This window comes from Myodes glareolus, chromosome 9 (assembly GCF_982192425.1).
Source record: "Myodes glareolus chromosome 9, mMyoGla1.1, whole genome shotgun sequence".
Lineage (NCBI taxonomy): Eukaryota > Metazoa > Chordata > Mammalia > Rodentia > Cricetidae > Myodes > Myodes glareolus.
This window is the reverse complement of record NC_142034.1, coordinates 92,892,649-92,949,896: the sequence shown is the minus strand read 5'-3', so window position 1 is coordinate 92,949,896 and position 57,248 is coordinate 92,892,649. Positions and strand designations below refer to the sequence as shown.

The window sequence follows — 57,248 nt, the reverse complement described above, 5'->3', positions numbered from 1 at the left end:
GCTTGGAAACATTGTCCTTAATAGTCCTTAGTGTGCTATGGAAATTAAATAGACAGTTTCCAGACAGACTACCTCCCCAGAGGGTACAGCTGAGATTATCACCTCACATTCATGAGGTAGAAAGACAACTGGAAATTGCCTGTTTTCAGACTCTTTTCTTATCTGTATCTTCCCTAGATACACTGGTTTGAATGAGAATGCCCTGCATAGGCTCAGTATTTGCACATTAGTTCCCAGTTGATGAGCTGTCAAGGAAGGGTTAGCAGTGAAAGGACCCATCAACAACAGAAAGCTGATGCATATGTAATTGAACTAGGGGGCAGGAGTTCCAGCAAGCAGTAGAACTTGTCAACTTTGGTCAAGCTGTCTGACTTTAGAGTAAAGGATACAGGAGAAGTAAAGGTGTTGTGGAATCTTTTCTGCTGTTAAGGAAAGCTGCTGAGGCCAGGCTTTTGGCAGGGAGAGGCACTGTATGGAGAGGCCTCTAGAAGCTATGGAGTGAAACTGTAGCCTGGATTGTATTGGAAACCCCAGATGTTGGAGATGCCAGAGTCATGGGATACTTGCCAAAGAGAGCTGCTAACGGAGTGGAACTAGCCCAAGAAACAGAAGAGTGTTGTAGTCAACACAGCAGAAAGAAATTGGAGATCCAAAGAATGCTTTAATATTAAGACATAGATGCAGAATTTGGAGTTTTCCCTGCTAGGTTTTGTCTTGCTTTGGTCCAGCATTTCCTCATTATGCACCCCTTTCTCCTTTTTGGAATGGTAATGTATATCCTCTGACATTGTATGCTGGAAGTCTGTGGTGTGCTTTTAGATTTTACAGGGCATTGCAGTTAAAGAGATCACCTTGAGTCTCAGAAGAGACTTTGGACTCTTAGTCTTAAGACTGAAAGACTATGGAGATGTTTGGACTTAATGCGTTTTACATTATGAAATGACTACATGCTTATGGGTGCCAGGGAGTGGAATGTGGTGGACTGAATGAGAATGGCCCCTAAAGGCTCATCCATTTGCATGCTTACTAGTTCCCAGCTGATGAACTGTTTGGAAAAGACTAAGAAGTGTGACCTTGTTGGAGCATGTAAGAGGAGACTGTGCATTCATTTCTTGGTGGCTCAGACCTGAATAATCACACAGAACTGTATTAATTAAAACACTGCGTGACATATTAGCTCAGTATTCTTATTAACTAACTTTTACATCTTAAATTAACCCATTTCTATTATTCTGTGTATTGCCACAAGGCTGTGGCTTACCAGGTAAAGTTCTGGCATCTGTCTCCTTTGGCAGCTACATAGCATCTCCCTTACTCCACCTTCTATCTTTCCTCTATCTCTGCTTGGAATTCCCGCCTTGCTCTATTCTGCCCTGTCATAGGCCCAAGAAGCTTCTTTATTCACTAACCAATAAAAGCAATACATATACAGAAGGACTTCCCACACCAGGAGGAGGTGTGTTCTTATTGGAGGAGGAGGAGGGTTACTAGGTGAGGGCTTTGAGATTTCAAAGATCTCTCTCTCTCTCTCTCTCTCTCTCTTTCTCTCTCTCTCTCTCTCATTCTGCCTGTTGCCTGTGGATTGGGATGTAAAAATCTCAGCTACTGCTCCAGCATGTAAAATTCTCAGCTGATGCCTGCCTGCCTGCTGTCATGCTTCATGATAATAGAAAAGAAAGGAAGACATTAGTCTATTTTTGTCATATGTAATAGTCAAAGTTTTTAGTTTTCATGGGCAGGGACTGGAAAATGTATATCTACTACTCCCTGATGGACACACGTTGGCTTCAAGTACAAAAGTGGATCCCTTATTCAGACTCTGAGCGTGCAGAAGAATTTGTGCAACAACGGCATCATCACGTCTTCAGATTTCCCATCTGATCCTGGACATGACAAAGCAGAGCCGCCTCCACACACCTGCATATTTACGCCATGCACAGTATATGTGCTTGGATTGTGCATCTCCAATCATATATCAATCTCCAGCCATTATACCACCATGCAGTATAGATAGAGAGGGAGGGAAGAAGGGCAAATAGGGAAAGTCTTAGCTATTCTCTGTCCAGTTATGAGGTTCTTCAGCAATAGAAGTGGGCAGTCTTTGAGGTTCAGCTCCCTAAAGTGTGTCTGTCACAATGTCCTTGTGAAGCCCAATCGTCGACTGATAGGAACAGCTTGTTGGGAAGAGTGGCCTCACAGACAGGCAGTGGTTCTACCACTGTGGTAGTGTTCTCACTTCATGTCCTTCCTGGAGCAGACGGTTCTTCCAGTGCAGCTCCCTCTTCTCCCAGTGCTCCACTTTCTAATCTCAAAACTATCCTTCCTCTGTTTTATAAGAATCCAGGCTTTTCCAAAACACTAATCTTTTTTCAGGTTACATCAGCCATGAAAATATCCTGATCTGTAGTTCCTATGTTGAAAAGTTCTGTTATTTTTCCTCAAAACTGAAAAATGCCTTAAATCATTTGGTTGGCCCAGAATAAATGTTTGGCTAATTACTTATTTGGAGAAAGTTTCTTCTCTATTCTTCAATTGCCAAAACTTTTTATTAAAACCATTAGATCTATTCTTCCTCTCCACACTGAACACTTGAGCATGAAATATCTTTAAAAACACACAACAGATGTTGCAAAGATATAGGTCATATTACAACACTTTGGCCACTAAATATACACATCAGGGATGCCAAGGCCATCTACCACAAAGCATTGCTCATCTCTTTGTGGTGGTGCTGGGCAAGCCTACTGTAGTACCAGTCAAACAGGCCTGGGGATATGCTCAGTGGCAGAGTGCTGCATTTATTACCAGGAGCACACAAAGGTCAGTGATCCTTAATAATGATAATAAATGTCATTGCCTTATTTAGTTAAAATACTCTGTTTTCATCAGTAATGAGTATTGCTTTTATTTATAGGAAACTTTTTAGTTTGAAGCAGCGTGCCCCATTACATGGGCAGCAGGCTCATAGGCCTTGGGTTTATGGTAGCCCTGACTGCAGCAGGGGGCCAAGTTCAGCGATGACTCAAGCCACTTAGCTTTGTGTGATGTTATGACGCTCATAAGATGGCAGAACAATTCATAATGCATTTTTTAGAATGCAGTGCCACAAGAGCAAACTATTGGGCTAAAATAAAACTTCCTTGATTTAAGCAAAGAAAAAGAAAAACAAGGAATAGAATTGATGAATGAATGTTTCTACTCACAGAGACCAGAGGAAAGACTGATGAAGATGAGATGGGGGGAAATATGAAAATCTTATTTCCACAGCTCAATAGATATGTCCTCATGTTAGAAACTTGTAGTCTCAGATTGTAATGAAGAATCTAAAATACTGAACAAGTCATGATATTCAATGATATTTCAGAAGAAATTTCACATTGTATTTATGTTCTGTTCAACAAAATAGATTTAATATATTTCATCAAAATTTATTAAACAATAAATACAACATTGAGAACATTCATTTGCATGGAAGTCCTTAGAGTTGCCTGGTTCTAGAACAGTGGGACACTATCCAGCATGACACCCATTCAGTGACGTGAATGAACACTGACAGATGTAACAAAACAGGCTATGTTTCCACAAAGAGTTGACAGGTGGCACATACAGAAGCATAAGGTTGAACTACACCAAAAATCTTTGTCCACACGCTTCACAAATGTCATGCAGTCAAGTGTATGAACATGTTCCATTTGGAAATATAGTTGTGAGAACTAACATTTGACACTTCACTGAGGGATTCAGTACTGTCCAAAGTTGGATGGTGCGAGGAAACTGTGGACTGAACATGCACGGCCTAGGCCATTTGCCCAGGTACATGTCTTTCAACTGGAAGCAGGTGAATTTACTAGTCACTCGAAGAACATACAACCACAAAGCCAAGGTTGTTGGAATATCACAAAATGATTAAGTTGAAGCTAGAAAAGAAATAAAATTACAAATTATTGTACCTACCTTATATTCATGGGAATTTTGCATATTTCCACTTTGTAATAGCTTTGTAAGAGAAATGAGGAAGCCCACCCTCTCACTGATGCCGTCCCAGCTCATGTTCTGGTCTAAAATACATTTTCCTTACACCGCTCTTGCCTCATTCTCTTATTTACAAAAGTCTAATAGTCTAAGGCCAGCCCTCCCTCTATTATTTCCCAAATCTCAGAAAACTGATGAAACCTCCCCCTGCGTGTGAATTGGGGCCATGTGGTTGGGAAACCAGGGGCAACTAAAAAGAAAGGGGAAGGAAGAGACAATATGATCAGTGTAAAAATATAGACTAGTAGCGTATCTATGGAATAGTTGAAAATGCCAGAGGTCATGGGTAGGATAGAAAAACAGTGAGTTGTCGGGAAGTGAATATGAGAAGAAATAACAGGACGAGTAACTGCTCCTAGGGCACCAAGGGGAACAACTTAACATGAACAGAAAATGCAGTTAAAGTGCAGAGTGAGAAACATGACACAGACTGTAGCACACCGAGAGAGGAGTAGTGAGGTCAGGTCACATATGACAGCACATCCAAGAGGAAGGGAATGAAGCAGAGCAGAGTCATGTACAACAAGAAAAACTGCATGCTCACGTATGTTTATATATGTATGTATATGCACATATACACACAGATACAGACATATATGTGCATATATATATACATATACAGACACATGTATCATGGAGATGAGATCATGGAGAGAGTAGTTTCAAGGGCATAATAGAGAAGGGGCTTAAGTGAAAATTTAAATGTTAAAAAATGTTCAAAGAGGTGTGCTATGTGCCAAACACTGGGTTAAGGAAGGAAGTAGGTTGGAAGTGACAATGGGGATGTACCAAAGGTTAGAGAAATCAGGATACTAAGGAGGAAAAGATCTGATCAGTTATCTCAATGAATTCTCACCAGAGAAGACAGGAAGATTCACATTCATCTTGAACTAACTCCAATCTAGAAACAACATAAGAGAAGTTCAAGTTGACCTGTAACACTTATTTTTTGTTAACAAATACATATCAAGAGATAAAATTATATTATGTTTGCAACATATTAGCTTTATTAAACAATTATTTGATATAGTTCAAAACTCAAGGTAAAATAACAAATGTCAAAGATACATTTTATTTATGTTATTTTGGAAAGTCTGGCATATTAAGTTAGCAAATAATTTTTACCAGATGACTTTGGATTCACAGAAGGCTGAGATTCAAAAGACTGCCAAATTAAAGGCGCACAGTGAGCAGAACACTGCCCAGTTTCTCTGCACATTGCTGTTCAAACACCTTTTCCTTTGGGAAACTTTGACTATGTTCCTTCTTCCTACTGCCTCCCGACATAAGCTCATTCTGATTGGACAAGAGCAGAGAACTGGAGCACCTGAGTATGGACATCCGTTGTATGCTGCCCCTGCAAGCAACGTGCAGCGCGCTGACTGCTAACAGTCGTGCCTTTTATCCAATACTGTGTTACTTACAAACATTTTGTTACTGTTTTATTAAAACATTAAAAGTTGTCACTAAGCACTGAGACTTCATGGAAGCACTCATTGTAACAGGACATATTCTATATTGGAAGAAATGGAAACAACCATTTTGACTTATCAATTAATTATTAGTTATGCTAATTTTGTTCCAGTTAATATTTTGAAAGTCAAGAACATCCTTTATAAACCTTTTGAAATCTCATCAATTTACTTTGTGTATTTTGTCTATGTGAGTGTGTGTGTGTGTGTGTGTGTGTGTGCTCGCACACATGTTGGGGAAGGTAGCATGTAAATGGCAGTCCGAGGACCCCACTTGTGTTGCTTTTCACTTTGCACACGTGGTTCCTGGGGACTGACCTCAGGTTATCAAGCCTGCTGGTAAGCACCTGTACCTGCTGAGCCAGATTGCCAGTCTGAAAATCTGCAACTTTTCATGATTTTACCACAATAACTGTTACTAAACACTGGTGCAGCTTTAGGACAAGATTCAATTCCTGAGTTGCTTTATAGGAGTGAAATTGTGCCAAGGGCAGACTTTGTTAAATGAGGTACACTGGAATGCAGCATACACGGAAAGGAAATGGCAAGAAATTGGATGGAAGGTGTAGTTTTATATTACAGTTAACATGTTCTTCACCTGTATGGGTGTTTTGTGTTTAAAGACTAACATCCAAATACACATTTAATGGACATGTGTGTTCTTTCTATATAATTCCAGCCAGTGCTTGCCTTCTGCACCATTACACCCACATATACACTCAGGGTCTACCATACATCCCCTGTCTGAGTATGGCTTTATGTTTTTAACTATTCCTATACTTTAATATTGGCAGTTAGGAAATCTAATGCAATACAAGGTGAGTTACAATGCTTATATAACTTCATTTTTTACAAAATTTAAAATGTGCTAACTTACTTCACTAGATAAATTTTGGCACTTCAGTCTGTGTCTGTAGTTTTCATTTTCTGCAATCATTCTGGAAATGACTTGGCTAACTTTTTTCCACGCTAAGACCTTGAAAAGATAAACACAGTTAAGGAATGCTGGGCACAAGTGTGCAAGGCCTTTCGATGGAGGTAACCGAGAGTGACTGCTGGCCTGTGTGTTTGTCAATGTTATCAGTGTGAAACTATACACAGAGGACCATCAAGTCCATGACCCCAGGGGTCACTAACTTGTCTGACCTCTTCCTGCAGTGTTCAAATGACCTCTCCCAGATGATGCTGCCTTTGAGAAGAAAAGAAAAGAAAAGAAAAGAAAAGAAAAGAAAAAGACAATGTCTGCAAAATCTTGCTAAGTGGGTCCAGCACATCAATTTTCAAAAGGTACTAAAATACTGAATTTCTATTCCTGTTTATGCTTCATTTATAATGTATTTAATTCTCGGTAAGAATTAACTAGTTCTTCTAAGAGATAGCCAGACAAAGTTACTAGAGATTATGAACATACTACAATAGAAAAAAACCTATAAAATCAAATATCTACATCTAGACTTTTTTTTTGTTACTTAGCAGTTTAACATTTGACAAGCATTTAAATGTCATCTAAAAGCATCTTTACATACTAAGCAATGGGATGAAAAGTGTGCCTGTAAATCCCTTACCCCAGGGCACAGCACATGATGTTTAGAGGTAAGCACTGGCCTGTTCCTATCTCCTCACCCAAAGGAAAATGGCTTTTGAAGGAAGCAGGTCTCAGTGCAGGGGAGGACTGCAGCTTACTTCAGATATATCTGGTAAAGTGTTAGTCACCTTGAGCACTGTTTTAGACCATGCATGGACTATACACCAAACACGCAGGAATTTATGTGACATGCTCAACTAATAAATTCTTTCAAGTAAAATGGCAATCATAGATGAGCACAGCCACTTCTCTGAAGTATATTCAAAATGCCTGAGTTACCATGACATTTGGCAACCAGTGGTGAGAAAGGTTCAGCAATAAAGTTCATCTTTGTCATCTTCCTGCCTAAAAAGTCACATTCTTTGCTTTGGAAAGAGCAAAGTGACACCAGCGTAGATATATTCTTTCCTATGAAGCCTGTGATCTTCCTAAGCTGCTTTATATATAGCAGTTAGCAATACTCTGTGGAACATAGGTTATGCTTTGAAAGAAATCTCTTGGCAGGTTATCTTTACATTAAAATGCATTTTATATCTTCAAATATCAGAACTATTCTTCATAGTTCATAAATATTTCCAAGCTCAGTACCATTTTTGGCCAAGTTTCTTCTATTTTCTCATTTCAGAAAATTAAGTTATGAAGGAGATGGACTTTCTTTCATTGTCCTGGAACCTTTGTACACTGTATTTACAGAGGGAGGTCTAAAACTTACACACTATTAATTCTCCTTTAGAGCAACATACCTTTTTCATTTCCTTCATTGTTTTGGAGGCCTCATTCAGTGGTATGGGGAAATCAAACTCTTTCGCTGAAGTTTTCTGTTTTAAACCTATTTTTTTAAGAAAAGAAAGATATCAAAATTAATACATATTGTAAAAAGCACTATCCTGAAAACAGAGGTCATAGCAATGTCTCCGAAGCTCTCTGGGGGGGTGTTTAGTCTTGGTGCTCTATTTCTGTTGACTCTCTGGAGTCCTTCTCTCTGCTGCCTTTGCCTTCAGCACAGCTACTTTAACTCCCCACTTCACTCCTGACAGACTACCCTCTATACCTGGCTTTCCTCTGCACATTCAACAGCTTTCCAGGAAACATTCTTGGATCCTACAAACCATGATGGGTTATCACAGAACTTCACAGTTTGCTTGAGAAGTGTCTTTTCCTCTCTGGTAATTCAGTTCTAGTTTTTAGATAGTAGGTACATAATACATTACATTTGTTGAATGAATTAAAATGTGTTCCCAAATGGCATTTACGAATTTGAGATGCATATGCCACTGATTCTGGGTGGGGCACAGACATGAGATGAAGGATCTTGGTTAAGTCACATTGTGAGAAATTCATTCCCTTGCCAACTCTTTCAGTCTTCCAGGAACAGAGGAAGCCTGAGTTTGCTCACGTGTAATTTAGAGATCTCCAAGACTTGCTGTTTTTTCTTTATGATACAGACACCTTCTAGCAGGAAACCTATTGACTACAATTGAACAATATTGTTTTCCCATTATTAGCTTGTAATTATTTTCTCTTCTTAGCAAACACACACACAGTGTTCTAATGAAATTTAGATAAGAGGAGAAAATTATCTATTTAAATAAATACACTAAGTAAACTAGCACACACATGCAGATATGGCATGAAAACTCAAGTCTGAGAAGTTCTGCTTAGATTTATCTTCCCCTTTGAATGCCACAACTTTCAGAGCAGAATGTTTTCATCATTTCCACCGTTTCCTACTTATGAGACTCACCTAATCTGTTCCTATACTCTTTAAAGTAAGATAGGGGCCATGAAGTCTATTAAAAACACAGCGAGAAGTAAAACACATGTGCACAAGAGAAACATTTCTTCCATTTCTTCCTGTGCTGTGACTGGGCACCAGGGTGTGCTACATCATGGATTTAGTACCAACTTATGCTCCCAGTCTTCCTCTGGTTCTTGTTGCCCACGCTCTGACCCTATCAAGCTGTACTTGTAGCTCCTCCCTGGTCACTGGCAATCGTCATTCATCCCCCACACTCTGCTCACACATTTCTCTACCTGTAACTTGTCCATATCTCAGCCTCATGTGAAAAATCCAAGTAGCATTCTCTGCCATGATGCCTTCCTTGACTCCGTCATCCTCCAATTATTCACCGTTTCCAGAGTATCCATCTGTACACCTCCACACTAGCACTTCTCATCTTTACTTATGACACATGACTATTCCAAGCACAGTGACAGGGAACCAGGCTGACCTATTAGTCTTCCCTGAAATGTTAGCTTTGTCTGCTGCTTGCCCCTTGGCTTTCATAGCACCAGCACATCGGAGAATGGCTTACCAGCCTGACTTCATTAGGCACCTGTCTCTAGTGACATCATCCCACCAATCAATCCCATCTTTAGGGGTTATAGAAATGAAAATCACACTACGATTTAATCAAAAACTTGTTTTTCATTCATTCAGTAAACGTTTAGTACATGTTGTTAGTCATTCTTGTTCCTCCAAGCCATCTGCTCACTGTGCCAACATTTACTGGGTGCTTATTCCATGCCAAACACCACATTAGGTGCACAGCACGAGCTGAGTTATTTAATCTTCACAGCGACCCCTTGAGGATGAAATCATTATCTACACTTGAAAGGCGATAAATTTTAGAATCAGGCTGGATAAATGGCAATATTATATTCCAGTAATTAACAGAGCTATGGTTGTCTTTCTGACTTCAAAGCCAGAGCTCTTGACCATCTCTCCTGTCCCACCAGAAATGTCTCCATTTCTGTCCTCTTGATTGTCTGTCTTGTGCCTCTTTCTGTCTCTGAACTTGATCAGGTCTCTTTCTTTCAGCACTCACACCTGCTGACTTATGTACCCATTACTCACATGTGAGTCTTTTGAGTATAGAATAGTCATCTGATATTTCCATTAGCATTCTACCAATTGTTTACAACATGGTAGATGCTAAATGGATGAATAATTCATTTTTAGTTCCCACGAAATTCTAACAAATGTTCATTTAGTATGAAATACAACCAAGACTGAGTAAACCCACGTACTTTATACTCCTTTGGCTTAGCCCAGGTGCAAGTGTCTCTCAAGGCCCTCTTCCCTTGAATACATTCCTGGTTTTACAATCTCAGCAAGGAGGTTATGGAAGTTAATAGCTTTGCTCTTCACACAGTGGCCCAGTACAGATATATCAGCCACAGCCTCAACTCTTCCCTCTCTCTTCCAATCAGTTATCAGGTCTGTCTATTTTCCTCTACAGCTTCAACCCTGGGCTTTCAATTTCTACCGGACTACTATCACGGCCTTGGAGCTGTTTTCCATCCTCTTATCAGCTGTAAAGCCAAATTAAATCCATCCTGTATCTGAAAATACTAAATAAATAAATAACAAGACATATCAGAACATGAAGTGCAGAGAAGATATTTAAGTATGTAATCCAAAGGACCAAATCCCACACAGGGTACCAAGCAAGCAGTTGACTGGAACAGACTCGGGCAAAAAGGGAAACCAGGATTCTTAAGGAAAATCTTTCTGGCATGGTTTCTGGAAGAGGGGAGAGGGAATGGTCATAAACTGAGTTATGAAGGAAACACCGCTAATATGTAAGACAGTGGAGATACCAGGAATACCATTATCTGATCACAATGCAAGAAAACTAGAAATCACTAACAAAACCAAAGGACTAGGAAGGTCTCAGAATTTCAAACCTTTAAAATATGCTAAGCTGTACCAGTGTCATATGAATGTGCAGAAAGAAATTATAGAACATTTTAAAAATCAGGAGTGGAATATTACATATAGAGATGTGTGGGTGGTACTAAAAGTGGTTAAAACAAATCCGCCATACTAAATGCTTCCGGGTTTTAAAAAGTAAATGAAATGCCTGATTTTCACTCTACATATTCAACACAATCCTGATAAAAATTTCAATGATATTCTTCATACAAGCAGAAAACAGCAATATTAAAACTCATTTGAAAGCACAAAGTATCCAGAAGAGGCAAAGCAATTCTGAATAAAAAAGAATAATGCTGATGCTATCAACATGCTTAATGTTGAATCACATGACAGGCCACAGTAACAAACATCACGGTCCTGAGGACGTGTAAAATGATGGACAGAACAGGGAGTCCAGCTAGAAACCAGCACAACTAGGCACCGAGTTCTGACAAAGATGGGCAAGATGGGCAAAACAGCATTGGAGAAAAGACAGCCTCACCTACAAATGGTGGAATGGGATGCCCACATGCAGAAGAAACTAGTCTCCATTTCTTACCCTACACACACACACACACACACACACACACACACACACACAAAACCCACTCCGAATGGGGGAAAGAACTTTAATATAAGATCTGAAGCTGGAAAAAGTAGACAGCAAACTTCAAGATTTAGGTAAAGGAAGGACTTTCTGTGTAGGATCCCAGTTGCCAAGGGAATAAGGTCAACAATCAACAAATGGGATCTCACAAAAAGAAAAATCTGTGTAACAAAGCGAACAATTGAGTAAAGAGAGGCCACAGACCAGAGAAATATCTGCCAGCCACACATCTGAGAGGATTAGTCAGTGGAATAAACAAAGAGCTAAAAAACTGATCAATAAGAAAGCAACACTCCCCCCCCCCCCCCGCCCCACAAATGAAATAATGAAAGGAATAGACGATTCGGAAAGGAGGAAATACAAATCATCAATAAATATATGAAAAACTGCTGAACCTCACTAGTCATTGGAGAAGTTCCAACTAAAATCACATTGATATATATTATCTTAGTCTGAATGTCAGTCATTTAAGGAAGCAACAGGGTTGGCAAGGTGTGGTTTAGAAGGTAAAAACTCCCTGCCACCAAGCCTGACAAACTGAGTTTGATCCCTGAAGCCCACATGGCAGGAGAGAACTGACTCCCACAAGTTGTTTCCTAATGCACACACAGGATATGGCTGATACACACATGCAACAGGTAGATGGATGGATGGATAATTTTAACAAAAATTTAAGAGGAAAACAACAATAAATTATGGCATAGAGGTGGACAAATCTAGAAATCCTGATCCTTATTAATATCTGGGGGGGGGGATGTAAACTAGTCCAAATTCTATAGAAATCAATATGGAGGAGTCTAAAAAAAATCTAAAAAATAGATCTATCACATAGCCCAGTTATATCAATCCTGAGTATTTACCCAAAAGACCCAGGTCAACATATCATGGAGATACTTGAACATCAATATTTATGCAAAAGTATTCATAACAGCTTTGTTTTGGGAAAAACCTTGGAGTCCAGCAACAGATTTTTTTATCCATAAAGAAGAATGAAATTTCATTGTTTTCAGGGAAATGAATACAACTGGACTCAATCATGTTAAGCAAATTAGGCTTGTCTCAGAAAGACAAATATTACATGCTTTCATCCATTCCTAGATTTTACATAGTCACATAAAATCACGTGTATATAGATTAAATGAAAGTAAGTGAAACTGTCTAAGGGAGCAAATGAAGGGTTGAAAGAAGGGAATTGGGTAAGGGGTTGGGGTATATTCAATATACAATATATCTAAAAATTTCAATGTACTTTGAAATTATTAAAAAAATAAATGCCCAATTTTTAGTATAAAATGAAAAAGTCCACCAAAAGAAAGCACAAAGAAAAAATATAAGGTTAAGAAGTTGGTATTAACGAGGAACAAACAAGAAAAAAAATGCATAAGCGGGTGGTAGTGGCACATGCCTTTCTTTAATCCCAGCACTCGGGAAACAGAGGCAGGCAGATCTCTGTGAGTTCGCGACCAGCCTGGTCTACAGAGCAAGTTCCAGGATGGCCAGGCCTACACAGAGAAACCCTGTCTTGAAAAATAAAACAAAACAAAAATACTTAATAAATCAAAATCTTGTTTTAAAAATAAAATGCTAATGTCATCAGTACAAAGGGAGAAAGAACATGCTACATATATAAAACAGAAACAAATTGTGAAGGAGGAATGATCGTTAAAGCTGGGTAAACTCAGAATTAAACACACTAGTTGCAGGCCTCAGCAGAAACACGTGTGTAATTGCTTAAGAAAATACATGCTATCAAAAATCAACATCTCAAGAGTCAGAAATTGTAAACAAACCAGTTTCTATGGCATAGAGAAAATTAAATTATCCCACAAAACCTGAGGCCCAGATGGTTTTGCAGAAGAATTTTATCAAGATTACATAGTTCCAATGTTCCAAAAACTATTCCAGTAGATAGAAAAGGAAGAAAGATTCCCAATTACTTGTATGAAGTAAGTATAACTCTGATACCAAAATCAAGTAAAGAAATACATAGAAAAAATACAGGTCACTATATCTCATGAACATCAATGAAAAATTCTAAGCAACTTACTATTAGAGCCTGCCACTATATAAAAAATAATCCAACACAAACAAGTGAAATTTATTTCAACACTGTAAAAGGTTGGTTCAGTATTTGGAAACCTGTGTGTGTGTGTGTGTCACACTACACATAACTAACTATAAGGAAAATATTATCAGCATAGATTATAGTAAGCCTTTGACAAAATTTAAAGTCTATTCATAATAAATAAAAAAATACTGAAGATAATAAAAGTAGATATACCTTTTTATACTCTAAATATTCAGTCTTAGTCCTAAAACCAGTACTTTATTTAATGGAGAAATGCTAGAGGCATTTCTCCTAAGAATAAGAACAAGGTAAGGGGTCGACTATCTCTACAACTATTTACCCTCACAAGAGCTATTAGCCAGAATAATTAGACAAAAATTATTGTAGACATAAAAATGAATAAAATAAATTATCTCTGTTTACAAATGACACATACCAGCTGGGCATGTAGTGCACACCTTTAATCTCAGCACTTGGGAGGCAAAGGCAGGTAGATCTCTGTGAGTTCAAGGCCAGCTGGAGATACATAGTGAGATGTATAAATAAATACATAATAATAATAATATTATTATTATTCACAAGTAATATATACCTGGAAAATATATGAGGATCAGTGACGGAACTAACTATAATAATATAAGTGGTTGGTGAATTAATAGGATCTAAAATTAACATGCAAAATTGAATAGGCCTAAGGAAGAGAAGTCGGTCACAGAAGCTCACATATAAAGACTCCATTTAGATATGTCCAAAATAAGTAAATCTATGGAGACAACGTAGATTAGTACTTGCTTAGGGCGAAGATTAGTGGGTAGTGGGGCCAAAGGTGATGGGATATGATGCCTGCTGTTGGCTGCAGTTTCTCTGTGACAGAACAAGCATGCTAGAATGGGGCGTTATGTTCATAACTCTGCAGATGTTGTCAGAAACAGTAACTTGTGTACTATAAATGGGTGACTGTGTACATTGTTAATGAAATCTTAGTAAAGTTGTTTTTAAAAGTGTAGGTGTGCTGGGCATGGTGACACATGCTCTTAATCCCAGAGTTTGGGAGGCAGAGGTAGACAGATCTCTGAGTTCGAAGCCACCCTAGTCAACAGAGTGAGTTACAGAATAGCCAGGATTGTTACACAGAGAAACCCTGTCTCAAAAAACCAATAACCAAAACAAACAAACAAACACACAAACAGCCCCAAACAAACCAAACAAACTAAAAAAATCAAGTATAGTTGTAAAGCTGAACCCTCAAATCAGATGAGCTTTGGGAATGACTGCAATGTTTTATACCTTGACTGTGATGTATGAAATATGTAATCTTGCAAACCTCTTCAAAACACACAAAAACTAATCCTTACTAAAATTTTAAATGATAGGCTTTGCATACATTTCTAATGCATTATGTAGTAAGGAACTCCACTTACAATAGGAAAGATTAAATACCAGGAAGTAAGTTTACCTAGATTTATGCAAAATCTATAATGAATAATTTTGTTTTGAGATATGGTTTCTCTGGGTAGCCCTGGCTGTTCTAGAACTCTCTATGTAGACCAGGCTGGCTTCAAACCCAGAAATTCACGTGTCTCAGCCTCCTTAATGCTGGGATTAAAAGCATGGGCCACCATGTGAATACATTTTTATTTATTTATTATTTAAAACATTCCTGACAGAATTCGAAAGTAGACTGAACAAACAGAACTACATCTTCTGTGTTTTAATAGGATTTAACATTTCCAAGATTTTATATTTTATATAGATTATATAATATACATATAATTACACATATACATATTATATAATATACATATAATTACATAATCTATATAAATCAAGTAATTAGCAATTTTTTATTGCATATGTATGGGGGTTTTGTTTATGTACCACTTAGATGCCTGATGCCCAAGGAGGCCAGAAGAGGGCGTCAAATTCCCTGGAACTCGAGTTATAAGGAGTAATGTCGGTGCTAGGGACAAAACCTGGGTCACCTGGAAGAGTAGCCAGTGCTACTAACCCATTGGGCCATCTCTCCAGCTCATGTAATAAACAATTTCAATAAATTTCAGTGAGAATAACTAAGCATGCCAAACTCCCATTTCTCTGAGGGATTCAAGTAGCTACATTCAAGAACTTCTATCAGGTTTCTGGGTTATCTTAAATGTCCTGCAGCCCTTTTTCAGGCCACCCAATTAAGTAAATTAGAGGGGTTCTCCTAGTCCATGGCTCCAAGACAGACTGAGGGAGGGCTGAGCCTGGCTGCCTACTGACGCGAATGTATGTGACGACTGACGGGAAGGCTAACAGGAAGACTGACATAAGGGATGACAGAAGACTGGAAGGAAGGCTGACAGGCAGCCTGACTGACTGAGGGCAGCATTCACAAGATGGCAGCACAGTTGCCCACAGCACCAGCCCTGACAGGAGGGTCCCGCCACCTGCTCGCGCCGCTTGCTCCAGGCCCCTGGGCGCTCCAGGCGCTCGCGACCTCCGCAGCTGGAAAGAGGTGGAGTCGGGGATGGCGGTGACCCGGGCCTGGGTGCCGGTGGGCAGCTCTCGTCCCGAGGGCCCACTCTCCACGGCCGCTCGCTCCACGGCGGAGCAGGCCCCGAGCCCTGGGCCTTGATGGCGGAGACCTCGGGGGGCCCTCAACTGCCACACGCCACCGCGGTGCGAGGCGAAGCGGGTCACGTAGACCAAGGGAGGCCCCTGCGGCCGTTGGTGGCTGCCGGCCGGAACCATCTCTGTCTTCTGCTGTAACGGAAGGGTCTCAGCTCCGACACGGGCAGCACTAGGGGGTGTGTGGGGTGGTGGTGGGGAGACCACGTGCAGCGGGTGGGTGGGGGAGGGGAGATGCTGGGGACGGACCAATGAGAGCAGTGGGCGGGGCTTCCTAGACCCTCCCCCCCCAATGGGGCGAGGCCGGGGAACTGGAGGCCAGAACCCTGGAGGAGCCTGGTACTGGGTTTGGGAAGTTGAGGAGTGGACCACTGAGTAGCTGAGAGTCAGGGCTGGAGGTAAAGAAGGAATTAAGGAGATGAGGGACGCTAGGCGGCTAGAAGGCAGGAGCCTAGGGAGGACCTCTCTGCCCGAAGTTGGGAGGCAAGGAAAGCCATAGTGAAGGGGTAACAGGAAGGTCCATAGTGGAGGGGATGGTCTTTTCTATCAAGTACTATAAAACGTGTTCAGGATAAGGAATTAAAATATTTTATTGTTAAGACTTTTATGCAATGTAAAAGTTTTCCTCTCCACCCAGGAAAACTGTGATTTTCACAAATGCCCATGACTCTATTCTAGGAATCTGATGGCTTGGAGCAGTGACATTTTTCGCTTTCCTCCTCTGTTTCCTATAAGCCGATTCCTTTCTGTTTTTTGTTTGCTGTGGTTTTGTTTTTCCTTTCTTTTCTTTTCTTTTTTTCTAGACAGGGTCTCTGTGCAGCCCTGGCTCTCCTGGAACTCACTCTGTAGACCAGGCTGGCCTCGAACTCAGAGATCTGCCTGCCTCTGCCTCACTGCTGTAGGATTTATAAACCAATGCTTTTCAGACTAGTCACTCAAATAAGGTTGGGAGATCAGACCCCAGCCAATGAAGACAAGGCACAGGCACCACCTGGGTTAGAACTGAAACCAAGTGCACTTCCTGCTTCAGTGTTCTCTCTTCCCAGTGCACACTTGCTCATGAGTAAAGTTTGCCTGGTCCAGACACTCCAGTTGGAGTAGTGATCTCTTTCTTGCTACTGCCAATCCCACCAGTCGAGAATAAGATCACTACCACCATCTTAAGCCAGATTTCAAGCAAGCTTTAACTAAATACTGGCCAGGAAGGTGGACTCTGGCCAGAACCACTCCTGGGTTCCCAGGAAATGGCCACAAGTCATGTGAAAAGGAAAAACCCATAGAGTCACCATATTTCCCATCAGGTCTAGCAGGGGCAAGCATATATCCTGACACGTTTCCTGCCCACACGAGCACGTGTAGTGTATGTAGATAGGCCAAACAGGACAAACAGTACAAACAGGAACTCATTCTTAACTGCAAACGGAACTCTCGACCTGCAAGGCATAGGTTTCCCGTTTCGGTCTCACTCTACTTCAAACATGTTTCTAACAGGAAGCAAACAATTAAAGGGAAAAAACTCCTCTGAGGAAATGAGCTAAACCGAGAAGAAGGTGAGAGACTGGAACCAGGTCAGCCTCGTGGTTGGTTGTGTGGAGAACTTCAGTGTGAGGACCTAACACTGGGTGAGTCTGGAGAGTTAATCAAATAAAGCTGGCAGGCCTGGGGAGAAGACAGCCCTTTGCTGCCATAGGTAATATCCCTAGTCCTGGAGAGACACCTACAGAGAGAGCACAGACTCACAGCTGATGGCAGACTAGGGCTAGTTGCTGGCCAGTTAGGCTTTTTCCAGCCAACCATTTTCCTTCCCTGAGTCTCTACCACACAGTTATTTCCTCCAAACAGGAACATGCTTCCATGAAGGTAGACGCTGTAAGGCTTAGAAAGTAAAAGAAACCTACAAGTCTCTAGAAGTAAATAAAATCAAAGCTTCTGAACGTCACAAGCTTCCTAAAGCCTTTCCCCAAGGTTCTGTAAGCAGTTCACAATTGCCGGGGAGGGAACTGTCCACCACCGGCTTGCCAGCAAGGTGGGCGAGGAGTCCAGGGGATGATGCTCTCCCGAGGCAAGGCTTCCCGGGTGGACTTTTTTTTTATTGTGCATCTGTTTGAGTCATTGACGTTCATGTCAGTAACTTCTCATCAATACCTCTGTAAGTAAGCACAAGAAATCCATTGGCTCATTACGCTAGAATTGAATAGAATCTTTTCCCCCTGTCTTTATAGTTGCCTAGAGTGAGCAGATGCCTCTGTACATCTGCTAGAAAAAGTTACGCAATGTCTGCAGGGCATACTGAGGAACACATACGAAGAGGTCGTTCCTTAGATTGGAATGCCATTTTCCATTTACTCAGCATATAGCCTGTGAGGTGCATATATAATTTATTTACTTTTAAATTTTACTGATAGCTTTCCTTTTGCTGTTTCATGGCACGGGAATGAGGATTACAAAATATGAAAGGGGAACCTCTGAAGTAATAAAAATATACATTCTAAATAACCCTGTTCTACTGAATTCTAAATCTGTGCAGAACAGTGTTCTACTGAATTCTAAATCTGTGCAGAACAGGGCATAAGAAAACATCAGTCGAAAGCTGACTGGGTTTTCAGACACTCAGTGCACCATTGTAATTAGTGTCTGTTCAGACTAACCAAGGAGCAATAAGGAAATACTTCATATCCTTTCCCAATTTCAAGTGTCATCGATTAGGGTTGTCCTTTGTGTTTGGCCTTTTTCACTCAAATTGTTTCTGTGAGATTGTCATTGCATGATTTAGTATGTCATCCTTCATCCATTCCATTAGTAGGGACATTTGTTTCTGATTTAGGACTAGTGTTAAATGTGTACAGGAAAATACATCTTTTGTGAAACATACACTATCGGGTACATAGCCCAGAGTGGAAATACTTGGGACATTCGCATGCTCGGCTTTAGTAGCTGCTAATGAATAGGTATCCAGAAAAGTTGTACCAACCAGCACTCCACCCTACAAGTGAGAAGAATCACAGTTGTTTCATACACGGTTTCTACAACGTCATGTTGTCAGTCTTCTGAGAGGTGTTTGTATTGGTTTATCCAGAGAGACAGGCATAATGGTGTGTGTGTGTGTGTGTGTGTGTGTGTGTGTAAGAGAAAGAGGCAGGTCTAGAAGCAGAGACTTATAGATGGGTACACAGTAACAAAGTAGAGAGGCAGAAAAGGTTGATGCTCAGGATCTCACCTAAAGGTCATCTGCTGGTAGAATTCCACTCCCCTTTCCCTGCAGTCAATCCTTTGCTATTAAGATGGTCAGCTGATTGAATAAAACCTGCCTTCATTAAAGAGAGTATTATGATTTGCCTGATCAATAGGTTTATATATTTATCTCATGAAAAACTTGACAACCTCTCATAGAAATATGTAGAAATGATTCATCAGAAACACATCGAGGCCTATTTAAGACAGCCGTAATATCAACTATTACAATGTGGTTTTGCGTGGTTATAATTTGCATTTCCCATACCAACAGTGAAGTTGAGCTCATCAAGCATTTAAATAATATTCCTTGCATTTAAATCTGTCTGATATATGTATCTCTGATAGCTCTTGCTCATAATAAGTTAAGAATTTATTTTGGAATTATTAATATATTTAACGTATCATCCATGGCTTACCTTTTAAATCTTTTAATGGAAATTTGATGAATAAAAGTTTTAATTTTAATGTAGTCTAAATCATTGTTTTTTTCTAGAGAATCATACATTTGGTGCTTGATTTCATAAATGCTGACTTATTTTTAGAAAATGATATTTTTTATAAGCTTTATTTTTATCTTCACATTTATATCTAGGATCAATAATATAGACAGATCACAATTACTTTTCCATATGAATATTCCATTCACTATGAGGTTAATCATAAATGATAGTAAACTCCTTCCCTTGTGTGTGTCTCATCTTAAAGGAAATCCTCAGTCTTTCACTATTAAGTAATGTTTACTTCAGTTTTTATTAAATTAGTTTCTATTTTTATTTTATCTTATTGTGGTGGTTTGAATGAGCGTGATCCCCGTAGTCTCATATGTTTGGAAGCTTGGCCCTCAGCTGGTGGGACTGTTTAGAAAGGACTAGCAGGGGTAAACTTGCTGGAGGAGGTGTGTCATTGGGGGTGGGCCTTGAGGTTTCAAAAACCCATCCTATTCCAGCTCCCCACCCCCACTGGCCTGGTGCTTGTGGGTCAGATGCAGGCTCTCAGCTGCTTCTCCAGTGCCATATTGGCTCGCCTGCTGCCATGCTCCTCACCATGATGGTCATGCACTTACCCTCCAAAACTGCAAGTCCCCAATTAAATGCTTCCTTTTATAAGTTGCCTTAGTCAGAGTGGTTTTTGTCACAGCAATAGGACAGTAAGACACGGGTCCTTGATCAGATTAAGCATGTCACCATCTGGTTTTGGATCAGTGCCACTCTTAGCCTTCGTTGGAGAAGTTTCATTTCTCAATGAACGGTAGTTACTGCAGAGACTCATAATTGGCCAGGGCATTGAGAATATATGACTGCTGTGTGCTCATGCCCACACAGGACATCTGTATCAGACCCTCCAAGGTTCAGGGAATACCAGAGAAGAGAAAGCAGAGGATAAAGGGGAGTGTTGTGCAATATTACTTTAACTATGTAAAGGTCTGTTGCATTTGTTTATGCTGTATTTGTTTTTTTGTTTATTTCTTTTTTTAAAAAAAAAACTTTAAATTCTGTGATTTGTTGCCCTGGTTAAACAAACAGCTGTTGCTTCTCTATAGCATGTTCTATGCCTTGATAGAACCTATCTAAAAACCATATAGAACTTATATGACTTTTGGGCATCATAACTGTTATCTTAATGCTGTGTGCTGTGGGGATAACTAGAGTGCCTTGCCAGCTGCTAATATTCCTCAGGCTTCTTCCCGAGCCCATTCTAAGTCTTTTGTTCCCCGAGTCCTGGCTCTGAAAAGTGTCTCAGAGTTGAAAATATCCCATGAGTGCTCTAAGACACAACTTTCTGACTCCTTATTTACCTTATGGCAGTGACAACCAGACCACAGGGTAGTTCATCAGCAATGCCACTAGAGGGAATCAGGCGCGGGATGGAGGAATCAAAATGGAGTCACTTGTGTCAGCCCTATGGGAAAGGTAAGATAAGCAAGGCTAAGAGGCCATGGAGAGAGGGGCTTTCCGCCTGATTGTCTGGTGCCTTCCTGAGCTCATGGCTCTAACAGAGGACCCTAATGTAGGGAAAACCAAAAAGGGGCTTATTGTCACTTATTTACAATACTTTTTTAAGTATTCTTTTTTTTTTTTATTCATGGAGTCATTTTTTAAAAAGGACCTCATTAAATTTTATTTATTTGATTAGTTTTTGACTTTGGCTCCCACGTGTAATTTTTATAACACTTCTCCTTTCCAACACAGACATTTGTCTTCATCTACGCCTTTTCTTCATGCGCTCCAGCCACTATTTTAAGCCTCAGATACTCCCTTGTCATATTCCTGCCAGGAAGCCTGCAGATCAGCCAATAGTATGTCCTCCTCAAAACTGCCGAGTGGGCAACAGCAAGGGGGAGCCATCTTAAGGACTTTGAGACAACATTTGCTAAAAATACTAACCCACTGTCTCTTGGGTTCCAGCTAGCTGATGTGGAACTGAGTTTTCCATCCACCTCCTTTGCAGTCTGACCTTGGCTCAGATTCCTGCATAGTTCTGCCCAGGAGCTGTGTTATTATTCACTTACAATTGGGCCTGCACAGTATGGCACAAAACACCGAGCTTATCTACCTCTGTTTGCAGCAGACTCACATTCAACTTCTGAAAAAAGAAAAGAAAAGACTGGGAAGTTTTTATTAGCTTTTTTAAAGTTAATATCAAATCATAGGAAAAGAGAAAGAGGTTGAACTTCACTAACACAGCTGGAAAAGTCTGTAGCAGAGGGGCGGGAGAGAAAAAAATTAATCTAGTTGGTTTTCTGTGGTGGTTGGCTGTTCACTATTCTGGTGGTGATGAAAGACGCTGCAGATTTTTCAAAGGCACTGAGAAACTGCTGTAAAGATGTGCAATGTTCAGTCGTGAGTGTGACCAAAGCTGGAAATACTCCGTGAGAGTGGACCAAAGCTGACGACACTCCGTGAGAGTGGCGTGCTTGTCTCCCAGAGACGCTTCATGCTGACAACAGATGGTGCTGCTTTCTTATGAAAAGACCTGGCTCCCCTGCTGAAACCCGAGAGGAACCACAATAGGTCTGACCCAGCTCAGAACTTCATGAAGCCTTCTCACCCATGCTCCACACACCAGAGTTTCCAGAAAGAAACAGAATTTCTTACTATTTTTCCAATGGGGCAGCATGTTGTATGATACGTATGAATTCTGACTGTTGGTACTTATGTACTTTAGGTTTTCCAGAGGGCTAAGGAATCGTTCGGCCAGACCTGGGAATTCTAAGTGAACTTGACCCAGCAGGTGTGGAAGATGGTGTTGACTTCAGAGGGTGTCACTTATGAGAGTAGAATTCGAGACGTGAAACCAGGATCTATCATCATGTCTCTCTGCTCAGTCCTTGTGAGATTTTGATTCATTGAATGAAATTGGGTAGAACTTTCTGGGCAATTCCTCTAAAATCAAAGTTTTCTTAGGTTAGTTTTAAGAAAAATGTCAAGAGGACCTGATTGGGAAAGTTGTGCCTAAGGCACAGTATCTGTGAGCACCTTGCTTGTTAAGCACAGTCTGAAATGCCACATGGTGCAGTCTCCAGGAGACTGACGGCTTTAAGCGTCTCGATTGCCAGAGTGTTGTGTTCAATTTCACTCTTTACCAGTGTTGCTAAGAAGCAGCTGCAACAACAGGGTTGATTGGAAAATAAAAAAAGAAGGAAAGAGAGAAAAAAAAACAAAAAGAGAAGACCCAAATATTTCAGTATTATCACGAAGGTTTTAGCTCTCTGGCATGGACGCTCTCTTCTGTTCGGTATTCTGTGTGGTATTCACTGTGGCTGTGAAGTTGAAATGCTTGCTGAAAACAATGCTTTTGCTACGGAAACTTTACCATGCTTGGGAAAACAATGCGATTTGGTCTGTGCACAGTAGATTTCTGCAAGTGTTACCCCGAAAGCCCCGGCAGGGCTTTCGTCTTCAAATGCTGGCCTTAGCTGACCATCTGCTACTGTTGTTAAATGCTCTGTTAAATTGCCACCACAATTTTATATCGCTACCTCCACCCACTACAACATATTCTCTACAAGTGTTATTCAAAACAAAATTTTGCTTTATGTAGGTGTCTTCCTCAATGACAAGGATTTTCTTTTACAAGTTGAGTCTAAAAAAAAAGTCTGCCTAAAAACTCCCCAGCCCCAGAGCAGGCACTTTAGTGGGCCTGCCATTGCCGGCCTGCTCTGTGGTTTTCCCTCTGAGCTCGGACAAAAGAAGTACTGCTTCTGAGAGACACCCTGTCACCAACAAGGTATTTGGCATCTCCCAACTCAGGGAGCCATCTCCTCTACTAGCTAGACTAGGGAGGACCCCAACCACCAGAGGAATACAGCAGAGAAACAGGAAGAGTACCCAACAGTGAAAACGAAATACAAGCACCGGTACTCCCCTCCAACATACCGAAAAGCACTCATGGAAGAACACCAGAGAGAAACCTGCAGCCGAAGCAGATGGAGGGGAAGGTAGTACCCACACTGGGGACTGGAGTCCGACAGGGTGCTGACTCTGCAGGAACCCAGTAGAGAAGTCTTCCAGGCTAGCCCGCTGTGGTTTACACTGTGGCTGCAGCAGCTGTGCCAGCTGAGAACAAGATGCAGGGAGGGGACATGGATCCCAACAGAGTCAAAACATCCATGGGTGATAGGATACTTTGTGTCCTCCCGTATTTTGTTTTTTGCAACTTTTACTTTCTGTAATTTCATTATAATTTGCTTTCTTTACCTTCTATCCCACAAGAATAGGGTTTCACATCTGGGGTTTTTTCTTCTATGCCTAAGCGATATCCTGCATTAGATCTCATGTTTGCCTTCTCAGTCCTCCATGACTTCATCCACTCATCATTCCTTCCCCTCATAGCCTCTTCCTCTCCCTCTCCAATTAGTCTCCTTTCACTCCCTAGATGGTTTTACTTCAACTTTCATGGACAGGCATGATTTTAGCTAACCTTATTAAATCTAGGGATCACGAATAAGAGAAAACACACTTGCCATTCTGAGACTGACTTGATTCACTTATTGTGATTGTCTCCATTTTCCTGTGAATGGCATAATTTTGTTATATTTATGGTTGTTTTTTTCATTATCTGTATACCACATTGTCTTTGTCCTTTGCTCTCTTGTTGAGCACCAGGTTCCTTATATGACTTCAGTGGTGTGGCGGTAGACATCACTGTGCAAGGATGGGTGTGCATGTTGACTTGGAGCACTATGGCCAGGCTCTGTGCTAGATCAACTTGCAATGTCTTGCATACTTATTTCCATGAGGTTGGAACAGTTCACGCTCCCAGCAGCAGTGGATTAGGACTCCCTTTTGTCCACATCCTTTTGTTGTTATTTGTTTGTTTTTTTTTAATGACTTCCATTTTGACTAGGGTAAAATAAAATCTCAAAGTAGTTTTTACTGGCATTTCTCTGACGGTGAGTGAGTTGGATTGATTTTATATGCTTGTCGACCATTTGCTTTTCATCTCTAGAGAACTGTCTGTTCATTTGATTGTTCCATTTATTGATAGGCTTGTTTGGTTTATTTGCTTTTCTCCATTACCAAGTTTGGGGTCTTACGAGAAGGTTTTTGTTGTTGTTGTTGTTCTTGTTTGTTTGTTTTTTTTTTAAACCAATTTGGGGTTGATTTTTGTGCAACATGAGAGATGGGGATCTAGTCTCATTCTGCTACATGTGGGCATCCCATTTCCTCAGCGTCATTTGTAGATGATGCTGTCTTTTCTCTAATGCTGTTTTTTCATCTCTGTCAAAAATCAGCTGATTTAGATGTACAGGTCTATATTTCAGGCCTTTATTCCAAGGATCTACATGCTCGTTTTTGTTCCAGTAGTGTGCTATTTTGTTACTGTGCTTCCACAGTATAACTTGAAACAGAAATTGTGATATTTCATGCATTATTTTTTTTTACGCTGGTTTGTGTTAGTTATCCCAAATCTTTTGGTGTCCATTTAGATTTTAAGATTTTTCTTAAATGTTTGTGAAGAATAGTGTTGAAATTTTGATGGGATGAGAATTGCATTGAATCTGTAGATTATTTTTGGTAAGATAGAGATTTTCAAGATTTAATTCTTCTAATTTATAAGCATGGGAGATCCTTCCATCTTTTAGTGTCTTTCTTAATTTCTCCAGTATTTGAAAGTTTTCACTGGATAGCGCTTTAACTTCTTTGGTTAATTTTATCCCCATGTGTTTCTCTGAGACAACTGTTTCCCTGATTATTTGTCAGAAGGTTTGTGATTGGTATATAGGAAGACTTTTTTTCTGCATGTTAATTTTATATTTTGGCATTTTTCTGAAAATAGTTATCCATTCCAAGAGTGATCTCTAGGAGGGTCTTTATGATCTTTTATGTATAGAATCATATCATCTGCAAATATAGATACTTTATTTCTTTCCCATTTGCATACATTATACTTCCTTATCTTGTCTTATTGCTTTAACCAAGTCTTCAAGAACACCATTTAATAAGAGTGGAGAAATTGGGTGTTGTGTCTTATTCCTGATTTTAGGATTATGTTGCCTGCAACCAGAGGCATTTGACTTCTTTTGTTTTCATTTTATTTCCTCCTCTTGTCCTATTGTTCTGGCTAAGACATCAAGTAACTGTATTGAATAGGGATGGGAAGAGTGGACCCTATTTGTCTTAGTCTTTAGTGAGGGATGCTTTAAGGTTTTCTCTGTCCCGCGCTACTGTCTCGCCAGCAAGAACGACGCGGGGCACGTAGGATCCTTCTGCAGAACAGCTTTTTAATGCATCTTGAGAGCGAGAGCATAAGCCGACATGGCAGAGACCCAGAGTGAGGCGAACCCAGCCCTTATATAGGAAACAGTCCCCGCCTCGGACGTGTCACTCTCAGATTGGTCAGCTGCCCATCATCCCAGATGATGCCTCGGGAGAGGCAGGGACTACAGCGTTGGAAATTTGCCAACACATGCGCGTTATCCTGTTCACCGCGCAGTGGAACCGGATGTCAGCGCCATCTTGGAATGGCGAATGTGGTTGCGGTCCTCTACATTTCTCCACTTGGATCAAACTCATTGATGGTGTGGGGTTCCCCTCTGTATGCTATGAATACATTTTATTATCATTGGTTATTAAAGAAACTGTTTCTGCCAATGGCTTAGTAAAGCCAGGCAAGAAATCCGAGCAGAGATATATAAAGTAGGTGGAGTCAGAGAGATGCCATGTAGCTGCTGAAGGAGAAAGACACCAGCATCAGCCAGAACCTTACAGGTTGGTCACAGCCCTATGGTGATTCATAGATTAATAGAAATGGTTTAATCCAAGATGCAAGAGTTAGCTAGAAATATGCATAAGCTATTGGTCAAACAGTCTTGTAATTAATATAGTTTCTGTGTGATTGATTATTCACGTGTAGGTAGCTGGGAGCAAATGAGCAGTATCTTACTACAACATGGTGTGCGAACATGTGCCAATATCCCCATAAAACCTGAGTGAGCTTGGGAAGGAATTCTAGACACATAAGAACAGAGTCTAGCACAGCTTCTTGGTAGCCACATTTTCTTTCCCCAGATGGGCTCTGTTTGCTGGTGGTGAGCAGGGACACCGTGACTCCTTTAAGAGAGGTCTTTCTGACTCAGCATTGACAGCAAAGGCTGCATGACTTCTTTAGGGGAGAACTTCCTGGTTCGTGCTGGCATGAAAGGCTCTGGGTCTTTTGGGAGGTCTGGCTATGGAGCATTTGAATGAGGTTTGTGAGCAGAGTGCTACAGGTTGATTGGTTGCTAAGTGAACCCTCCACATCCCTGGAGCTGGGGCGGAGAGTTTGGTGTTAAACATGTTGGACTGGGCAGAGCCAAAAGGCACTGCAGCCTTAGTCCTAGCCACAACCACTTAGCATTTTTTTTTTAAAAAAAGGTGCTCCTGGTCAGAAAATGATTACAGCTAAGCAATAAAGACAGACTCGGAGATTTAAAAAAAGACCTCTAAATGGGTCCTAGTGTTACATAAATATAAGTAGGTTTGGGAGAGAGAAAGAAAAAGAATATAGACAGTTATAAAAAGAAATAAATAGTTTTACAAAATAAAACAAAGTCTTTAAAAGGATAGTAAAAGTATTATAAAAGAGTTCAGACAGTTATAGATTAAAGGATTAAAAAAATTAGCCATGTAGAGATGGCAAATACACAGAGTCTAGATTATATATATTATTGTGTTTTCTTGAATTTTTTGATTGTGAAAACAAAACCTCTCTTTGATCTAAACAAAGAGAGATATTTCATTGTATGGGCTGCTAAGCAAAACCCATATATATTTTAAAGGTATCTTGACTTCAAAATTTGGGTCTAAGGATATGTTGCTTGGGAAAAGAGGTTCTGCTTTGTTTCCACAGAGGATAAAAAGTTGTGGATTCCTTACCAGCTAATATGGCTTAATCAAACAAGACCCCCAGGAACAATGGCCCAGATGGTCCATCATCCATGACAGCTTCAGGACTGCTGGCTGAAATGGACCTATCACACAGGATACCCCAGAAAGACCTAATTAACAGCACCCCCAATCAGCAGGAAGTAGTCTAGAGAACAATGTCCAAATTCCTGAAATGATTGTTTATAAATGTTTGTTTACATTTAAAGGGGGATATGCTATAGAGATGAATACTTTGCATTGGTATGGATCTTGGTTTACTGATGCAAATTTAAGGTCAATTTTGTTATATATATATATATCTGTATTTGCTTAAGAAATTGTGTTTGTACAGCTCATTTAAAATGTAACGTATAATTAAAAAATACAGGTTAATAGTCATCTATAATAGTCAAGCTTGTAGTCATGTTGGTTAGATTTTCTAGATGTACAGAGATAAATTTTATATGGATAGGTATTCTTCAAACCTTTCAAAGACTAACAGAATATGGCATTTAAAATGTTTTTAAGAACTTAAGACTTTTCATGACAGTGAGACTCATCTGTTCCTGACAGCACCAATCTACTTCTTGAGGATGATGGGCATCAAAGAAGCTCCTTCTGGAGTTTGTTAGCCATTTGGGCTAAAAAAAAAAAAAAAACCGTTTTTGCCTGGACTACTTGATGGTACGCTGTATAAACTGAACATGCAGGACCCACAGAGAATTGACTGCTGAACTTGCCTAAAGGTGAGACCGTCCATGGCTCCTGCTCCATGAAAGAACTGCCAGACATTTTGCAGGACACAGAAGAAAGCATTTTATGAACTTTGCACTTACAAGGCAAAACAGATCTTTAAATTCCCTTAAGGTTCATCACTAAGTTTTTAATTTGAGTTGTCTCTAATTTTATGATTTAAGGGACCTAAATCATAAATCTTCCTCTTAGCACCACCTTATTTGTGCCTCATCGGTTTTTGTATGTAATATCTTTGTTTTTATTTAATTATAGAAATTTTTAAATTTTCGTTTTGATTGTTTCATTGTCCCATTTGTTTCTCAGTCATGTGTTAGTCAACCTCCATGTGTTCATGGATTTCCTGTAGTGTCTCTTCCCATTGATTTCTGGCAGCTGATGACTTTTTGTTCCATTGTGGGTTGAAAGACTGCAGTAAATTATCTCAGCTTTCTGTGCTCATCCTAGTATGTGATCTGCTCTAGAGTCTGTTCCACAGACTGCTGAGAAAAATCTGTACTCTGCTGTGCTCGGGTGGCATGTTCTGTAGGTATCTGCTGAGACCACTTTCTCTATGGTAGCCCTTAATGCCACTGTTTCTCTGTTCGTTTGTTTATTTATTATCTAGATGACCTCTCCCTTGGTGTGACTGGGTCATTGAAGTCACTGCTCCTGTGTTGGCATTAATCAGTGGCTTCAAGGTCAAGTAGTATTTGTTTTATGAATTTAGGTGCACCTGAGTATTTATAAAATTGTAACATCTCTTAATGAATTGTCCAAAGAGTCTGCCTCAGGCTAAAGTGAAGAATTTTGGATTAATTTCATTGGTAGAAGAAATCTCAAAACAGCCTAGTATAGACTCTGTCATGCCATTATTAGCAGTAAATGTGATAAAGATTTATAACCAAAAGGAGCAAGCTGAGTAGGGTAAATTACAAAATATAAATTTTGAGGAGAAAAAGAACACCAGGAAGTAGAATAGAACTAAGTCCCATGTTCGAGGAGATAAACAAATTAGAAATGGGATAAAGGAAGTGGTAACCTCAGGGCAAGATCCCACCCAGTTAAGCTTCCCACTTGTGAAAAAAATTATTAAAAAAATCCTTAGAACTGGGTGTGGTGAGGCACACCTTTAATCCCAGCAGGTAGAGGCTGATGAATCTCTAAATTTGAGGCCAGCCTGGTCTACAGATCCAGTTTTAAGACAGCTAAGCTTAGGTAATGAAGGAAACCACGAAAAACAGAAAGCTGGTGGAGATTGAACTGAATGACGGATCTATGTTCCAGCCCCAGCAAGCAGCAGAACTTGGCAGCTTTGGTCACCTAGTTCTGGCTTTAGAGTTAAGGATAGAAGAAACAGGTTATGGAATTTGCCTCCATACTTAAAGAAAGCCACTGAGGCCAGGTATGTGTCAGGGGTGTCCCTGAATGGAGGCCTAGCAGACAGTCCATTGCATGAAGATTTGAAGTTGAAGACTGATTGCCTTGGAGAACCCTAGATATTGGAGATGCCAGAGTTGTGAGATACCTGTGGAGGAGAGCTGAATAGGGAGTAAAATCAGTCCAGGAGGAAGAAACATGTTGCAGTCAACAAAGTTGAAAAGGGTTGGAGATGTGGAGAGCATTTTGACATCAGACGTGGAGTGCAGAGTTTCGAGGTGTTGTGTCTATAATGGATTAGTAAAAATGCTACAGATCCCCAAGTAGCTGCAGTGGCAGAGACACTGCAAGTCAAGAGGTGGCAGTGGGTAGCAGGTCCCAAGAGCAGCCAGTACCAGGCAAGTACTGTGCATAGGACCATGCCACAGGTCTCCGAATGTGACTGGCCCCAGGTGGTGAGTCATGTGGTGGCAGCAGGTGAGAGACAGACAGATAGGCATGCCATGCAGAGTGAGGTTAGATATTTATTTAGTGGGTTATGGAAGTATGTAAAGGAAGGGGGAGAAGAGCAGAGCAAGAGAGAGAAGAAGAAGAAGAAGAAGAAGAAGAAGAAGAAGAAGAAGAAGAAGAAGAAGAAGAAGAAGAAGAAGAAGAAGAAGAAGAAGAAAAAGAAGAAGAAGGAGAGAGAGAGAGAGAGAGAGAGAGAGAGAGAGAGAGAGGAGAGACAGAAGGGGAAGGGGAAAAGTGGGGAGAGGCAGAAGCTGCCTCTTTGAGAGGGAGATGGAAAAAGGAATGAGACTCAGGCTGCAAACAGGAAGGAAGATCTTCCTGCCTCAGAAGACAGGGGAGGGAGTGGATGTCACTTGTCTCTTAAAGAGACAGAACATATCATTACATTCTCATTTTTTTTAAATAATAAAAAGGTGGGAGATTAGGCACCACAGGTTAAGGGAATTGGGGTGGTGAATTCTCAAGACTGCTTTCTGCTTATTTGTGGGCATCATCTTTGGGGGGAATCTGAGAAGGCTGGGTGCTGGTCACATCTTGGCATTGCTGGTCTGTTTGTTCCTGTTCAGTGTTTGTGGTATGGAAATGTCTGGTGTCTCTTGCACCTGTTTAAGGTATTGGCAGAACAGAGGACAATGTTAAGTTTAGGGGGAAAAATTAGGACCAGGGAATTGAGAGGGGTGTATTTGACCTATTTAAGGGGGATCCTTCAATTCAGCTCCCTGGAACTCACAAGAATTCTTTGGGTTTGTAAAAACAGAAGTTTTAGAGATATACATTGTATAAATAGTAGCATATTTATGTCAGAATGACTGTGACAGATATTTTTTGCACAATGAAAAGTATTTTTAAGACTATGGAAGGCAGTGTGAGAGAGAAATTTGATAACTTGTATTTGTCCTCACACCTTTATAGCTTGCAGGTATTGTATTTGTAATTAACTGAAATTTGTTTGGTGAGGTTGTCCTTTTAAACTGACAAAACCTCTCTCAGCTGTCAAACTGCATCAGAGATCTTTGAGAAGGATGAAATTTTACTTGAGTTATTGACTAAAAAACGACAGAGAACTTACTTGGTTGTCACCTAGAGCTACTCCTCAGGGTCCTCCATGGTCTCTGAAGGTTGTATACTCTCAGTTAAGATGGCAGCGAAGTCACCTGACCTCAGTTAATATGGTGGTAAGGTTCTCAGTCAAAATGGCAGTGGTCACATGTTGTATGGAAAAGCCACAATCCTTGAGCTGCAGGAATTTTAAACTTAATAATAAGAGAGACCTAGAGGCATGATCCACCCTGTGGCTGAGCTGCCATGCCAAAAGCCACAGAGGGGAACAAAAGGTTGGAATTGAAAAAAACCTCATTGTGGATCTGACCTATCTTGTTGGCAGCAATAGCAGTAGCAGGGTCCATTGGCCTGTGCACTGACAGTGTTAGAAAGCCCCCATAAAAGTGGAGCTAGCGGGGTACTGTCAGAGTGAGGGTAGGAGCTGAAGAAGTAGGGCATTAAGGCCTGTGGTTTTAGGGCCTCTAAAAGGTTTCCATCCCAGGGGGTACAAACATGGATGGCTTGCTACCCATAGCTTAAACCATGAAAAGCCGTGAAAATGGCAATACCAAAAGGCCTATTCCAGGACATCTCCCCCTACAGGTGGGGCATAAATTGGCATGAACACCACAAGACCCATGGAAGAGCATCCTCTATCCCCGGGTGGGGTGCTAAAGCCTAACTGGAATTGGTCAGGGTGACTCGAAAGCCAGAGAGGCCAGAGACCACTCCATGCAGTCTTTCATGGCAGAGGGAAAAGAAAAGAAAACGAAAAAGGAAAAAAAGAGAAGGAAAAACTGAGGGACCCTGTGCCCCCAGTCGAATGCACCACACAGAGTGTGTAGTGCTAGCATGGGAGGACTGACCTCAGGTCAGGCCAGTCACAATTTTAGCTAAAAGAAGCAACCCATAAATGAATGTCAGCAAAAGGCTCAACTGTCCATGGTTGGGGGCTGTCACCTGTTTCTAGAAACACCAGAAGATTTTTAGGAGCTCACCAGTCAATTCCTCGGGTTCAGAGAAATGATTAAACTGACCAGAATGAAGCTGGTGGTGTGTGTAGAAACACGCTGTAAAAATCAAAACCGTGCTCAGGCATATGGAACATGTGGTTGTTGTAGAAAAGAAAATACCTGGTTCCGGATCCCAACCCCAGGAGAGGGGCTCAGGGTGGGAAAGCCTCCCGAGTCTCATGGCACCAATGTAATGGATTAGTAAAAATGCTGTGGATCCCCAATTAGCTGCAGTGGCAAAAATGCTGCAGGTCTCCAAGTAGCAGCAGGCAGCAGGCCATGTGGTGGCAGGCAGGGGGCAGCAGGTTCCCAAGAGCAGCCAGTCCCAAGCAGAGATGGTACACAAGACCATGCCACAGGTCTCTGAAGGTGGCTGGTCCCAGGTGACGAGCCACGTGGCAGTGGCGGGCGAGAGACAGACAGATAGGCACACCATGCAGAGTGATGTTGGATATTTATTTAATGGGTTATGGAAGTATGGAAGGGAAGGGAGAGAAGAGAAAAGAGAAGAGAAGAGAAGAGAAGAGAAGAGAAGAGAAGAGAAGAGAAGAGAAGAGAAGAGAAGAGAAGAGAAGAGAAGAGAAGAGAGAGGAGAGACAAAGCTCTCTCCTCTTTGAGAGGGAGAGGGAAAAGGAAGAGACTCAGGCTGCAAGCAGAAAGGAAGATCTGCCTGCCTCAAGTGAATGGGGGAGGGAGTAGGCGTGGCTTGTCTCTTAAAGGGACAAGACAGATCATTACAATGTCCAGATCATAGAGTTCCCTAAAAATCAACAAGGAGACTGAGTCCTGTATATAGAAACAAAGAGCCTTTATTCAAGTTCAAACCTGGACTCTCTGTGTGTCCAACACATTGGCACATTTAGAGAGCCTCGAGTTCAGTTGGGGTTGGATTTTTTTTTAATCATAGCAGAGGCTGCAGTGAGTATCTCTAAGGTTTAGGACCCATGATTGACTGGCATTTGTCCAGGGGGTGTCTTGGTGAAAGGGAATGGGTCTGTGCTGTGCCAAGGGACATCAGGTGATCCCATTCAAAATGGTTGGAATGCCAGGAATTTCCTCTGGAATACTGGGTACTTTCCCCTTGTATGTTCTGGTCCTGGGTGATGCCTGGGTGGTCTCAGTCCATGGTCTTCCAGGGAACCAGGTAGGGTAATCTGAAACTCAGAACCTCCACTGAGCCTGCCATGGCTGGGCCCCACATTCTCCCTTCACAAGCACCGATGACAGGACCCAATCACTGGTCCCACTTGCCCAGGGGTTTAAGGGGATGGTATTGGGACCTAAGACCCATTAACTAACAGATTTTTGTCGGGCAGTGAGTGACCATCCTCTGCTATCAGGTCCTGTAGCTCTGATCTTTGAGTACAAGCAAATTATAATCCTGAATGACCTTTTTGGTTCTGCATAAATAACTAAAGGGTCTTATCTTATTGTAGAACCATTTTAGTTAATAAATCCATTAATTTAAAACGCTTGGCTTATTTCCTCATATGTCAATGGATATTATAGGTAGTCATTTTCCCCCATGCCAGGGAGTTCCCCCTTGTTTCAATATTTCAATCTATTTTGGGCAGGGCGTGCGGAACAAAGTGTTCTCTTCTGTAACTATTTGGAGCTGACACTGGGATATTGGATTCAGGGCCCAAGAAGACTGAAAGGTGAGTCAAAGATGAGGAGGGAAATTCAGGGCATTTATCAGAAGCATCTCATTTGTTGACTGCACTGAAGAAGCAGGGATCATTCACATAGATTGAACTGGTCCACATCAGCTTTCAGCAGGTCCAGGGCTCGCAGTCATTTGTGGCAGGTTGTAGTCAACAGCTGATGCTTGGATGTGCCTGTCAGCCATATGTAAACCTGTTGAGACAGTTTAAGCTAGGAACAGAAGTTAACATTTATGAGCTTAAAGGAAAATATTACATTTGAAACTTTCAGGTTCATAGTCTTAGAAAGTGGGAAGGGGAGGGGTCCCAAGACCAGGAGAGAGAAAAATGTCATCTTCAGGAATAGACAGGTGGAGAAAATTTAGGCTGCACTTATCTGGAATCCTTTTGACCTGAGAGAAGTAGATCCAGGCTTTTTTCTGAAGTCTATATGAATTTTTACTTTACAAAAGGACATAACAGTTTTAGATATATTAGTGTCATCAATCTGTACTGAAATCTACATAGCAGAAAAAGCAGGTAATGGGTGTCTATAAAACAGCAGGAGTGGACTCAGTTGAGTCCTAGCAGAAACTGCAGACTTGGGTTAGAAACATGTACGTTTTGCACATTTTTTTTTCTGTCCTGAGAGCCAGGTATAGAATGAACAGAGATAGCTTTGACCTGTTGAGAAGCATCTTTAAGTTTATATTTAGATGGCAACCAAAATAAATTCAAAATCTTGAGTTTGTGACTGAGCAGTAAGTAGTCATTTTTCTACTAACTTTTCAGAACTCTATTAAATGCTAAACTCTGAACTTTTATACCATATAAGGGGAAAACAATTTAAAATATTTTTAAATCTTAAATTATTTATTTATAACTTGCATTTATATCTCAAATAATTTTTTTGAGGAACTTAAAACTTATAAGTTTTTATCCTCAGACCTTTTATAGACCCATATCAAGGCTTGATTTTTATATATAAAATGAGCGAATAAGCTGACTATACCCTTGTGGAAGAAACTGGTTACATGCTGCTAAGCTGACAAAATTATAGCTAGCCCAGCCGTCAATACTATCAAAGATCAAAGAAGGATAAATTATACCTGAGTATAGATCAAACAGCTTCCAAATCTATTAAGAATGACAGGGACCAGTAGGCTGTGTCAAGGTTTCCATAATGTTGGAGGCAGAAGTTTCAGAAGAACAGCATCAGTCTTCATCAGGTGAAGAGTCTTTTCTGTGGAGGAACATGGGTAAGACTGACCTTATTTTGTCTAGGCAAAAGGAGTTCAGTTTGTTCTCCAGTGTCCTACTGCTTGTTCACAGTCTGGGCTGGGTCCTGGCAGCAGGTATTCCATTGGGGCATCTAGCCCAGTGGTCAGCATCATCATAATCCAGCTGGAGACACCACAGTACCCTATAATCTTCTTTGGAGACCTTGGGTCACTGCTAGGATCTGGGAGTCTCTGTCTGATATAATAAGCTTTTTAATCAACATTTTAAATGCCATATTCTAAAGATCTCTGAAGTATCTGAGGGCTGCCCAGGTATATCTGAATAGACAACTTTGTTTTTAGTTACTTTTTAAAAGCTAATTAAGGTTTATACCTGTAATTAATTATACCAGTAGTACTTAGCATGGCTACAATTAACAAACTTTATCATTTATAAGGATGGCTATTAACTTGTATTCCTTAAAATAATACAATAGGTTAGCAGTTTTTTAAGACTAGTACTTTACATTATATTTCTGTCAGGTTTGACTTTAAAATGATGATTTTGAATTGAAGTTTTTTTTTTTTAGTGAAACACAGATCATTTATATGACTTATTTTAGCCAAATTACTTAAGCCTAGAAAAGTTAGCAAAGTCAAGGAGGCTAGACATACATTCTGAAGGCTGAGTAGACCTTGAGTAAGGGTAGACATTTTCTAAACCACTGGTTAGAAACCACTGGTTTTAATTTTTTTAATGTTTTAACCTTTTAATATTATTTACCATGTTGTGGTAGCCCCCACTATAAAATGTTTCCTATTGTTATCAATGCAAATATCTGACATTCAGGTGGCCCTAGGCTACCTCTGTAAGAAGGTTTTTCAACCTCCAAGCATTGAGACCCAAAGGCTTAGAAGCTGCTCCAAGACCTTGCCAGACTGCTTAGGTCATTCATTGCCTTGTTGTATCACAAGAAATGAACCTCCCAGTTTCTGGTTAGCATTATGTGCTTATTGCTGTGACTCTAATTTTTAGCCTTTTATTTTAAGCTCAAATATTAACAATATAAAACATTTATAAGCACAGCTGTCCCATAAAATCTCTTAAATATCTTCCTGCAATATCAAAAATAAAGTACCTCCTTTCTTTCTTTTTGAGAGGCTTGGATCACCTCAAGCCCACCCTTGGTAGCATATACATAGCCTGCCTTCTAGATCTCAGCCTGCTCCATTTCACTATGACTGGTGCTTCTGGTGAACATCACCTGGCACTGACATTTCTGAAACTGTTAAGGTCTATCCTTATAACTGAACTCTTTAGTACTATAGTCTACCATACATTTGTAAACCTCAGCTGTTCCCTATGGTCCCTTTATGTCTTTAAAACCATTATCACCCGGGTGACTTCTAAATTATAAAGTTTAGCTGCCAGAGTAAGGTACATTCTTGAGTGTAAAAGCATTGAGGTGTAGCTTTAATCTTTTACATTTTATTTTTTTATAAACCTTGCTTGCTATGGGAGCTCCTTCAGCCAATAGCCTTTAAGATACCAGCCTACTTGGGTGTGGTTTCTTATACTATAAATGCAGCTGTAAAGTGTAAAGTGTAAAGCTCTCTCGCTTCCAGCTCTCACTTCCGGCTGCTAGATTTGGTTCCTGTTGCAGAGGACTGTGATCTAGGACTGTGATCTGTGAGTCTATCCCTTATTATATGCAATTCTGAACTAGTGTGGGATTATTTTGTAACTTCCATCATCATCTGACTCCCGAACGTGTGAACCAGCCCACCCTTTTGGGATCAGTTTGCCAGCCACATGGCACATTGGGCACTGACTCTCCTGCCTGTGGCTCTAGCCAGCACTCAGATACAGCAGGCTGCTGTTCAGCACTCCCCAGCTTGCGACCCACATGCTGCCACTCAGTGTATTACACGCTGGCCCACACATTGCTGCCTGCCATCCCCACTGTGCACAGTTGGCAACTTGCTCTGAGTTTTTTTTAAATCCAGGGCCTTAACTCTCAGAATCATTTGATGGCCTTAATAACTGCTCTTAATTTGTTAAACAAAGTATTTTTTTCAGTAACTAAGTAAGCAACACATGCTCTTCACTGCTGCTAGCATCTCTTGGCCACGTGGCCACAACTGTGACACCTGCTGGCCAATAACAATTATTACACCTACTCCAATTCATTGTAATTGCCTTCAGATCTTACAACAGGCAAGATCTGGAAAACTACAAAAATTACATATTACAAAAATTACAATTATGATAACATAACTATCCAGGAGTCGAATAATTAGTTTTCTTACACTATGGATGGTATTCTGGAAGGCTTATGTGATTTTCCTTCTACATCCCTGAAGCCGTAGGGCGATTGGTAATGAAAAGTCCTCAGACTATCTTGATACAAAATATACAGCTTTAATAAACAGAAGTAAGACTTACAACAGCTTACACCAGAATCCAAATGATCCGTTCGGACGCAGGAGCCAGGGGAAAAGAGAGGCTAGCAGAGTGCGCTTGCTAGGTTTATAGGCAGGCTTTAGCCTGAGGGCGGCATGCCCCCAAAAACAGAATGTGATTGGCTGAACTCCCCTATCACATCCCTTTATTTGATTTTAGAAATTAGTTTAGTTTTTCATATTATCTCATTAAAAATGGTTTGATAAGGACCAAGAATGAGGCACTTTTAGAAATAATAAAGTTTTATAGACTAATAATAGCCAGCTAGTTGAGAAGATCAATACTATGGAGAGAAATATCATCAGTTTGACAGAATTATCTGAAAGAATTTGTATTGTTGAATTTAACAATCAGAATCTTTGAAAAGTTATGATAGATTAACAGTTAAGGTATTTCTCCAGGAAGGTAATATACACACCAACAAAATTATGTCCAAGGATGAGATGTTATCTTTACTGGAAAAGTTTCATACCTTGGAATCCTCAGTGAGGGCCTTAAAACAGAACACTGGACAGGAGATTCAGACTTTACAAAAGGCAGTAGTAAAAAGAATGGAAAAGATTGAGGAATTTATGGAAATTGATGAGCAGGGACAGAAGTACAAGGACAGGATTTAGCTTCATCAGTACATGCCAGACCCAAGAATGACTTACACAGAATTTAAACTGCATTTCCAGTAATTTCCTCAGAAAAACCATCTAGCACAATGTACTCTAAGGTAGTCAAAGACTATACATGGGAACCAATACATATGAGTGATCTAAAAGAAATTAAACAAGCAATAGTTTCTTATGGACTACATTCACCTTTTGTGAGGGAAATGGTGAAAACATGGGCTTCAAACAATAAGACTACCCCACATGATTGGCTTCAGTTAATCTCTGTGGTCCTAGAAGATGGGTCTCAGCTGCTTTGAAAGTGTTATGGGAGAGAAGAAGCAAAAATTTAGAACAGGGGAAAGCAAAAGGATTTGAGACTTCCCAAGATTAAATTCTTGGTAAGTGTTATTACTCTGATCTTCAGGAACAGGCTCACTACATTGAACACACCTTGGCCCTAAGTAGCACAGCAACTTTAAATGCTTGGGACAGAATTCAGGAGCTAGGAAGGAGAATTGAATTATATATTAGGATTAAACAGGGCCAGAGAGAACTCTTTAGAGACTTCTTGCAAAGATTAACTAAGGCTGTGCAAGTAGGAGTTACAGACCCTGAAGCTAGATGTGTACTTATTGAAACTTTGGCTTTTGAAAATGCCAACTTAGAAGATCTTTGAGCCTTTAAAGATTAATAGATAAATGGATCTTGCCTACAATGAATGTTGAAATATTTGACTATAGTACTGAGGATTGGGTAGGAGAAGCGATTTCCAAATGAGGGAACACCAAAATGTCAAATGTTTTAATTCTGGTAGAATAGGACATATAAAAAGGGACTGTAGAAAAGGAATTCCTAGGAATACTGTCTCCTCTAGGAATGGCAAGAATAGGAGGACTCATCTTCTCATATATGTAGGAAGTGTGGCAAAGGACGATATTGGACCAATGAATGTATGTTGGCAAAAGACAGACAAAGCAACCCAATACCACTGGGAAACTCCTTGGGGGGCCTCTCACAGTCCCCCATGTTAAACAAGGTTCAGTTATTCCCAGTCACTGTGAAAAACATGTCTCACCAGGAAAATTAAACAATCCAGTGCTTACTGTAAAAAAAAAAAATACTGTTCTAGATGATGAAATAGACGTGGAGGATAAATCAAAAACTCCAGTAGAAAATAGAAAATGTACATTTTGGAAAACTTTTATAAATGATCAAAGACCAAAACTAAGAATGCATATAAATGACATTGTAATTGAGGTATTACTAGACATGGGTTCTGATGTAAGTATCATTACTCCAGAATCTTAGTATCCAGATTGGCCTCTTCAAGAGGCAGATATTCAATTCCTAGGAATTGGAACCCTATCTAAAGTGAAAGAAAGCATGAGGCAGGTTGAATGCATAGGGCCAGAAGGGCAGAGAGGAAGGCTGAGGTCATATGTAGCTAATATTGCAGTAAATTTATGGTCCTATGACCTATTGCATCAATGGAATACCCAGGTTAACATTCCTGCAGTCCCCAAAACTCATGTTTCTGGGAAAGATATTATAAAATATCTTAAACAAAGTTCACCAGCCATTCAGGCTATAGAAGAACACAAAGCAACTAGCAAACCTTCAGAGGTACTAACAGCCTTGCCTTTAAAATAGTTAACTGAGAAACTCATATGGGTTAAATAATGACCTTTAACAGAAGACAAACTGCAGGCTTTAGATCAACTGGTACAGAAGCAACTTAGATGCTCACCATATGAAGAATCAACCAGCCCTTGGAATTCTCCTGTATTTGTTGCTAAAAAGAAATCTGGAAAATGGAGAATGGTGACAGATCTAAGAGCTGTCATCAAAATTATTTAACCTATGTGTCATCTACAATCTGGAATTCCCTACCTTCTCTATTACCAAAAGGATAGCCTCTTATAGTTATTGATTTACAAGATTGTTTTTTCACTATACCTTTACAAGAAAAGGACAGAGAAAGTTTGTTTTCACAGTGCCTACTTACAATAATTCTCAGCCTACTAGGAGATACCAGTAGACCATCCTCCCACAGGGAATGCTTAATAGCCCTACCCTGTACCAGTGGAAATAATACGGAAGCAATTTCCTAAGGCTATAATTTACCATTACATGGATTACATTTTGCTATCTGATTCAAACATGGATACTTTAGAAAAAATGTTTGAAGAAGTAAAGAAAGTTTTGCCAAAATGGGGATTACAAATTGCTCCTGGAAAAATACAGAGAGGAGATTTTGTCAATTACCTAAGTTATAAATAGGTTTGCAGAAAACCAAGTCACAAAAGGTACAAATTAGGAGAGACCAATTGTGGACTCTTAATGACTTTCAAAGGTTGTTAGGAGACATTTCCAGTTTGTGACTGGCTGTTGGGTTAACACCTGATCTCATAATTCATTTAAACAAAACCTTAGATGATGACAAAGACTTAAATAGTTCCAGGGAATTAACAGCTGAAGCGGAAAAAGAATTGACAGTTGTTGAAGAGAAATTACAGGAGGCACATGTAGATAGAGTGAATCCAAATATTAATTGTATTCTAGTCATATTGCCTTCCAGAATTTCCCCTACAGGAATTTTAATCCAGAAGGAAGATATTATCTTAGAATAGATTTTTTTTTACTACATAAACCAAGTAAAAAATTAAAAATTTATGTGGAAAAAGTCTCTGAATTCATTATAAAAGAAAAATCAAAACTTTACCAATAGCAGGTATAGACCCAGCAGAGATTATAGTGCCTTTTACTACTGATGAAATTTAAAAATTATGGGAAGACAATGAACCATGGCAAAGAGCTTGTGCTATTTTTTGGGGGAGAAATTAATAGCAATTATCTCAAAAGTGATAGAATTAACTTTATAAAGAGAACTACTTGGATTCTTCCCCAAATTGTATATAATACACCAATAACTGGAGCCCATACATTTTTATACTGATGCAAATAAATCAGAAAAGTCAGGTTACAAATAAGAAGAATTAAGTAAGGTAAAACAAAGCCCTCATAATTCTGTCCAACAGGCAGAGTTTTATGCTATTCTTAAGGTATTAAGGGATTTTTAAATAACCTCTCAAAAAGAGTTGTCTTGCATATTGAAACCACTGAATTTATACAAGATGATACAGAATTGACTTCTTTATTAATTTAGGTTTAAGATATCATAATTAGGAATAGACTTTGTCCCACATCCAATTCCATACAGGTCTGCCAGGTCCTCTAGCTCAAGGTAATGCAAAAATTGACTGATTATTGATTGGAAGTGTGCTGAAGGTCTCAGAATTTCATAAGAAACATCATGTCAATAGCAAAGGTTCAAAGAGTTTTCTATTACAAGGTAACTAGCTAAAGAGATTATAAAGAGGTGACTTACTTGCTCTTTCTATAGCCAAATATCATTACCTGCAAGGAGTAACCCAAAGGGTATTCAAAGGAATGAGATCCATCAGATGGATATGTTCCACTTCACAGAATTTGGAAAATTAAAATATGTACTCCATACTACTGACATTTATTCAGGTTTTAAATGGGCAACTACCTCGAACTCAGAAAAAACTGATTCAGTAACCACACATTTAGTAGAAGTTATGGCCATCATGGGTATACCTGCACAAAAAAGACAGACAATGATCCAGCATATGTGTCTAAGAAAATGAAGCAGTTTTTGCTTATTATAATAGAAAGCATATTACAGGTATACCAAACAATCCTCCAGGTCAAGCAGTTATAGAAAGATCAAATCAAACTATAAAGAATATGCTAAAGAAACAGAAAGGGATGGAAAATACCCCCAGAAATAGATTGCAATATGCTTTATTAACCTTGAATTTCTTAATGCTAATGAGAAAGGAACAACAGCAACACGGATGTTGGATAATTAGAAAAAACTTCTGAATTAAATCAGCCAGTATATTTCAAGGCTGTGTTGACCTCACAATGAAAACCAGGAGATGTGCTATGTTGAGGAAGGGTTTTTGCTCTTGTTCCCACAGGAGAAGAAAAGCTATGAATACCCTCAAAATTGATATTCAATTTGAAAAAAGAGAAACCTCTTGAGAAAGAGAAATGGCAGCTCATCCACAATGATGACAACCATACAAATGGTAAGGAAACCTCATAAGGGTTGGGGCAGGGTTCTGTTCTTGTCTTTGCAGGAAAATACCCATCTCCAAAGAGTTGAGAGACCTTGGACATCTAGATGCCTAAAAATGAAAAGATAATTACCCAGAAAGGATCACCAAGCAAAGAGAAATCTGACTTATGATGCTGTATCATCTGCATGGTAAAATTTGATTAACTGGACATGTATACATCTCTACTTAAAAATTGGAACTGGCTTTAGAGTTGGACAATGGCTATCCTTCTGTAAATCCAATCACGTTGTTAAAAGAAAAATTCAGAATTTCTGTCTGTCAGGAATCATCTGGTATAGTCCAGAGAGCAGATAGATTTGAAAGAAATATTTTACTTTTCTCTGCCCATTTTGTCTATATTATATCTTTCATTGAATATATGTCTATATGAATGATGTTTAAGTTTTCAACCATGAACAGTAGATTTTTCTGCAGCAACCTTTGAAACTTCCAGAAAGAAGATGGGGCCCTACAACAATGACTCCATCTGGTTGATGTGATGTCATGATGCTGATAGCACTACTATGAGACTGTTTTGGGGGTACCAGCTGCAGAAATGGTGTACCTTCTTACAACATTCTAGCCAGAACTCTAAAGAAGAACTTCAGAAAAACCATATTGACTACTCAGAGACCATTTGCAATTATACAAAACAGCAGCAATCTTGAAACTTAACCATCATTTTACTTTTACAGAATCCCATAGAAACAGCATTGCCCCCATGACAGCTGGCAGTAATTCTAGAAGATGAAGTCCCCTCTCCTAACAAAGTTTGTCTTCACAGTTAGAGATACCATTTAGGGATGATTATTACTCACATAGGGTTGGGGGTTGGGGTGGAAATTATTTAGGCACAGAGATCTCAAAAAGAGGGAAAATTGATGGGATAATAGGTAGATTAATTTGAATTTATTCACACTAATAATAATAATAGTGAATAATATATTGAATACTTGTGAGTTATTACTTATGAACAATTTTTACTGGTATAGATACAGTTAAATTATATTTGTTATATTGAATATGCTCATATTTCTGTTTATATATTTGTACACCTATGCAAAGTTATTTTGTCAGATTGTATGCATGCATGTTTCTACCTCTGTTTAAGGCATTTTGTATATTGATAAAATTTTAGTATATATTTATCATATTGTATTTCTACCTCTGATCAAGATACATTGTTTACATTTTGAGGTCATTGTCCTCCTTTACTGCACAGTTGTTTAAAGATTGTTTGATATTCTGATATGAAATCTTAATCTTTAATTTACATTGGTATTAAGTATTATAGGTCAATAGTCATTTATGTTTGTCATCCTTTTAGTCAGACTAATTAGTTTCTTTAGATACATAGAGATTGTATTCTGCATAGATAGGTAATCTTCAACCACTTAAAAGATCTGTAGAACATGGCATTTAAATAACTTAGGATTCTGTTGATGTGCCAAGATTGCTCCTGGCAGCACCAATCTATTCCCGAGAGATTGTTGAGCATCAAAGACACTACACTTGGAGTTTGTCTTCTTCTTGGCACAACTGGTCTTTGGGCAAGGAACTGCCCATGCCTTGACTACTGACAAAGTGCATGATGTTCAGACTGGACAAGCAGAATACAAGAAAAAAGATGGCCAAACCTTGTCAAGACAGGGCAAGACGGTTCTGAAAAATTTCCTGCCTCTGAAAATGGCCTGTCAGTTACTCTACGCCTTGGCCAAAGTTGGTTGCTTCAACAGTAAAAATGAGACTTTGGGTGATTGCCCAGGTAGCCAGTTGTCTTTGTCATCTACTGCACATTTTGGAAGCTGCTTGACTGCACTTCCTGCCTGCTCAATTAAAGTTATCTCCCTTCTTAGACTTTCAATGGGGTTGACAATTAGATAGTCATAGTTACTGTCCTCTTATGATCTAGTCAAACCATTTCCAATACAAGACTTAGACTCCTTAGGATAGAATGCTTATTAAAACATTAGGATATGTTCCTTGCTTAATATTGTTTATGCTGGTTGCAATTCTAACTTTATACTTGACATCTGTTCCTAGTATACATAGTTTTGTATTGAAACTTTCTTATTTAAACAAAAGGGGAAGATGCTGTGGGAGCACCTTCAGCCAATAGCCTTTAAGATATCAGTCCATTTGGGCATAGTCTTTTATACTATAAATGCAGCTGTAAAGCACATGCTTGCTCTCTTGCTTCCAGCTCTCATTTCTGGCTGCTGGATTTGGTTCCTGTTCCCTATTCATGCATAGGACTGTGATCTAGGACTGTGATCTGTGAGTCTACCCCTAAATAAATAACCCTTTTGTTATACAGAATTCTGAACTAGTGTGGGATTATTTTCTAACTTCCATCATCACTTGTTTTTAGGACAGGACATGAATTATCATATACAAATCCACTCTAATCAATATTATCTTAGAGATCTTTTATTGTCTCCTAGTTAGACCCATTTCACATGGTCACCTCTAATAAAAATGGTGGTGAAATCCTGTGACATCCACATTTTTCTTTAACTTCAGCAAAATGGCAACCAGCCACACGACTGACTAAAAAATGATGGCAATTCAAATTGAAATCATGTCATATGGTTCCTTTAAATTACCCATGTGAAGATTTTAAATTATCAATTTCCACTGTTACTAGCTTTTAACTTTTTAAATTAGTTTTAATTTTAACGGATTTTTAACCATATCTAATAAAGTAAACTTATGAATTTTAAAATAGAGAATGTTTACATAAACCAAGTCTAATTTTTTTTTGTGGCTGTTCTATTTGTTTTCTTCTCCCTGCCATTGTGTCAAGGGCTAAGACTGACAGAGAGACACAGAGGAAACTTTTGAATAAGCATGCCTGAGTATAGGGAAGGAAGAGCCATCATCCAACTCTAGAGCCAGCTTTTCAATAAAGAACAGCACAAAACAGTTTTAACATTATTTATATCAAAAGATGTCTGAACTCCTGCTAGCCTGAATCCAGTGACCAGAACTCAGAGACAAATTCTGAGCCTGACCATAAATGCAGCCACAGCAGCAGTGGGTGGTGACTGGTTGCTGATAGCAGAAATATCCAAACCATTTTTGCTTCAATTTCATATTTGCAGCAAAAACTTATAAACACACCAGAAAGCACAGACAAAACTATCCAATAAAATAATCATACACAGCTTCCTTGAGAAATAGACAAAACTTTCCAACAAGACAAATAGTACTTTTCAACCAGAATTAACCTAATATGGTCAAATAACTTTAAATTTTCATCAACTCATAAAAACCTGTATCAGCATGAAGCTCCTGAGACTAGTAGTAGTAGTAGTTGTTTTTTTTTTTACCCTAACCATTAATAATTTATAACAATCCCTTTAATTGATGACAGATATTTACAACCCATGGGATCTAAATGACCAAAGCAGCCCTAGTAAAGTGAGGTGTCTGAACTGTAACATGCTAACATGGCCACCATAGCTTCACAACCGTGGGCAATGACTCCCTGCAACCCACCTGCGGAACCAAACCTTGGCCAGAAGTTGAGGTGGGCAGTCCCCAGGGCAGGTTATGGGAGACCCATCCACATAAGTGTGCTGTCTTGCAGCCCATGCTTGTATGGCATGTCTGGGTAAGCCTGGCCCTGCTCACCTGTTTTGCCCCACAGTATGGGCCAAGGCTGCCTCTTTTCAATGGAATGTCCAGTGTGGGTAGAGGTTGCTTGTCTCATCCCTTTCAGGAAAATATATCCCTGTTTTCAGTCTCAACCCCTACGCTATGGCTCTATCTCTAAAGTCCTATAAGTGATCCAGTATCAAAGTCAAAAGAGTCATGCTTTGAGTTATATCAGTTTCATAAGCCAGAAAGAAGACAAATCAAAGAACAAACCAAAACAGTACACAGAGCAGCACAGACTCCTCCAGGTACCTGGAGGCAAAACTGAAGTAAAGACAACGGCCTCAGGCTGTTCTGTTCTGTGACCCGCTCATCTTTCTACAGAAACCAGAGGAATTTAATTTCATACAGAAGAGTCCTGGAACCCAAATTAACCAGAGGAATTCATTCCCGTAGAGATGGGCCCCAGAATGTCTTCTCAGGTGCCCTGCCTGTGATCTTGTGCGTGTCTGCTCAGACCATCAACAGGCTCATACAGACTCTGGGACCACCTACAGAAGGATAGCCAAAACAGAAAGACCGTAAATGAAACATAAACACAGAAAACTTACTGGCCGGCTAAAGGTTCAACAGGGCAGTGGTCCCAGTGGATCCTGGACGAGTCCCCAATGTTATGCCAAGATCGTAGAGTCCCCCGAAAACCAACAAGGAGACCAAGTCCAGTATGTAAAAGCAAAGATTGCCTTTATTCAATTTCGAACCTGGACTCTCTCTGTGTCTAATTCATTGGCATGACCAGAGAGTCTCAAGCTCATTTGGGGTGAGGTTTTTTTTTTTTTATCATAGCAGAGATTGCAGTGAGGGATCTCTATGGTTTGGCCTAGATTGGCTTGATTGGCTGGCACTTATCCAGGGGTGTCTTGGTGAAAGGGATGGGTCTGTGCTGTGCCAAGGGACATCAGGTGATCCCATTCAAAATGGTTGGAACGCTAGGAATTTCCTTTGGAACACTGGGTACTTTTCCCTTGTATGTTCTTTTCCTGGGTGGTGCCCAGGTGGTCTCAGTCTATGATCTTCCATGGAACCAGGTAGGGTAATCTGAAACTGAGCTCTCTACCGAGCCTGCCATGACTGGGCCCTACAGAGTTTGCCCAGATGACTTTTGGTCTTGCTTTGGTACAGTATTTCCTTGCTATGCTCTCTTCCCTGAATTTTGGAACGGTAACTGTGTTTTCTGTAGCCCAATAATACTTTCTACTCTGATGCATTAAGCCAGATCAAGCCAATTTGAAAAAATATAACAACAGGCTTATTTGAGAAAAGCAACTCCTGGGTGTGTTCTTTAGTGTCAGAGATTGAGGCTGGAGGAGCCACATGCCCGAACTAAAGCAGGGAGATTATATAGCCTCTAGACTGGTGTGTGTGTGTGTGTGTGTGTGTGTGTGAGAGAGAGAGAGAGAGAGAGAGAGAGAGAGAGACAGAGACAGAGACAGAGACAGAGACAGAGGGAGGGAGGGTAAAGGAAGGAGGGGAGGAAGGGAGGGAGGGAGGGAAAGAGAGATCATGTCTGCCACATGCTGAGTTTGACCAAGTCTGATCAAAAGCTGGAATGTGTAGGCAGGGCCTTGGGCTACTGGTGGCAACAGGGGAGGAAGTTGCAATGCTGAACTGGGCTTTTTGGAGCCTTTTCTTTATTGGAGATTCTCTGAGGGTAGGGTTGGAGAGAGAGAGAGAGAGAGAGAGAGGAATGGGGCTTTCCAGATCATATAGGGGTGAGCTGGAGACTCCCACCAAATAGTATATCCTGTGTTATTTTGATTTTTACTGTACTTGTTTTCTTGATCTCAGCACCTATCCTAGCATGGTGTATATTTTCCACTGAAGACTCTTGGATGAGCGTGTCCTCCCATCCCTTCTGAAGTCTTCCTCCCTGCATTCTCTGTAGCCTTCGCCACTGTCTTTAGCCTGTTTGCATCATGCAGAGATCTTCCTCTTACTCCTTCAATTGTGACAGATAGTTCTGCTGGGTAAGTAGTCTGGCTTGGCATCTGTGCTCTTTCAAGACTTAAATCACAAACTTCAAGCTCTTCTGGCTTTTAAAGTTTCCTTTTTGAAGTCAGCTGTTATTCTGACGGGTGTGCCTTTCAATGTGGCTTTGGCTTTCTTTTCTGCAGCATTCAACACCCTTCCTTTGTTCTGCATATTTAATATTTTGACAAGAATATAGCATGTGGAACTACTTTTCTGGTACTGTCTCTTTGGTGTCCTATGTGTCTCTTAGACCTTGATAGACATCAATTACTTAGATTTGGGAAATTTTTTTCTATAATTTTATTGGAGATATTTTCTTTGTCCCAGCCCTGGAATCCTCCTTTTCCTATGCCTATGGTTTATAGATTTGGTCTATTCATGGTGCTTCAAAGATTCAAAATATTCTATTCATGGGCTTTTTACATTCTTATTATTTTCTTTGAATAGTCTGGTTCCCCTTTCTTGCCTTCAGGCCTTGCTAATCTATGTTCTACATGATCCACTCTTTAGGCAAGACTTTCCACTGAACTTTTTACTTGAATTTTTCATTTTTCTTCTTTCCCCTTCAGTATTTCTGTCTCTCTATTGACTGCTGCCTTGCCTGCATAGCACTGAAATAGCCCAGCTGGAAGAGCATCACACCAAGGTTACGCTGTATCTTCATTGCGTTCAGTTGTTGTACGGTCTTTTGCGTTGGTTTGGTTTGGAGCTCCAGTCAGCTCATTAGTGTCCCCTTTACATTCATTCCGGGACTTACCTGTGTTTCCTTTGATCTGTTGGACATGTGTACAACTGTCCTTTTGAACTCTGGGGCCTGCGTTTTGTCTTAGTTGCTCTCCTTTGAGACTACACTGTAGGACTGGCGATTCTTAGGGAGGGAGCCATGCTGTCTTGTTTTTCTATAGTGCATCATCTGGAGTTATGTTGCTGGTTATTTACTATTTATTTAAACATTATGTGTTGGCCAAAAACACAGGCAGAATGTACCCACTCTTGTGTGTTGACTGGAGGTCCTGTGTGTAAGGCTGGTGGGTGTGGCTAGATAGTCCCAGACAGGAAGGGGCAGGGAGAGAGGCGTGTGGTCCTGGATGGCTGAGTGCAGCTCTGGGGATTCCAAGACAGAGGCTGAGGTGTGGGATTGTGAGATCACTATCCTGGGTCCCCAGGCCTCTTGGGGCAGCTGGACAGTCTCTGTTAGGTCGAGAGCAGGACTTTGGAGAGGAAGCATGAGGCCACTTGTAGGAATATTCAGGCCCTGGAGTATCCCCAGTAGTCAGTGAGCAGCGCTTCAGAGTTCAGAGCCAGAAGGAACCAGTGGAAGAGTCTTGGAGTTCTGAATGTGTGGCAGGAAGGATTTTGTAGGGGGTTGGGGAGCTGAGCTGGGGAGCCCAAGGAGAGGAGAAGGTGATGCAGGGTCACTTATGGAGTCTCTGGACCTCCTTCATGGGGCGGCCTCCTCCCTGGCAGGCAACAGCAGGTAGGGCCTTGGGCCACCACCAAGGGGCATTTGCTGAGCAGGTTTTGAGATGCAGATCAGTGCTAGGAGCTTCCATGGAGCATCTAATTCTCACAACTGTCCTGTAACAGGCACTGCGGCTCCTCTATCCACAGGCTGTGCCTTGTAAGATGCCCCATTGGCTATCTGAAAACTTGGATAGTAGCAAACCTCACACAGAGCCTGTTCCCTCCTTTCCGTACACATGTGATCAACTCCCTTTTATTCAAAGCGCTGTATGGCTTCACGCTGGCACATCCGAGTAACCAGAGTCACCACCCTTGCACGTTACTGAACCACTGTTGAGTAAAACAGGATTGTCTGAAATGATCCCTGCTGTGCTGAAGTCCTGGGATGACAAACAGGCAGGTGGCATGTGGATACACCTGTGTGAGTCGGACAAAGGGACTCGTGTCCAGAGTCATGCTACCGGAAGTGACTCATGGTGTAAATGTGACTTTACTCCGGGATTTTGCATTTCGTGTTCTCTGAAGCTGACCATGGGTAGCCAAAACCTTGGATGAGGGAGAATGATACTGGCCCCAGTTTATAGATAAGGGAGAGGTAGCGGAGGAGTGGTTAAATAGCTCAGCCAGGGCCACAGAGAGGAAGTTCTAGATGCAGGTAGCGAGGCTCCAGCGCCTGCGTTCTTTCACCCTATTTTCAGACTGTCTCTGTAATTGCTCCTGTACACTGTGTTGTAGTTGCCTCTGTCTCCTCTTTAACTGAACTGCTTTTCTAAGGACTCCCTGAGAGACTGAAGGAAATGGTGAAAGCAGAGCCTTTGTGCAGTTGCGCAACTAATATCCACCAGGTGGCAGTCACGGTCTCCAGATAAAATCGCCTCTCTTTAACCCCCGTCTCTGAAGCAAGAACTCAATTTTTATTATTACAAAAAAAAAAAAAAAAAAGTGGTCTGAATTTAAAAGAAAAAAAAAAGCAAACCAACAAAGCCCCACAACCTTCTGACTGAGCTTTCTGAAAGTGCTTGGAGAAAATGTTAGCTATTTCATTTTAGCCTCTCCGCCGATGCAAATAATTCCAATCAGACCGAATTAGACCAAATAAAAGACGCCCATGTTTAAAGCAATGCTCCCAGGTGGCCCCGGGAAAGCATGGAGAGGGGAAGAGAGGAAAGGGGAGACCAGTGAAACCTGGAGACCACGTGTTCATGGGGGGTGCAGTTTAAATAGCCTGTGGGAGTGGTCTTGACCTTCCCTGGGGAGAGGTTGCCATTGGTGGGCTTTATGACCCTTCATGGGGCCAGATGACGCCCCCAGGCAAACAATCCAGACTTTTTGTATAAAGGTGTGTTAGGGAGTTGGAGTGACACTTTTTTACCATTCCAGGCATTTTGGATAAGGGGGTGCCAGTGAGCTGAGGTGAAGCCCCTCAATCAAACATTTTAGACTCCTTGGATAAAGGAGCACCAGTTCAAATCTGGCTGCTTCCGGCTGACACGGGACGACCTGGGAGAGAGGAGACCTGGGAGTTGGTGGGCTCACGTTCAGCGAGAGGTGTGGCTGGAGCAGCATCCTGTTTACTGCCAGCCTGGAGACCTCGGGCAGCTGTTTCTTGAGGGAGATGAGAAGGCAGGTGGCTAGGAGGAAAAAAAAATATTATTGACCCTATAAATGGGACTAACCATGGGAAGAGTCATTAACCGCCCGAAAGAAGGGGACGGAGAAGTGCCCTGGTTGTACAGGTGAGGCTCGGGTGTATAATGGGGACACAGTAGCAGATAAAACCAGATTTTAGTTGGTAGGTGTCCTTGGTCCAGGAGAGTTGGTACCAATGGTGAAGTCCTAGGCGCTGGTGCAGGTGGGCCTGAAGTTGGACCAGTCGTGTGCCACCATTACCGCAGCACATCTTGCAGGTGGGACAAATGGGAGGTTGAAGGTTTTGTGGCTGGGTTCTTGTCCCAGTCCCAGCGCTGGAAGCCTTACCTGGCTACAGAAGATGGCTGATTCAGACTCTGGATTCCCCATTACTAAGAGTCTTTGCCAGAGTCACTTCCACAGATTCCATTGCTCCCCAGGTGCTCCCCAATTCCAGTCATCCCTCCATGCATTCTCTCCCTCCACCCTCCCCCAACCTGATCACTCCTGCTCCCATCCCCACCCTCCCCCAGTCCACAGGCAAAATCTATTATTTCCCCTGCCCAGGGAGAGCCATTCATCCCCCATCCCACCCCAGCCCTCGTTACCTAGACTCTCTGAGTCTGCGGCTTGTAGCATAACCATGCTACAATAAAGGATAAAACAATTATCCTTTATTGAACAACTAATGTCCGTTTACAAGTGAGTACATACTGTGGTTTGTTTTGCTGGGTCTGGATTACCTCACTCAGGTTGATTATTTTCTAGTTCCATCCATTTGTCTATGAATTTATGATGTCATTATTTTTAACAGCTGAGTGACACTCAATTGTGTAAATGTATCACATTTTCTTTCTCCATTTTTTGGTTGAGGGACATCTAGGTTGTTTCCATTTCCTGGCTATTACAAATAAAGCTGCTATGAACATAGTTAAGCAAGTGTGCTTGTTGGTAGAATGGAGCATCCTTTGGGTATATGCCCAAGAGTGGTAGAGCTGAGTCTTGAGATAGATTGATTCCCAGTTTTCTGAGGAACTGCCATATTGTTTTTCATAGTGATTGTAAAGTGTGCACTCCCCCAGCAGTGGAGGAGTGTTCCCCTTGCCCCACATCCTTGCCAGCATGAGTTGTCACTTGTGCTTTTGATGTTAGACATTCTGACAGGTGTAAGATGGAATCTCAAAGTGGTTTTGATTTGCACTTCCCTGGTGGCTAAGGATATTGAGCATTTAAGTGTTTCTCAGTCATTTGAGAATCCTCCGTCAAGAACTCTCTGTTTAGCTCTGCACATCATTTTTTAAGCTCGATCATTTGGTTTATTGATTTCTAGTTTTTGGAAATTAGCACTCTGTCAGGATTGATGAAGATCTTTTCCCGCTCCGTAGGCTGCTGTTTTGTTCTAGTGATGGTGCCCTTTGCCTTACGGGAGCTTTTCAGTTTCATGAGGCCCCGTTTATTAATGGTTGCTGCCTGTGCTATTGGTGTTCTGCTCAGAAAGTTCTCTCCTATGCCAATGTATCCAAGGCTATTTCCCACCTTCTCTTCTATCAAGGTCAGTGTATCTGGATTTATGTTGAGGCCTTTGATCCGCTTGGACTTGAGTTTTGTACAGGGTGATAGATACGGATCTATTTGCGTTCTTCTCCATGCAGACATCCAGTCAGATCGGCACCATTTGTCGAAGATGCTTTTTTTTTCCATCGTGTGTTATTTCTGTCTTCTTTATAAGAAATCAGGTGTCCATAAATGTGGGGATTTATGTCTGGGTCTTTGATTTGATTCCATGGATCCACCTGTCTGTTTTTATGCCAATACCATGCAGTTTTTATTACTATAACTCTGTAATACAGCTTGAAGTCAGGGATGGTGATACTCTTGGAAGTTCTTTCATTAGGTAGGATTGTTTTAGTTGTCCTGGGGTTTTGGCTAAAACAAAAAATTTAAAGATACCCATTCCTTGTCATGCATTCCATTAGCCCGCAGTGGGTATAGGGACATACACTGCTCCCAAGGCGACATCATCATGACTGTCAGAAAAGGACCTTCTTACCTCATCTCTCCCTTCTGCCCTCCACTGAATCTGCTATGCATTCTCTGATGCCACCATCCTGTTCTGAGGATGGCGAGAGTCTGATTAGGGGTGTACAGTGGTCGTGGTGGGAGGCTGCGATGATCTCTGCTACCCACCATCCCAACCTTCCAAAGCGAGCCCCAAGACTTCCCTTGGCAAGAGGTCCAGTTCTGTAGGAGGGTAAGAGTGAAGGTTTTGTTTACCTGCTGGCTTAAAGAAATCGTGACAGATTTGTTTAAACAAATGATGCTGTCAACCCTCAATGGGAAGTAATTGTCCTTTTCTTGAGAAATTATTTCCTCTTAAAGCCTGGGTTCTTTATGTGTGACACGCAGAGGGTGTGGCACCCTGGTTTAAAGGTGTCAGATGGCCCAAGTCTACTCACAGGTTGTCACTCAATCTTAGGTTAAGGTCAACCTGGCTCCATTTTTAACTGCTGTGAATGAGAGGGCTGTGGGCCAGGAAGGAAACTTAACTCCCTTCTGGGGAGTGAGAGACAGCTCCCTTAGACCCAGGAGCTGGGAAACTAGACGAGCAAACACTTTAGTCCCCGGGTTTTAAGTTCAGTCTCCTAGACAGACAGCCTACACCATCACTCTGCTCTTGCTTTCCTCCCACAGCCCTCCTCTGAATTAGGATGCCTACTTAGAACTAGAGTCTTTTCAGAACATCTAAGCACCACGTGCTGCTGTTAAAGCAGAACCTCGTGCCGGGGCCAACAAGCAAAGAAACAAAGAATTTTGAGGCGACTTCAGAACTCAAGCGAGTAGCAGTACAGGGCCATTCATGCCCGACAGGCTGTCTGTCCAAACCCCTCCCACAGCTGACGCAGCAGCGAAGCCAAATAGCTGTTAGAATGGACATCACCCAGGGCAAGTTACACTCTTTGGAGGGTCCTGGAAGCTCAGACATGCCTACAGCAGGCTCTGGTTGCTTTTGGAATAGTTTCCCTTTGCTGATGGGTTCCAAGGAAAAGGGATTAGAAATGCATTATAAGCTGTGTTTCCTTTCAAAGCAGAGTATGCAGGATTTTGCCAACAACCAACTGGCTCAAATGTGTCTTCCCGGATGCCCACACTTTCTTCAGCAGCCTTGCAGGCAGCTGCGAGGATCCTGGCTCGAGTCACCGTCACTCACTCAGGTCCACCAGCATCACTCACCCAGATTACTGCCATTCCCTTCCACACAGTTTATCTACCCCACCCCAGAAGCCTAGTGTCTCATGGCTGCCAGAGTGATGATAAGTCAGCTCGTGCCCCACCCTTGTACTCTCTTTTTTAGTGGTCCTCCATACATATATCCAAAAATACAGTATTTTGAGGACTTTTAGAGAACTTAAGTGTAAGGCCCCAAACTACAAAACTACTGGGGAAAAAAATGGGCACTTCATGCATAGCTTGAGTTAGGTAAGGCTGTTTGGAATAAGACCTCGAAAGCAAAACCAGACGAAGAGGCCAGGCATGGTGGTGTACCCCTTTAATCTCAGTGCTGGGTAGCAAATACAGGAGGATCTTTATGATTTTGAGGTCAGCCTGGCCTATGTACTGAGAGCCAGGACTAAATAGGGAGACTCTAAAACCTCCCAAAACAAAACCAAATAACAACAAAACAGACAAATAGGGAAAAAAAAATCAAGCTGGAATCCTCTGCAAAGGAACACGGAGCAAAGCGAGACCAGCTGCAGGATGGGAGAGTATTTGTGATAATATAAAACAGATAAAATTATTAGGAGTCAAAACAGCCCCCAAGCTAGAAAACAACTTCAAGCACGGGCAAGAGATCGGAATGGACAACTCTCAAAGGAAGACAGGCAAACAGCCATCAGGGAGGCAAGCACCAAACCGCAGCATCATAGATAGTCCGCACTCCAGATAGAGTAGCTGCTGTATCTGCATTTCCTCCCGGTTGAAACCCTCTCTGCTGGCCAGAGGAGGAAGGGGCAAACTCACAAGCCTGGAGAGCTGAAACAAGCAGGACCCCCAGAGCCCCTCCCCAGTTCACAGAAGCAGCAACGGCCTGGGAGGAGGAGGAGGCAGCCCGCAGGAGACTCTCTAACCAGAAGACCTGCAGCGGGGAGACGCCCGGACCTGTCCAGCTGCTTGTAAGCCATCCAGAGGGCTCCAGGGTTGCAGCTTTTTGGAGTGCTGGCCCATATTGGGGTACAGTTTTCAATGAGGCATCTCCCTTCCAGTGGTCTCTGCTTCTGGAGGTAACCCTCCACCCACTCACCTGATCAGAGTGCTCCAGCTTTCCCCATCAGTGGGTCTGGCAGGCAGCTGAGCGTGCTTCCTCTCCACTGGGCAGGCGTTCTTTCCTCCCTCAGCCACCTGCTTGTCCAGATAACCAGGCCTCCCCTTCCTCTTCCAGGCCAGGGTATAGATTCTAAGGTTAAACCTCAGTCAGTCAGGAGCAGCCAGCTCCCTCTTGCTTTAGGAGTAAATGTCAGGAGCCATTTCCACTGGGTGGCTTGCTCTTCTGTTTTGGGATGGCTGAGCACCTTCACGAGTAGGAGTAAAATTGTCTAGTCCGGGTTCAATTTGAGTAGTGGTTTCCTGATCTGAAGCCCCAATCCTTTCTCAGCAATCTGGGGGCTCATCCAGGACTTTTAGTCCACCGAGGGTAAAAGACCCCCCACTCCCAGGATGTCCCACCGCCTCATCTCACTGGTCCCTGGGGCTGGGTTTCTGGTATTGCCTGGGCTGATAAGAAATCCAGGACTGAAGATTTCCCAACAACACAGGGAGGGACCCAAACAAATACTGTAAACTAAGCAATCCAGTGCAAAGGCCAAGACACAATATTGCGGCGAGAGCAGACCACTCCGTGATGGCTGTGACATCCTGGAGGCTGAAGGAGAACGAGATGTAGCTTTGACAGGAAGTGAACGTGGAGTGGAGATCTGCAGTTCCGTAGTTGCTCTTGCTGACGTGCCCTCCCAAGGGAAGGGAAGTGGCCCTGATTCCTGTCCCCAACACTCGTTTCTACGACATCATCTAGCAGCTCAGCGTGCTTGTTGGTTTCTAGTGTATGCATGGGCACCCTTGCTAAACTAGTTTCTCCTTTCAGAATATGAATCCCAAGAAGGTGGGGACTTTGGGTCTGTTCCCATGGTATGTATGGTCAGAGCCTGGGAGCAGTGCAAATCCTTGATAGATGAAGGAGAGACAGAAAAAGAGAGAATTCCCTGGCGGCCTTCTCCTTTGCAGACTGACAGCCGTAGCTAACGATCACCAGGGCTTTAGACAGGACGTCCCACGGTCCTGGCTCCACTGCTGCAGATCTACCCAACGACAGACTCGACCAACTTCGCCTCAGAAATAGTCAGACAACACCCTTGTCTTTACTGAGCATGTGCAGACGTTCCCCTGGCCAGCACCCCCTACGCACACCTCCTTCCCCAGTGTGTGCGCCGTTTGATCTGAAGCCCACGAGGCATCATCTCGAAATTGTCCCAACAGCTCCTCACGTTGAGTGTGGTTAGTTATAGTCCACGGAGGCTCAGAGAACTCAGCTGAGGCGGCAAACCACACACACCGCAGCAAACCCACAGGCCAACGACGCAAGCACACGAGAGTGTGCAGAGACCCAAGTTCAAACCCGAGCCTCCGTGGACAAAAAGAGCAGAGAGGCCATGAGGACAGAAGCCTTCTTTGTCTATGTATTCCCCTTCAGTGTCTTCAGTCCTACCTAGGGGCAAGTGTGTGGGTTTTGTTGGTGGTGGTGGTTTTTTATTTGTTTTTTGTTTTTGCTGTCATTTGGGGAGGGGGATGAGATTGAACAAAGTCCCTTCTCTGGGACTGAGGTCAACTCCAAACCAAAGCAGATTCCAGCCTGGAGTGGCTGGTCCACCAGCTGTAGGAGGACCGCCATAGCCCACCCAGGCTTCACTAGCTGTCCAGGTTCCTATCTTTACCTTATCCTCTAAGCTCAGAAAAGCCAAGACTTTCTCCTGCGGCTGCCTACTTGTTTCTGAGAGACAGGAGGAGCACAGTGCAGCTGGCAGCTGCTACGAAATGCAATCTCAGGTTTGCAGAGCTACTGACTCAG

The 57,248-nt window shown here is 41.4% G+C and overlaps 1 protein-coding gene and 1 long non-coding RNA gene across 2 annotated transcripts; one reads left to right on the top strand and one right to left on the bottom strand.

Moving 5' to 3' along the window:
• Window positions 1–3,403: 3,403 nt before the first annotated feature.
• On the bottom strand, window positions 3,404–16,231 carry C9H5orf47 (chromosome 9 C5orf47 homolog). Its single transcript, XM_048435881.3, has 5 exons — window positions 15,894–16,231; window positions 7,833–7,918; window positions 6,382–6,480; window positions 4,889–4,933; window positions 3,404–3,917 (listed from the first exon to the last, which is right to left on the bottom strand). Exons 1-4 carry the CDS (start codon window positions 16,195–16,197, stop codon window positions 4,913–4,915), a joined length of 510 nt encoding a protein of 169 aa, XP_048291838.1. The 5' UTR covers window positions 16,198–16,231; the 3' UTR covers window positions 3,404–3,917; window positions 4,889–4,912.
• A 987-nt stretch (window positions 16,232–17,218) lies between these two features.
• LOC146892865 (uncharacterized) lies at window positions 17,219–44,666 on the top strand. The gene is made up of 4 exons (XR_015003529.2): window positions 17,219–17,696; window positions 28,230–28,402; window positions 33,907–33,990; window positions 42,266–44,666. It is a non-coding gene; the product is annotated as an uncharacterized LOC146892865 (long non-coding RNA).
• The last annotated feature ends 12,582 nt before the right edge of the window (window positions 44,667–57,248 follow it).

Coding starts and splice junctions, on each gene's coding strand:
- C9H5orf47 (XM_048435881.3), bottom strand. CDS start 16,197: ATGGTTCCGGCCGGCAGCCACCAACGGCCGCAGGGGCCTCCCTTGGTC. Junction 7,919..15,893: donor GGAGCAAGCGGCGCGAGCAG/GTGGCGGGACCC, acceptor TTAAAAAAATAG/GTTTAAAACAGAAAACTTCA. Junction 6,481..7,832: donor CAATGAAGGAAATGAAAAAG/GTATGTTGCTCT, acceptor TATCTTTTCAAG/GTCTTAGCGTGGAAAAAAGT.